This window comes from Akebia trifoliata, chromosome 14 (genome assembly GCF_017979445.1).
Source record: "Akebia trifoliata isolate Shusen 1 chromosome 14, ASM1797944v1, whole genome shotgun sequence".
Classification (NCBI taxonomy): domain Eukaryota; kingdom Viridiplantae; phylum Streptophyta; class Magnoliopsida; order Ranunculales; family Lardizabalaceae; genus Akebia; species Akebia trifoliata.
In genome coordinates this window covers 3,606,918-3,679,006 of record NC_141388.1, presented here as the reverse complement: position 1 = coordinate 3,679,006, position 72,089 = coordinate 3,606,918, and the positions used below count along the sequence as shown (strand labels likewise).

The 72,089-nt window shown below is 34.0% G+C and overlaps 5 protein-coding genes, 1 long non-coding RNA gene and 1 pseudogene across 11 annotated transcripts in view; 2 read left to right on the top strand and 5 right to left on the bottom strand.

The window, feature by feature from the left end:
* The window catches only part of LOC147385580 (trihelix transcription factor PTL-like), a 4,208-nt gene extending 2,861 nt beyond the window's left edge, over positions 1–1,347 (bottom strand). Inside the window, exons 1-2 of one of the 2 annotated variants that reach the window (XM_086423407.1) lie at positions 1,193–1,347; positions 1–13 (exon numbers count right to left, since the gene is read on the bottom strand). The exon at positions 1–13 is cut by the window's left edge and continues 576 nt beyond it. The gene's annotated coding sequence lies outside the window, so the exon portion shown is untranslated. Of the gene's footprint in view, positions 313–1,192 lie in introns of those variants that run through there. The other variant, XM_086423406.1, reaches the window with a different exon arrangement.
* Positions 1,348–16,913: 15,566 nt separating this feature from the next.
* Positions 16,914–18,689, top strand: LOC147385579 (cytochrome P450 77A1-like). Its single transcript, XM_086424336.1, has one exon. The coding sequence runs from the start codon at positions 16,956–16,958 to the stop codon at positions 18,471–18,473; it is 1,518 nt and encodes a 505-aa protein (XP_086280462.1). The 5' UTR covers positions 16,914–16,955; the 3' UTR covers positions 18,474–18,689.
* A 4,542-nt stretch (positions 18,690–23,231) lies between these two features.
* Positions 23,232–28,595, bottom strand: LOC147385578 (RING-H2 finger protein ATL66-like). 3 transcript variants are annotated; one of them, XR_015171938.1, is made up of 3 exons: positions 28,450–28,595; positions 27,193–27,290; positions 23,232–23,950 (listed from the first exon to the last, which is right to left on the bottom strand). XR_015171938.1 is itself a non-coding variant. In XM_086423350.1 (3 exons), the coding sequence occupies exons 1-3, from the start codon at positions 28,022–28,024 to the stop codon at positions 23,563–23,565; spliced, it is 645 nt and encodes a 214-aa protein (XP_086279476.1). In that variant the 5' UTR covers positions 28,025–28,441; the 3' UTR covers positions 23,232–23,562. The 3 variants fall into 3 exon arrangements, 2 of the variants coding, with proteins under 2 accessions (XP_086279476.1, XP_086279477.1); XM_086423350.1 differs by lacking the exon at positions 28,450–28,595 and adding an exon at positions 27,866–28,441; XM_086423351.1 differs by lacking the exon at positions 28,450–28,595 and adding an exon at positions 27,871–28,441.
* Positions 28,596–34,066: 5,471 nt separating this feature from the next.
* LOC147385577 (UPF0481 protein At3g47200-like) lies at positions 34,067–36,049 on the bottom strand. Of its 2 annotated transcripts, none has more exons than XM_086424447.1 (2): positions 35,697–36,049; positions 34,067–35,576 (listed from the first exon to the last, which is right to left on the bottom strand). In XM_086424447.1, the coding sequence occupies exon 2, from the start codon at positions 35,563–35,565 to the stop codon at positions 34,219–34,221; it is 1,347 nt and encodes a 448-aa protein (XP_086280573.1). In that variant the 5' UTR covers positions 35,566–35,576; positions 35,697–36,049; the 3' UTR covers positions 34,067–34,218. The 2 variants fall into 2 exon arrangements, with proteins under 2 accessions (XP_086280573.1, XP_086280574.1); XM_086424448.1 differs by having other exon boundaries at positions 34,067–35,565.
* A 5,964-nt stretch (positions 36,050–42,013) lies between these two features.
* On the bottom strand, positions 42,014–45,741 carry LOC147385576 (uncharacterized). The gene is made up of 3 exons (XM_086423816.1): positions 44,677–45,741; positions 43,879–44,065; positions 42,014–42,599 (listed from the first exon to the last, which is right to left on the bottom strand). The coding sequence occupies exons 1-3, from the start codon at positions 45,559–45,561 to the stop codon at positions 42,160–42,162; spliced, it is 1,512 nt and encodes a 503-aa protein (XP_086279942.1). The 5' UTR covers positions 45,562–45,741; the 3' UTR covers positions 42,014–42,159.
* A 5,682-nt stretch (positions 45,742–51,423) lies between these two features.
* LOC147385575 (uncharacterized) lies at positions 51,424–53,583 on the bottom strand. 2 transcript variants are annotated; one of them, XR_015172358.1, is made up of 3 exons: positions 53,042–53,583; positions 52,190–52,348; positions 51,424–52,041 (listed from the first exon to the last, which is right to left on the bottom strand). It is a non-coding gene; the product is annotated as an uncharacterized LOC147385575 (long non-coding RNA). The 2 variants fall into 2 exon arrangements; XR_015172357.1 differs by having other exon boundaries at positions 51,424–52,348.
* A 12,353-nt stretch (positions 53,584–65,936) lies between these two features.
* On the top strand, positions 65,937–67,627 carry LOC147385574 (beta-D-glucosyl crocetin beta-1,6-glucosyltransferase pseudogene; annotated as a pseudogene).
* Positions 67,628–72,089: the final 4,462 nt, after the last annotated feature.

The window sequence follows — 72,089 nt, the reverse complement described above, 5'->3', positions numbered from 1 at the left end:
TCTCGTCACTGCTCTGGAACAAGAAACACGAACATACGTAATGTATGGTCCAATGAAAGTTTGACACATGTTGATATATTAGACGGTGGAAGGAAATCCAAAAGACAGAACTGACAGGATGACGCGTGTACAGTGCCTAGTATCAGGCCTTTTTGACCGATCAACCCTACGTCCTTATGGCTCAGCGCACCCTCTCAAACGAGCCGAACTCTCTCGAGTCTCTCACTCTCACTCTCACCTCACTGTATCAAATCAAATTATTTACACTAATGCTGGGGTGACATTGGAATTACTGCGATTCTCTTATTTCTGACGTGGAGGTGCACACATAACCGTAGATGCTTTCGACCCGTATCTAGAGGAAACAAAACGACGGTTATGCTCCCCCATATCAGTAATGTGAGAATAGCAGTAAATCCCAATGTCAGCCCAGCATGACTCAATTGTTTATTGGGGTTTTTAAGGTTTACCTCCTTGAACTAAATTCAATATTAGGTCTACGTTCTTGACTTTTATACCAACATAAAGTTTCTTTGTTCCTCTCTCTCTTATCTATTTCTCACGTCTCCTTCTACGCCTCTCCTTCACACTCTTCCACATCTCTGGTGTGTTCACTTTCTTCTTTACAATGCATCTATTATACATGTCCAAAATTTCAAAATCTGAGCTTAATTTCAATTGGGTGATGTTAAAGGCACCTCACATATTAATAAGGGCAATCTGAACAATTGAAAACTTATCATTTTTATTTTTATTTTTGTTAACCTTATTAGAGCTCTCGACGATTTTTATACTTGATTCCACCTCTTTTTCATTTCTTCCTCCATCAGATTTGAACTAAGGTGGTGGAGGCCTCATGTACATATCAAAACATGAGCTTTTGATGATGTATTTTATAAACCACTTGATGTATATAATACCAATCATCTATCAAAAATATACTACAACATAAATGTTTGATGATGCATTTCATTGAACACTTGATCTACATAATACAAAACATTGAACTTAAGGTAGAACTTCAAACAAAGCATCGAACACTTGGTAGGCTTTATAATAAAAATTCTATCTTAATTTACACCTTAAAAAATGAAAAAATTGTGATTATAATGGTATTCGGTGTTTCTCAACGTGGTGGTGGTACTACTCATAGGAAAGAAAACGAAAAAAATAAAAATAAAATAAAACTTACTCAATAGGTTGTTCCACTAGTATTGATATGTAGTGGGTAAAAAATACGGAAGAACGTCGCGGTAGTGATTGTTTTGATAACTATGATGGAGGAGAGGAGTCAATCTATTCAAATCGAAGAAGAAGATTGAGAGCTTTCATATACTGGGGTGCCTTATTCGTGAAAAAAAAAAGATTTGTTGGGGTGCCTTTTATGCACGGATTTCCCTAATGAATAATTTGGGTGCCTTTAACATTATCCATTTCAATTATATAAAGATGTTCAGTTAGATATTCACTTGTAATATAACAATGGGGGGGGGGGGGGGGGATGATAAGGAATTTCTAAATGTAATAAATCAAATATCAATAAGTGATCCCCTGAAAAACTAGAGCCATAAGAATGAGAGATTAGGAGAAGAGAAGAAAGTAAGGGAAGGAGAGAAGAGAGCCATTGAGTGGGTGAGGGATTTGATGCAATAGAGAGAAGGGGAGACACAAGAAAATAGGGATAGAGGGAACATAGAGGGGAGAGGAAAGAAACGAAAATTGAAGAGAAATTAGTAAGTACAATTATGGCTTATGGGGGTTTTTTTTTTCCACGAAAATTTATACTTCAAAAAATACTAATGTTTTTAAAATTATTAAAAAAGATTTAACTCACCAAATTGTCCAATGTTTTAAAACCATTTATAGGTTAAAATGTTGGACTGCCTAACGAGTTACTAGAACAATGGTTAGTCCAACGAGTTGAATTGCCTATTACCTTATCGGAACTTTTTTGATATGTCCAACATGTTATTCAAATGTTTTTATTAATTTTGGGGTAAAAATAATTTTTTTTGATAATTAATTAAAAAGTTAACCATTTTTTAGTAATTTTCTGTTTAACTTGAGTATGCAAATTTTACTAAAAGTCAAGGATATATCTAACATTGTATTGGGGTGCAAATCTAGTTTTTCAAGAATTTTATAATGTAGATAAACACTAATAAAACCATTATTTCTTAAGGAGACTTCTAAACCCACTTCCTTGGACACTACCTTCAACACTTCACTGATGTGGCAATGTGTAGAGAATTATAGAGTATTTTCCTCGAGATGCAAAAAAAAAATAATATTTGGTTCTCTACACACTATCACGTTAGTGTAGTGTCCGAGAAATTCAGTTCAACATTTTCCTTTTCTAAGTAAGTTAAGTGATAGGGTGAATTTTTAAAAGAGCCTTGGTACATTACCTTCAACACTATCTTTACATAGAACCATCAATTTTCATGAAAAAGAACACTCATTTCTTAGGAAAAGCATCAAAGACATAACCCAAATCTTCATTTTGAAGTCTAGTTAAAATCTCGTTCCGAGGACTCCATCTCTAAATAGAGAGATTTGAAATCTGATTGGAGTTGCTTTGAGTACTCTTTATTAGATTATTCAATGATAATGTATGCAACTTTTTCCTCTTTAAATATAATTCTTGTAAAAATTCTCACTAATTTCATAAAACATGTCGACTAGGGTGTAGGGTCTAGTTTAGAGGGGAAGAATTAAAGAGATTAAATATATGATTCCATTAATGTTGCGTACAATAATCATTTAAAAATTCACTCATGCTGGGGTGACATTGGATTTATTGCGATTCTCATATCTCTAACGTGGAGGTGCACACATAACTACAGATTTTTTTTACTCATATATCGAGGAAATACATTTATGGTTATGTACGCACTTCAAATAAAAAATTTGAGAATCACAATAAATCCCAATGTCACCAGAGCTCGACTCTTAAAAATTTAGACTAATATTGACAAAAGTCAAACACTTAAGTGTAAGGAACGTGACCATCAACTTTTCCACGATCTGTCCAGCTAATTCATCGTATCAATCAAGGAGAGTGGTTCATTATACTAACTTCTCAAGTTTCGAGTTGAAGTTCAATGCACAGTTGAAGGATTGGATGGTCTCTTAATTAAAAAACTATAAATATATTTGATTAATGCAGAATTTTATAGTCAAATCTCAACCGTCCATCACCCACGTATTTCAAACGAATCTATCAATTTGTGTTCTGAGACTGGTCAGATCTGATTGCTTGCATTTGTAGGTTAGAAGGTCACATCAAGTGCACGAGGGAGGGAGCCGTATTCATATATATATATAAGGTGCACTGCAGCCAAGCCGTGACTCCTGAGTCCTGACAGTGTCAGACGAGGCCAAGATGGATGACATGGACTTCGAGTAGACGTGGCAGCATTATGGAGTGAATGATTAGTGGGGGGAGGTCTTGATTTGTCTTACCTGAAAGGGAAGCTGGGACCCACACATATCTAGCTGGCCACCATGTCCGTGATGATGGATGACTCCTTAGAAAGAGAGAGAGAGAGAGAGATATCTATCAATCTATGCTATTTGAAAAGATATAAGCGATAAAAAAGGGAAAGTTTTTTGTCTCCCCTCTTCATCGATTCGATGGTTTCTTTGATACTACACTGCTCCCCTTGATGTCATCGAACGGTTCATATCAATCCATGCAGGTCTCAAGCTGTCCCCATAAGCTTTGCCGACACTGACAGGAACTGCAGATGGAGGGGGGGCATGCATGGTTGGAGTCGAAGCTCCACTTGTGATGACTTTCTTTATCTTCCTTACAAAACGTAACACAAGGGTCTCCTGCTCAGAAAAGTCATTGTACTATTATATGGACTTTCAAACCTTCAAGGTGTTTGATGCAAAGCATCCTGAATGGGTATAGCTTATCTACTGCAGAGAGAGTTTTGAGCCCTTATCCTCTCAGTGGATGTTGAATCTTCTCCTGCAGTATCATATTTCTGGTCCTATTCAATCTCTTGTTATTCATCATGTAAACCTTGTGATCATAGTCAAACAATTTAATTTAATTTAATTTGTAAACATTTTAACAAATTAATTAGGTTTAGGATCAAAGATTGTGTATCTTTGCTTTTGAAATCTTCACTTTAATGTTGAAAACTTGAAATTGATTCTGCTCGTCTCATTTCCATCATCACACATCAATCTCATAACATTTGACATGTTAAGATTATTCTCCACATTAGATTTCTTAAAAAGGCATATCTTTCCTGCAATGTATAAGGCACTTGGGTTGCGCATAAATGTCTCTTGGCTCCTTAATTAGACAGTAGACTACTCCATTCATCAGATGTTCCCGTGACCTAGGCCATCAGATGGGAATCCTTGAAAATGAAATATGTCAAGATATTTCTTGCCATTAGACGCCAAAGGGATTGGAATCAATCGGGGATATATATTACAATAGAATTATATATAAATTTGGAATTCATCCATAACAAACGCAAAGGTCGCTGAATTTTCTTCTGATAATCGATGGTCTTTATAGGAACTCCATAATGATAGAATGAGGGAATTGTCCATGCTCTTATGGTTCAACCCTTGCCAATTATGGATGTTGACGATAAACTGATTTGGATATCATGCACCAAAGGGAGATATTTCTTTCAAGAGATTGTATCATCCGAGAGAACGAGTGTTCATGAGGAAGATTATATAGAATACAAATTAAGTGGTTGCCCAGGTATTAATTTATTGCTTGAATTTCCATGAATAAAAAGCTTCTGACTGTAGAGAATCTGAAAAAAAAAAAAAAAAAAAAGAGGCTTCATCAATATTAGGATAATGATCATCTTACTAGCAAATTGGTTTTCCAAATGATTTGTGTGACATTTTAGGCTTCAATGTTCCACATTTTGAAGCAGTGAAATAGGCGATTGTTTTAATAAAGATGCTTGCCCAAGGAAGAAATACTTGGAAAATTGTTTTGAAGACTTCGGGTGTTTGTTTAAAGGATCACTTATTGATGACAACTTTACAGGGAGGGATCATATGCAACTGTAGTAAATCATACCTGCATCGAGATTTGCACTCTTGGATCCATATGACCCGGTTCATATGAGAGTGATTCTTTATTTGTTTATTGATTATAAACTTAAGTAGATATAATGGGAAATTTTGCATGTATATTCATGAAGGAAATCAGGTTGTGGATGAGTTAGCTGTAAAATTTATTCAAAATCAACATGATCCCCCCACTCAATGAGTTTAATTACATACGAGTCATCCTGGAGTGACATTGGAAATAACATCGATTCACACTACATTGCTGATGTAGAGGTGCGCACATAACCACAGATGCTTTTCACTCATGGATGAAAAGCATCTATGGCTTCATACACACATCCACATCAGCATTGCGTGAATCGATATCAATTTCAATGTTACTTCAGCATTTTCCATAACATATATAGCACACTATATGAGAAGAATATTTTGTGGAGACTATGTGGGAATACCTTCTTTTAGATTTCCATAAATTATAATTGTAGGAAATATGCCCTTGAAGTACTGTTGTAAACCATTCATTCTTGTCTAATTTATCTTCATTACCTGCTTTGCAATCTTGGGGCTCAATCATACTTCTTGGGCCGGGACCTACCATAAGAGGGTCCACCTAAATAATTGAATGATCAAAACAATCCTATTTATTATTGTCTTCTTCTTCTTTTTTCCTTGGATTGATGGGCGGATTTTCTTGACTTCCCTTGAAGAATATTGTTGCAGAGGAGTGGTAGTCATCATTGGAAAACAATCATATTTGACCTGGAAGATTCTAAATTGGACCCTTGACATAATGGCCCTAGCTGATGGAGGCTTTCCAGAAAGGCAGAAAACTTTCATCAGGACAAGTTCAAAACGATTGTTAGTGTATAAGTTATAGGGGTTGAATGCGTTAAGCTATGCTTTTAAATTCATCTGAGATGCCTTGAAATGCAACGGAATTAACTTGAGATATTGTAATTGAATCGTGCTGGAGTGACATTAAAATTGACATCGTTTCGCACATTGCTGATGATTGAGGAGGTGCTTGCATACAACCATAGATGCTATTCACTTGTGTCTCAATGAGAAGTATTTATTCACACATCAACAATGTGTGAAACGATGTCAATTTTAATGTCACGTCAGTATTTTCCATTGTATTTGAGTACTATAGAAACTAAGTTTCAATAAACTTGTCCGGTTTGATATGAAAATTCATTGGAGTTGGAAGAAAAATATAAAATTAGGAAAATGCTGATACTGCGTTTCTCACAAGTTTGACGTGGGATGTGCACATAACCATAGATGTGTTTCCTCGTGATACGAGTAAACACTATCTACAGTTATGTATGTATGTACACATTAGAATTGTAAGAATCACAGTAAATCATGTGTCACCCCAGCACGACTCATAAAATTATTATGATATTTTATCACATTTAATAAATTGAACATATTTTATTTGACTTGCTTGGTCTGAGTCATGAGTCATTGCATTGACTTGACCATTTTGCTCTCCAATTCAAGTTGAAATTTCCAAATTTTGAAACTTAGATTCTAAGGTCGACATTAATGGACAATGCAAGTGGGAGGTGTCAAGTACTGACCAAAAAACAGGCGTTGATTGCATATTAAAGTTGTTACATTTTTAACTGGTAGTGAGTTGGCATGCCATAAAGTAACAAGTTTTCACTCTGTTGCTAATGAAGCACCTCTACTTTGAAGGGCTAATCAATCTAATAAATATTTACTGACTTTTTTGGTCTCCTATGATCCTCTTTTTTTTTTTTTTTTTGAAGATGTTTAGAATCACTTTTGTTTGATCATGGTGTTATTGTGTTGGATTTATTGTTATGTTTTTTTAATCCCTCTAATTGAGAATGGAAATGAATCTTAAAGGAATTTTGAAAATAAAGTGACGCGCTTGATATGTTTTGAATATGTTTTTTATATTTTAACGTAAATCTAAAAGATTGCTCATGCATAGATGTAGGAAAATACCTCTGAAAAATGTCTTACAATAGGCAAGCTCGGTACTGAGCGAGATCAACATAATTCTTGGAAAATAGAAGTTCGACAAATCATTTTATAAATAATCTGACATGGGACGGCATTGTCCTAAGAAGTCTGGAATCTAACCAAAAAATTAGGATGACATCTCATTTGCTGGGAAGGATGGATAATAGATAATATAGGGAAGCAGATCCTCCGTAGCAACCATGTAGCACACTTTAAATGGTTGGAAGAGAGGTATTTAAAAAAAAAAAAACATCTCAGCCTCTTGTGATTATGACTTAGATTTAATCCAAAAAAAAAAAGAAAAAAAGCAAGAAACAAAAGACTAATGATTTTTGAACTCAACCTACAACCGAACTCAAAACCCACTGACGCGCCATGCGCAAAGAACCGTAGATTCTTTCGCTCAGGATACACAACTGCAGATGACAGGTCCGTTGTGTATCCCGAGAGACAGAATCTTTGGTTCTTTGCCCATGCCACGTCAGTGAGTTTTTGGGTTTCCTTGTCAGGTTGAATTCAAAAATCAGCACTCAAAACAAAAACAAGTTTTTTTTATGCAAATCCATGTCTTTAAAAGTAATCGGCTACTGAACTCCCCAGATTTTAAGTTGTGAGATCCTATTTTATTGCTGATGCAGCACACTTTCAACCGTTTAAAGTGTGCTACAGGAACCATGTGTTGCAGAGGATCCGCTTCCATAATATAGATGGATAGGGCATCCAACTAACCCTTTTCCATTAGGCAATAAAATGGGCAAACATTTAAGGCCAAGACAGGGAACATTTTTTTTCCTAATTCTTTCTAAAATTATTGATTAACTTGATTGTCAGAGAAAATCCGTAGATATTCTATCAGAGTTATAAATAAATAAAAAAGGATGATCTTATTGTTCAATATTACATAATACACATCCTTGGAAGTGTGGCAAAGAAATCTACCCAAAAGCTATTGAGTGGCCTACATACATCATTTGATTGAGTCTTGTAAACTTTCTAATGAAAGATATAAGAAAGCCCATGCACAGAGCCACAAACATTTGATACATTGGATCCACAATAGGGTTATTAGATTGGGTATGGGTTGTGAGCACTCTCTACAATCAAACACCACATGCACCCCAATAATCAATCTTGGCTCTTCTTTTTCACTTTCCTTCCTGTAGCAAAGCTTCATCCTTCTGTTACATGTTGTAGTATGGTCACCTACGCTTGGAACCCAAAGTTAATGATTTTTCTTTGAAGAGTATAACAATGACAAATGGAATATTTCTGAATTCAAGTATTTCTTAACAAAATGAAAACAGCCCAGTTAAAGCTTTTGAAAACACAATAACAAAAATGTGAAAGAAAAGAACATCTAAAGCTTTTAAAATGGCTTGATGTCTCTGTGCTGGATGGTTATGTGTGTGTTTTCTGATTTTTCGCCATTTTACATCATTAAAGTTTAAGCCGAAAGACTACTGTTAATCACCGTAAAGTCGGACATATTTGGGTTAAATAATTGATCTATATATAAAGACCTTATGGTCACATTAATCTCGATATGGACAGGGTACATATCTTTTGATCTCCCACACTCAAGTCAAAATTTGTATGAAAATGGATCAATTATAACAAGTTCAATTGCTTCTCTATTGTGTGCCCTCTGAAAGAATCTTGCTCTCTATTTATAAATTCCGCATAGTTGGCCTTCTTGGAATACCAAGTAAGTTCTATTTTTTGACATTTGATATTTGACATTAAATCTCACATTAGAATTGACACAGCTTGAAACACTAAAAAGATAAATAAATCTGGAATCCACCAGTAAAGAACTCTCGAAGAGAAAATTTATTAAATTGAAGATGATCTCTACATTGCAATTACAGTCATTTTTATTGAAAAATAAAACTCTTAATCCTCATAAAACTTGAAATTTGTTCAAAATAACAAAAATTACTAAAATAAAAACGACCTAAGCATGGAAATGAACACTACTTAACCCTAAAAGTAAGGGAGAATTGAAGGTTCGTGATTCTGACTTCTATAACAAAAGTTATTAACAAAACAAAAATTACCAAAAATAGCAAAATTGCATAAAAAAAACCAGTGTAAACGAATGAATTAGGCATAAACACGAAAACTCAATTGTAAAGCAATTGATCTTGATGAATCAAGAATGGGTCTCCTCGGATGATTCTGAATTCGTTGCCCCTTCAAGTCTTTTTGACATCTTTTCATAAAGATATAATTGATATCTTTTCAATCAAATTCGTTGAGCCCTAACTGTTAGGGAACCTTTGGGCTTGGACTAATAGCTCCCTCGAAACGGGCCATCAAAATTAGGGCTGTCAACTGAGCCCACTGGCCTGCTTACTTGGACAGCATTCCCCAATAACAAGGGCCTTTGGGCTTGGACTAATAGCTCCCTCGAAATGGGCCATCAAAATTAGGGCTATCAACTGAGCCCACTGGCCTGCTTAGTTGGACTAGCATTCCCCAATAACAAGGGTTAGGGCATTGATCTTAAGCCTGCAAAGGTAGGGTTGGACTCAGAAAAAAAATTAACCCATTAAATCCGGACAAGGTTAGGGCCTAACAATGTCCATCCCGACCCAACCAGCATATATTGCTTACACATATATTATATACAATTAGGTATATGAGTTTATAATGACAAATAATTTGAACATATTATAAAATTATAATTTTACACTGATCCCTGTGAGCAACAATATAATATATTTTTTATAATACATTCCCAATGACACTAGGTCTTACACGGTAGGATTTTGGTTGCAACTTGAAACCTTACTGTTAGAGCTCTAACATGGGCGGGCGGCCCAACCTGAGCTTCAATGGTTCAATGCAATCTTGGGACAGAGATTGAGCAACTTTTATAGCTCAAGGTGGGCTCAACAATAAAAGTGTAAACTCAATTTTAATTTGTCTTGGGCACACACTTGATCTTTTTATGAACAATCTAGCATAGTCTTTTAAGCACACTGTTCTTGAAATAAAGCCCATGGTTAGCTTGCAAAGCCCACGATTAAAAGTTTAAAAAAATGCCTAAACTTAAGAGCTAGAAATCACCAATTAGATTACTTTTTAGGGAATTCTAATAATATCTACCCACCTGAAAAATGAGTTTACCTCATCAAAGCCTCCAGCCTTTTTTGTTGATGAATTAAGAGTGGAATTTTAATTTTGTTGAAAATAATTTTTTAAAAACTTATATTACTAAATTTTTTTTTTTTATTAAAATCAAAATTTCACCATTAATTCATCAGCAAAGGGGGATATTGACTTCTATAGAGGGAGTAATGTTTTTGCGCATAAAAAAATTAATTTGGGATTTCATAGAATTTAAGATTGATCAATCACAAGAAGCTAGGTGTATGCTTCCCCAATGTAAATATTTTTGTAAATTGGGAATGCTTTCAATACATTTGGTATCTTACAATTGATCAATCCAGATTTTGTGAAATCCGTAATCAACTTTTATTTGCATACAAAAAAAATTCAATCAGGGGGTAAATCTTATATTTTATTTTACAGGAGGGTAAACCTAACATTACCAATTATAAGGGGGTATATTACAATAACTCCTTTTTAATAATAATAATCTTAGTTTGAAGGTGGGGTCAAACATTCATCGAGAGCCACATTTTAAAAGGAATGATTGTTTGCTCACAAACAAACACTGTTTTGGCAAGTGGCGCTGATGACGTAAGTAATAAGAAAGAAATTTCTCTCTCCTGCCCACACATCCACTACCCAGAAATCTTTATTTTTAGATTTCAAATCTTAAAAAGTATTGTGAGATCCATATAGATTATCATATTAGCAATCGAACATCACAACCTTCTAGATTTCAGGAAAAATTTCATAGTAAAAAAAAAGAAATTTTTTTCAAACTTAATCAATGGTATTGAAAATGAATATCTACCAAGCACCCAAATTTAAAATTAAAATACAATAGTGAAAAATAAAATTTTTTAAGTTTTAAAATATTTTTAAAATTCATAGCTTGTACAATTCTTTTGTATTGGATCATATTTTTGAATGTGATAAGATGAGCTTATTAGGAAATTTCGGTACCATGGGAGGAGAGAAAAAATCTTTTATCATTGCTGATGTCATCAGCATCACATGTCAAAACGGTTATGGACTCTCGACACACCATAGAAGCAGCAAAATTCTCATGAAGTTGGTATTATTATTACTATTGCCGCACTTTTTGTTCTTTTATTAATGGCGTGTACTAAATCGTTCAACTAAATTTATTTGATAAATGTTGCTGAAGTGACCTCAATATTGTACCTCATATCTCACTTTCCTAATGTAAAAGTATTCAAGAATTATAGATTTTTTTTAGCGAGATACGAGTGAAAAACATCTATGGTTCCTACACACTTTCACGTCTCGAAAGTGAAATGTGAGGTATGAATCACGACTCTTATATTGATTCATGTAAGAGTAGGGATCCAATTAGATGTGTCATTTCTAACCAAGGTCAGGTGGCACCTCATTTTATGTTATGTGGCATTTTTTGTGACTAGGATATTTGGTCCATCCCTTCGTGAATCTACACGCAAATGATCAATTTGATTGGTGAAGTGCATCTATAGATAATAGCATTGTCTTAAGAATGATTTTTAATCAATAGATTCAAATTATTTTTCAAGAGATTAGATTTAGTGGATACAAGTTATTAAACACTATGATTTTCAATACATAGGTTCACCAAGGATGGACCACATATCCATACGATCAGTAAGTCTCCAAAAAAATGCTATGTGGCATAAAATGGGGTGCCACTTGACCTTGGTTAGGAACGGGACACCATAGACTATATCTTTACTCTTTATTTAAAGCATGGATCCCACATGATTCCCTCTTCATAGGGCTAGCAATGGATCAGTTCAATATTGGACTAGTGCCACTCCAATATTGATCCATAATTTTTTTTTAAAGATGTATCCGATCCGAACGAATTAACGAATATGTGAATCGAATCCAATCTATTTCATTTCATCCTTAATCCAAAATTGATCCGGTCATATCCAAAGATATATCTTATTTTCAAATTATCAATGTTCAAAAAAAATTTAAAATATAAAATTTTAAAAAATCTACTTTCCAATTACAAATATAAAGGGAAATAAAAAAGACAAACGTTTTATCTATATGTATTTATATGAAATTAAGAATAATAATAAAAATTATTGAAAATTTGGATTAGATTTTTTTCGGATCAAATTGGGGAACATCCGAATCAGATCCAAAAATACAAATTTTCATGTTTTTTTTTTTTTATCGATTCCGACATAGGGTAAATTTCTGATCATTACCAGCCCTGCCTCTTCCCACCTCAGTAGATGAGATGGTTTGGCTTAGATTAGTTTGGGATCCACGTTACCAACCCCCAATCAACCTCATTAAATGCTCACCAGCTTCCATACCTACAGAGGCTACTCCACCCTCTTCTCCAGCTTATGATTTAAGATGATCCAAATCACTAATTACTATATGCACTAGGGGTGCAACTTTATCCGGTTCAAACTAAGAATCAAATCAAATCGTGAATTTTTGGACTGGGTTGGTTTGGTTTAAACTAAGTAACGGTTCGGTTTTGGGTTTAAAAAAAATAAAAAACCAATGGATTCGATTCGATTTTCGATTCAGATTTTGTAAATAACTGAACCAAACTGAGAATCGAACCAAATCGAGAACCAAACCAAGATGTTATTTAAAAATAAAATGTAAATTTTTTCATAATCCTAAGACGTCTCTTGCAACTTTCCCTCTTTTACTCTCTCTCTCTCTCTCTTGCAACTTGCAAGGTTGAGGTGTGGCTGCGAGTTGCCTCTCAACTCCGACGGTCGACGGGTCATCTCTCTCTCTTTAAAGCTGCAAAACAAACTAACGATGGGACAAATGAGGGAATTTCTACTCTTCGATCAGAAATTAAGGTGAAATATGCAAATAAATAGGCACTTTGGTTCCCTATTTTTATTTCTTATACCATTATATGTTGCTAAAACTTAAGAAAATACTACTATTTATATTGTAGTTTAATTGTTTTATTTTTCTTACTTGAATCAGAGTGCAAAAGAAGATGCTACAACAGCTGTAGAACAACTCCAAGAAGCAGAATCTGAAACAAAAGCTCTTCTCTCAGTGACACGGAGAATGATCTTGACTCAAGAAGATATGGTTTGTAAAATGCATTAAGAAATACTTTTTTTTTCCCTTAATTAATTGATGAAGTTTTTGGCAACTCATGGAATCGAACCGAAGCAAACCGAATTAAGGTCAGTTTGGATTGGTTTGATTCTAGACCAATTCGATTCGACTTTGATTACCATATAATCGAATCAACCTTGGTTGATTCAATTCTGATTTTGCTCTAAATCGAATCAATCCAAACCAAATTGCACCCAGACTATGCACTCACCACCAAAAAAGTACCATGTATGTGTCACATAAATTTGGGCTCACTGACTCCATGAACTTTGAATCCAACCCTTATTGGACCAACATATTATTTGGTTGTTCAAATAGTCGAATTTCCACGAAGCCCCCACTTTTTTTTTTTCCTAATCTGTGTTTGTTTGATTGACTTGATTCTCACGTTCAATTTCAACCCAACCCCGGTGGTCTAAATATCAAATTTTGTTTGATTAAAAATTGGTCAAAATTTAAGATCACAAGTGGATAATGAGAGCATAGATCAACGAATTATCCATGTCTTAATGTGGCAAAAGGGGAACATGTCACGTGGCATGTTTTTGGTGAATAATTATAATTATCATATAAGTCATTGTTTGCATTAAAGGTAAAATCTTTACTCTTTTTTTATTTTATTTTATTTTTTATTAAAAGATTAGGATCCGTGCAAGGGCGGATTTACATTGGGGGCAGTGGGGGCAATATGTCCCACAAGAAGTCTCAAAGTTTATGAGCACACATGCATTATTCATTATTGTGATAGATGATGGTGGTGAGTAAGAAAATACGCCGTTATTACCTTCACTAAGAAAAAATTGCTCTTAATTACCCTCAAGAGAGTAAGATCCTGGCTTCACCCCTGGATCTGTGGACTTATGAAGGTGAACTCTTGTGCTCTCATACAATCTTGATCGTATATATATGAGATTTAATGATTGAGAATTATCTTAGAGATCTATGATATATTCTTAATATACACGGTTGGGATTTTGTGTCAACATATGACTTCACTTTTCATGAGTCTACTCCGCTAAACATTTATTAAATTAGTCCAAACAAATTATTCCACTTTTCAATTTTCAAAAGTGAAAAAATCATTTTTTTTTTTTAAACTGTCATTAGAATCTGGTACGCCAAATTAAAACTAGACTAACGTGTGCCTCAGACCATGTCTGTCAATAGTCAAAACAAAATGCATTATAAGAAGGATCTTAGCCATGCAATTTAATGCTTTATTCACTGATCCAATTGTTGAGAATGTGAAAAATCAGACATTCTTCTGTGGTTAACAAATCTCTGGGCCCACATTAAATTTAGATAGTTACTATTGCCACACCAACTTTTACTAACGACACACCAACTAAATGTGTAATGTGATTCATATAAGAATTGATGTGCCATTAGTAACAGTTGGTGTGGCGATAGCAGCTCTCCAAATTTTTTATTAAAGTACACCAACTTCAAAGAAGACTAATGATTTTTGAACTCAACCTGACTAGACTCACAAACTCACTGACATGTCATGCACAAAGAATCGTAGATTCTTTTGTCCAAGATACACAATTGTTGATGGCAAGTCGGTCAGGTCTGTTGTGTATCTCGAGAGACAGAATCTAAGATTCTTTGCCCATGCCACGTTAGTAAGTTTTGAGTCTCCTATGAGGTTGAGTTAAAAAATCAGCACTCTTCAAAGATAAGTACCAGATCACTGTATCAATGACAAAAAAAAATCACTTTTCCTAATGTAAAGTATATAAAACATTAGTACGGATGGGGACCTTTTGAATGAGATCCTGCGGTCTTAAGGTTTCTCCCCAGCCACATCATATTTTAGGCCGGCCAGTTGGTTTTAAATTATAATATTTTCATGATCATTCTGGTTTAAGGATGTTCCAAGTGTCCTTAATGGTAGAGATAGGAAGAGTAATGAAGGTTTTGCATAAATTATCATGTGAAGTTATCTTCTTATCTCAACCGTTGTTAATTAGAAATGAGAATTTTCCCTCGTTAATTTATTGAATAATGATGAATGCAAACAATCTTGGTATGCGTCTGACATGACAAAGGCACAAAATCACACATCTTTTTCCTAACTATCATGATTACAATGATCTATGATTACGTGTCCTTACCACGTTAGCCACGTACCAAGACTGACTCTAATTTATTAGTTAGTCTAAATCTTATACACCCAAGATGGAGGATTGAAACCCTCCTCTCACACCTCAATACATGCAACGAAAACAACAATTATAGGAATTAATGTCTAAAATATCTTACATGGCATGTATTGAGGAGTGAGAGGAGGATGGTGCATACAATTTGGACTCTTATTGGATTTAATGGCTGAATATTTCAATTTTATGGATCAACTAGATAGAGATAATTTGAGATAACAATCCATACTTTAATAGATGAACGAAGAGGACCTACATCCTATTCAATTAGTAAGTTTTTTAATATATTGCTTTTGATACTCCAAATAGAAATTAAAGAAGAGTGATACAGTTCGGGATCCCCAAAAGTCTATAAATAATATGTGATCGATATTTAAGAATGCATCAGAGACATCTAATTGAATGCATAGGGATTCAAATTGACCATCTTGACATCTAGATTGGGATGAGACCACGTCTCTACAAACTTGGAAAAGGAAAACCAAGTACGTCAATGGAGAGAATAAATCCTAAATCTAGAGGGAGTTAAAATATCCCATGTGGGAAGAAGGGAAGTATAGTCACATATTTATGGAAGATTGAGAATATTGTCAAGACAGAGATTGTGAATAGAATCAAAATTTATTATCATAAATTTTCTAAGAACAATAAAATATTTGATATCATTATATAAAAAAAATCAGGGGGCAAATCAATGACATAGCCCACATGTCAGCCTACCAAAAAAGGAAAGAGATAAATCTATAAATACTACGCATTCATTTACTTTGATTATTTTTTGTTGAAATCTTGTGATCACAGTTGCACAATACATTAACTTTAGAGTCTGTGATAATCGGACTCCCTTTTAGGTAAGGTCACTTCACAGAACTGTACACCCTTTGCATCAGGATACACAACGACATACATATCTTTATGGTTTTGTATGGTTTTATGAAGAGAGTGTACAGAAAAAGAGAGTCAGGTTAGATTATCTAGACTCTTACCTCTAACATCGTTGGTCGCTCTGACATGTATTACACCGGTTCATAGAAGGGATCTAATAAAATCTTAAGAATTGGTGATTAGATTGAACCACTTATAAATAATATATATCCCTAATTCTTTAAGCAAATCTCCTTTCAAATTATAATTGACTTGGTTATTAAAATATCTTTAATGGGTACAACTAAAAATCTCTAAAAGGAGTTTGCAACTTAAAAGCATCCTAACTTAATCCTAAGTTGCTAACACACGAATATAGATGGCTAAGTAGGTCGAATTCTAGTGGCCAAGAGCCATTAATGAGTGGACCAATAACAAAGACTCATCACATCCATAAGATTAGTGTTCACCGTGGTGCATAAGCAAACTATAGTTCAGCTAAATACGAGATGTCAATTCCAATTCAATGCCCACCTGCATTTTTCTGCCCTAATGATGCTTATATCTCTCAGCTCAGCCACTACTCTTCCTAACTTCATCTCTCTCTCACACACACACACACACACACACACACACACAAACATGGCTTCTTTCTTTTTCTCCTCTCTATCCTTCATAGGTTTAGCCTTCATTATATCAACTTTGTTACTCTTGTCATCACGACAAAGTAAATCAAAGCGTCTCAATCTTCCTCCAGGGCCACCTGGATGGCCGGTAGTCGGTAACCTCTTCCAAGTGGCTTTTTCAGGTAAAGAGTACATCCACTTTGTTCGAGACATCCTTCCAAAATACGGACCTATCTTCACCTTAAAGATGGGTACCCGAACCTTGATCATCATCACTAGTCCAGAACTAGCCCATGAAGCACTTATCGAAAAGGGTCAAATCTTCGCGACCCGACCCGCTGAACATCCGACTCGAGCCATCTTCAGTTGCGGCAAATTCACTGTGAACTCCGCTGTGTACGGCCCTGCCTGGCGATCTCTACGCCGTAACATGGTCCAAGGGATGCTTAGTACCACACGTGTGAAGGGTTTCCGTGATGTGAGATGCTCCGCCATGGATCGCCTCATAGATAGGATTCGAACAGAGGCCGAATCGACTAAGGGTGTCGTCACCGTTTTGAAGAATGTTCGTTTCCCTGTGTTTTGTATCCTCTTGTCGATGTGTTTTGGTGTGGAGATGGACGAAGATGCAATCAAAGAGATTGATCAAATTATGAAGACGGTCTTGATCACCCTGCTTCCGCGGCTGGACGATTTCTTGCCCATATTAGGTTTGCTCTTCTCAAAGCAACGTAAACGGACCATGGAGGTCCGAAAAACACAGATCCAAACACTACTTCCATTGATCGAGAAGCGAAGATCCGCCCTACAAAACCCGGGATCCGATAAAACTGCTGCACCATTTGCGTATCTCGACACTCTCTTTAATCTCAAAGTCGAAGGACGTAAATCATCACCGACAGATGCAGAACTCGTCTCACTTTGCTCCGAATTTATCAATGGTGGGACCGACACTACTGCTACCGTAATCGAATGGGCCATAGCCCGTTTGATCCAAAAACCTGAACTCCAAACCAAACTCTACGAAGAGATTAAAACATTGGGTGATCGAAAAGTTGATGAAAACGACATCGAGAAGATGGAGTATCTGAACGCGTTTACAAAGGAATTATTACGAAAACACCCTCCAACATCCTTCGCTTTAACACATGCAGTGACACAGCCCACAAAGTTGGCGGGTTACGATATACCCACAGATGCAAACGTTGATTTTTACCTTCCATCAATGGCGGATGATCCGAAACACTGGTCCGACCCAAACGAGTTCAATCCAGACCGGTTTATATCGGGTAACGAAGATGCGGATATAACGGGTGTTAGAGGAGTGAAGATGATGCCGTTTGGGGTTGGGAGGCGAATCTGTCCAGGTTTGGGTTTGGGCATGATCCATATCAACTTGATGTTAGCGAGAATGGTTCAGGAGTTCGAATGGAGTGCATCACCATCTCAGCCAACAATAGATTTTACTGACACGTTTGAATTTACTGTGGTGATGAAAAACCCTCTTCAAGCTAAGATCAAGGCGAGGATATAAGTGGCATTAATGAAGTTTTTTGGGGATATAAAATATATATGTTGTACTTTTATACTTGAGGAACTCTGCTTCGTATATTTTATAGTTGGGTTCATTTAAGTGCATTTATTTTCTTAAGGGCATGATACCTATTACCAAGTGTATTGTAACAGTACTGATTCTCATTGTATTTGGTTTTACTATTTATTATATAAGTTTTTCTTTTCTTTTAAGAAATGTAGTGTCACACATATGGACACGAGAGTTAAAAATATGGCTGATATGAGAAGATAATCCTAAGATTTCAAAGAGGACGATAAACACCTAGACATTGTACTTCAACTTTACCTCTCAACTCAAAGTTTCAAGCCATATTCTTAATAATAACGCTGCAGTGACCTCAAGATTGTACCTCATTTTTGGTGAATATGACACCTAACTGGATTTTGGTGGTGGAAGTTAAAGGCACCTTTCTATACTTTCTATTAGGAGTACTTCATTTAATTTTCTCTGCAGTATTGGACTTTGATGGTATTTATCATTAGATTTTCAGGTCTGAAATTCTTAAAGAATCTTACATGTCTTGACATGAGGTGTAGAAAGCATAAATGATTTTCATCGAGATACAAGTCAAAAACATCTATGCTTCTTACACATTTTCGCATTAGATGTGTGATATGAGGTCCTCAAGTCTATTCTTAACTCGTGTTTGGAAATATTGTTTGTAAATTTCCCTTGTTGAAGTAATTTGTTATTGGTCGAGTAATTCAATCAAGATCTTAAACGATAATTTTGTTAAACGTTATCAATAATCAACATCAAGCGTGATTGTTATGTTGACAATATTTGCGATTTAGAATTTGGACAGTTTACTACGATGTGTATTTGGGAGGATGGTATAAAACCGTTAAGACTTGAGACAACAACCACTCCTACCTCCGACAATCATTTATTTAGGAGAGGGAGTACTCATATGTAACAATTCCTATACTATTTGAAAACTAAAAAATTCGACAAGAAAATTCGATAGGCCAAAGCCTACAAAGTTTAGAAATCGAATTTTGACGACCTATGATTGTTGAAATTTTTTATGTTTCCCAATTTGATAACATAGAGCTATCAAATTTCTCCCATATTCCATTAATTTGACGTACAATGAAAAATTCAACGTCTTGATTTGTCGAATTTTATTGGGCCGTCAAATATAAGTGTTTTCTTGTTGTGCTAGTTTGAGGTTTTCTTTTCTTTCAGAAATACTGCACTGACTTCCTACAATACTGCATTGATGTTGTGGTGTGCACAGAACTATAGACACTTTTCCTTGCAATATGAGTGTTGTGTTGTACACTCAAGGAAAATCAATGATTCTCTCCCCAAATAGTGTAATAGAAAGTGTTGTGTAAATTATTTTTTCTATTTTTGGGGAGATAAATGTGTTTTAGCAACTCTTGATTTTATAAAAAGAGATTTCCAGGGTTGTAAAACCAAGAATAAAAAAAATAGTAATTGTTCCTGATTCAATTTGTGGACGTAGGCACACTAACGAATCATGGAGATTCTTTTGTTGTTTGTGATTTCTATTCTCTTTGTTACTTCTTTTATTTTCACGATAAGATGTTAGTATAGCACGACTCTTAATTTAAATTAGGTCTGATGGTGTTTCAGTCATAATTTCAAACCTACCATCTTTTAGAGATTAATAAATATTTATTAGAGTACACATTTTTAGAAAAAGCTAAGTCCATGATACTCCTTATTTTTCACATGGAAACTATTTAGAGCTTTTATGCTTTTAGAAATTCAAACTTCCACAAAAGAAAAATATAGAAGTCTTCTCTCTCTCTCTCTCTCTCTCTCTCTCTCTCTTTCCACCATATTGGGACTTCTACCTATGGGGGTGTCAATGGCTCAGGTTTGACTCGGGTAAGTCGGGCCAACTCATAATAGCATCAATGTAAGATATTGTCTGTTAAACTGAAAAAAATAAATACTGAATGATTTTAAATGCTGAAACTTATAAACGTTAAATTTAAGTGTTAAATTTTTTTTTTTTTTTATGCAGAATCATGTTTGTTATACATTGCTGAAATTGATAAATTATCTTTTTTACCCTTACAAACATATTATACATTGTTTGCATGTTTCAAATGTCTATTTCTTACCAAACACAATAAAATATTATTTCTTATAAAATTAAAATACAATTCATTTTTAAATAATAAGTAACTCAAATTTTCAATTTTAAAATAATAATTTTTATTTCTAAAATCCCACAAATTTCAAATTAAAAACAATAATGTCATACAAGTCATTAAAATTTGAAATCAACATTGAAAGAATTTAATTTTGGATGAATATTTTTTTATGAAAATAAAGGATGTGTAATTATAAAAGTACCCCACGAATTAATAAGGGCAACCCGCACCATAGCCTATTTTTTTTTGTCTTATATGGGTTAAAGTTTTTGGAATTAGCCAATTTTTGGTGATAATGATCTGTATGGTCTGGAGATCATTATCACCAAAAAACAATCATCCTCATTAAAAATCAGCCCATTATGAAATTTCTAACCATGTCAAAACTAGTTTAAAAAAAAAATGAACGATTTACAATTCTTGAACTTATTTTGATGGGGTTAGAAGTTTCGTGATGGGCTGATTTTTGATGATGATGATCTCCTCATTGTAGAGACCATCCTCACCAAAAATCAACTAATTCTGAAACTTTTAACCTATATAAGACAAAACAATTCAGTTATAGTGTGGGTTTATTAATTTGTGTGGTACTTATATAATTATCCATGAGATATAAGAGGTAATATCCTTTTAAGTATAAAGGCATACTTGTCCGTTTCAAAAAGAGAAGTGTTTATTGTTTCAATGTAAAAAATTAAGCATCAAAATAGTGTTAGAATTTTTTTTCACTTATTTTCAACTATAAGCATTGAAAATATGAAGTAAATAAACGCACTAATTTGAAGAAAAAAAATGCTGAATTTTTTTTCAGCGTTAAAAAATAACTCAAACAAACAATCTCTAAGTCTAATTGGGTCCTGGACTGGTCAGAATGATTCAGACCTATATGCAGACTGATCTGTATATTTTACTGTCCGCATATTTTACAATTTATTTATTTTTTTATGTTATAAAATTATAAATAACCAACAACTTTTTTACTAAAGTTCTTGTATACGCCTATATGAAAATATTGCATTTATAAGTAATCCCATTGACAGCCCTACTTCTTTCTACCACCATCGATCTCTCTTTCTTTGATATTTGAGCATCCAAGTGTTGTAATAAAGTTCTCAAATAAGTGTTAGGCTTCCGAACTTGAAATATTACTGTTGAGTCTCTATCATGAACCCAAAGGAAACCAGCAAATGTGATGGGCTCATTGTGAGAAAATGATCAATCAAACAGAGCTGCCAAAGTGCCAATAAATTATGTCATGTCAACGTCACCTTGTTATCAGTATAGGGTGGTTGAGTTAAAAAAACACTTTCACCTGACAGTGGTTTGTTAGACTCGGTACAGTCCCATCAAGTGTCAGATCGGACACGTGTCGAATCTCTTGAATATGATATCTACTCAATATATTGTAACATTTCAGACTCTGTAAATGAGCATTTATTGAAGGGAAAGATTGTAATTTTTTTTTTTTTTCTTACTTGATTAACAGGCTGCAAGCACAAGGCAACAAAATCAGATATCTGAATTTGAGATTGAATGTGGGAGAAAAATGTTCACCTACGATGCCGATAGTACATGAATCATTTAGGATGAAGTAGGTTGAAAGAGATTACAAAAACTCTTTGCAAGAGGTATGGAAATTATATATATATTCTATTAAGGTGCAACATGCAACTTGTGAATTGCAAGTGGTTGGTTCTTGAAAAATAATGAATTAGTATCAACTCGTGCACTTGGGTTAAAAGAGACTTACATTTGTATTTTCACAGTTCAATAAGGTTTCTCAAACCAATCTCTGCAAATAGATCGTGAATATTAAATTACTCACTTCTTCAAAGAGTAATTGATACGTAGATTAATTTGTATATCTAATAATTAAGTTTGATAAGAAAATTAGATCTTTAGTTTGTCAAACAGGACCCTTCTTCAGAGTGAAAGAGTTTCAATCTTACTTTACATCTTAAGAACGACTTATTAATCTTTTTCTTTTTTTTTTACTTGTTATATTTCACCACCTAGAGGCCTGGTCGCTTGTGTAATTATTAAGCCATTTTCATTAAACTTAACAGCTTTGCTGCCAAACATAAATCTCATTTTTCTTTTTGATAATGCACCTTTTCTTAAAAACAAAATATTTTAACTTTCCACGCTCAAGAATTCCCTTGAGTGAGGTCCAAAAAGATCAACTCCACCATAAGTTACAATGGGTTTGTTTAATTCCCTTTCTTTTCAGAATAATCCAAGTTCTCACTTTCATTTGCTGTAGAAAACCGAGAATGCCTCTTTATCTTTTCATCTCAGCAATGAATCTGCCAACAAAATGGGTGACCTCCTCACTGCATGTTGGACAACATCAACCCCGACGTAGTGGAAGAACTGCAAGGCCATGACCAACAATGATAGGCAGTTCATTCATCCCACCATTCCAGCATAGATTGGTATAATATTCACTGTTCGACATGAGATCAATGGTATTTTAGTAAGGAAAAACAAAGGCAACAGGGCATTTGTGCACCCCACCATGAAAAATATTCACTTTTTTAGGATAATTCGAAAGTTTGGTTGCTCAAAAGACAAGACAATACACTTGTGAAACTTCATATAAAGAGCAATCACCTCCTGCAATCATGAATTAATTTTAAACCTGATTTTTACAGCTTATAAAACAGCTTAAAACCAACTACCTAAGAAAAACCATTGAAATTTTCATATGTACACCATGCCATGAAGGAGAAGAAAAAAATCAATTCCTGTGAGATATTTGTGGTGAGTCTCTGTGCCAAGTTCCAGGATATACTCATCTTCAATCTCAAGTAATCGAAGTTTAAAAGAAGGCAGCTCGGATGCCTGCATTGGGATTGCTATGGTTGGATGGATTCTCAACTTGATTGTTTTCAGATTTGTGGAGACCATTGTCTTTAAGGGACCTGATTACCCTCTGTCGTGGAGGAGATGCTATGACCAGCTTCTACTACATCAAGCTCGGATGCAATGTGATCGTCCTGAATGGGTTCCATCCTTTGGTTGTCGAAGGATCTCGAAAAGTAACCTTGGCTAGTATAGAAACAGTGATTCAAATGTGAGTCACGGAAATCAATGCTGTGAGGAGATTGCACAGCTGAACTGAACATGGGTTGCATAACCCGTTTTCTCACAGGGGAACCACGCAGAGAAATACGGCAAACGGGACATGTGGAATGCTGCTGCAGCCATATATCTATGCAGGTGACATGGAAGGAGTGCCCACAGTAGGGCATAACACGCAGTATGTCCTTCTCTTGGTATTCAGATAGGCATACTGTGCACCTGCCAAGCCAGCATGCCACAATTTAATTAACAACAGTATCAAGCAAGACTATCATGGTCGTGATCAGGAAATAATATAAGACTTGATTTTCTAAATCCATATCCAATGGATTCTGAGTAAATTGTGAGCATTCAAAATACAAAGAGACAATAGAGGGGGGAGTTTCAACGATATGGATCAAAATAAGTTATCCAGTAGTGATCACTGACCGGTAAAACAGAGAGAATGAAGAATGGCTGAACTTGCTATTGGTTTGTTGGGATTAATTAGGTGTTTTGTTTTAGAATAAGGTACGTAGAGGATGGGGTCCATAATACAAAAGTTTTACTCGAGATGTGTGATGCAAGACATCATGGTCTATCAGAAGAATAAAAGAAACAGTATCAAACTGACTAAAAGATGCAAGGCCGATATTAAATATTTGCGAAAACATTTGTAACCCATATCACTATGTGAGCTTTTCCAAAAACTTAAATGTTTTTTCCACGAAGGTTTCTTATTTGTAGAAAGTTCTTATTCCAGAAAGAAAATTTTCCGCAAAATACCTAAGCCATACACGCTTAGGGGAATCATCATCATCATCAACAGCAGCATCAAAGCCTTGTCCAAAAATTTGGGGTCACCTGAACAATTCTGGTTCTCAATTCAATTCTGTCCAAAGAAGGATCTCTTTGCTTTCAACCCATTCTGTGGTTACCATTAGAGTTTGTGAAGCTCAAAGTGAGGATATCTAGTATTGTTTGAACCAAATAAAATAGGGATTCTAAGTGTAAACGCATCAGTTTGAGACAATGAACAGAATTGAATTAAAGACTAACTGCTTGGTTCTTGCTAGTTCCTTCTGGAGGTGAGACATCTCACTATTGTGCAACTCCATACAAGTTGAGAATAAGTGGTGAACTCCATTTAAAACTATACTCCCAACCCCCTTTATTCTCTCTCCAAAATTTTAGCCATAAAGCTTAAATTCATTCAACATCTTTCATCCCACAGAAACTACCCATCGTTCTTTTGTGTAGATTACCAAAGCTACCCCAATTGAACTAGAAAGAAAAACAAAAAAATGGACATGCTCAGAATGGAGCATATGAAAATAAAGAGGCAGGCATGGCGAGAAAAAGAAGTGTTGATCCCATGCACCATGCCTGCTGCCCCCATACTATCAGTCCTAAACTCCTTACCTAGCTACAGACCATCTCACCCTAAACTCTAATCTAAACCATGTTTTCCAGGCCTATTACCCATAAATACGGTAACATAGAACCCTTTATTAATCCATTAAAACTCCAAATCCTTGTTTCTTCATTTTCTAGTAACACCCTATTGTCCTGCATCGCTAATATTCATAACTTGCTCAACACTGATCCTGCTCAATTTTACACTAGTCCAAAACAACCTACAATACATAAACCAAAATAGAAAAAAATCCAAAATGGTAATTCAGCCATGGACCTATCCTTGTCCTTAAGTTGGGCATAAGTGTAATCCTAGTCTCATGGCAAGCTAAATGCATAAACTCTCCTTTAGTACCCAAGTTAAACTGTTTGGACAGTTTTTGACATATAAAGATACTGCTGCGAATTATGAGATGAGTTTGGACTGCATCATTTTTCCTGTTGAGTTTAACTTCTCACATTGCTGAAGTTCTTGTAGGATGGTTCTTTAAGAACAGTGTTTCTAGGATGCTAATCAACGTATTCCCTTCAACATGACTTCTTGTTCACCTTCATTGATGGATCAGCAATAATGAGCTAGCATTTCAGTAGCTGAAAGTCGTACTTGTCTTGATCTTTTTCTATTTGTTCTCTCATTAGCATAAATCCCACTTTCAATCTTTATCTTTATCTTTCCATCAGCCAGGTCAGGGAAACATAGGAGTACTCTTGGGATCGAGATCTCTTTGTCGGCAAATCCACGGGTGGAAGCCGGCGGAATCCACCACATAAAGAAAGCACCTCCCTTTTTAGTTTTCTCAGTGGGATTGGCCAAAACAAGTTAATTTGAAGATTTGAATTATTTGATTTATTAGATCTTGAATTTTGATGAACTTCGTTTCCGGTTCACAAAACACTGGAATAATGAATCGGGGAAAAAACATATGACTGTACCAGCTACAAGAAAAGACCTCATGATAGTCAATATGGGTCCTCACCACCCATCAATGCATGGTGTTCTTCGACTCATCGTTACTCTCGATGGTGAAGATGTTATTGACTGTGAACCCATATTGGGTTATTTACACAGAGGAATGGAAAAAATTGCAGAAAATCGAACAATTATACAATATCTGCCTTATGTAACCCGTTGGGATTATTTAGCGACCATGTTTACAGAGGCAATAACGGTAAATGCACCAGAGCAGCTGGGAAATATTCAAGTACCTAAAAGAGCCAGCTACAATGTAAACAATGAGTGTTTTGACACTCTTCTATTTCCTTCCCCTCCCACTCCAGTCAGTGGTTATCAATTATAAGAGTAACTTGCTCTTGATTAAAAATCAGATCCAACCACTGATCATGATCTTGATCCACAAATTAACATTAATATTAGATCTAGATTCATCAACCCCTCCTTAGTTTCACTCAAATTTTGTCACCATCCAAAATTTCCAAATGTATCTTTTTTGCCTTCATCAACTATCTTTGATGGCAGAGTAGACATGATCATATTTGATGTATGCCACAAAACACCTGGGAGGTCACATCATTAGCAGTAAGTGAATAATGTGAATTTATTCTTTACTAAACTATTTACAAATACCAAATTAAACATATACTACCCAATTTGCAATGTATAGAGATTCTCGGCAGAATTTCAAGAAACTGTTTTTTCAACAACATTTTTCCTTGACCATTTAGATTGTAGGATGACAAACATGTTTCAATTTGTAGACATCAGTTACTAAACTTAGTATACTGTAACAAAACTGAAACAGAAAATAATAAATAACACAAATCGCAAAGTTCAATCAAACACCATATTCCTAAAGCCTTGTTACCTAGTAGATTTGGCATTCAAAAATATAACTCCCACCTAATGCTTGAAATTCATTCAGTAATCACTAGCAATTTGAACAACTATGGGAACACTTCCAAATTTTCGTAATGCCTCCTCCAAGTAAAGAAGTGGTAACGGGCATGTCCATGGGGTTAGTCGGACTAAGTCTGGATACCCATTTATCAAATAAATAAATAAATATAAAGAGAAAATACAGTAAGACATATAAAAGAATAACACATACTGAGGATCTTCACCAGACGAGAAAATCTCCTTGCTAAACTTCTTTGTAGGAAAGTTGGCAATAATGACAGGCTCCAAGCCATGAAGCCCTCGCTCTAGCTGTTTCATAATAAATAAATAAATAAAAGATACACGACATTAAGCATTTAGTGAAATGTAAAAACCCCCATGTGAAGGAAAAACTGAGCAATGTAAACGGTTCAAGTTTAGGCTGAAAAATGAAATTATCACATATAAATGGCAAAGAATCCTATTCTTCGGATGTGAAAATAACTACAATAATATAGTTAGCAATTCGGAATTAACAGTTAGGAAAATATGTATGAGACAGACACTGTCATGGAAAAATAAAATACTCAATTTCTTACATTAAAAATTTCTATTTCTACCTATTACATGAAAAAGAAAACCAGTTCTACAACTATGAAACCGTAATAAACCTCAGAACCCAATTGAGAACCTTCAGAAATTTGACAAACTAGGTGAACAAGATACTTGTAGTAGACAATAAAAAGTGATTCTACAATATCTATTAAACTAACCATAATCGCAAATCCAACAAAATTCCAAAGTCAACACAGAGATCCAACTTCCATAACTCAAAAAATATTTATATTAATGAAACAGGAATCATCAGTCATAAAAGAGAGAGAAAATTGGGAAGAAAAGATTACAAAACCAAGATCAGATCTATAAGCTGTTGGAAAGGAACGCCCAGAAGCATTCAATTGGATCCTGGCGCATATGAGCCTCGTGCAGACGAATACGATGAACATCGTACTCACTGCAAATCCAATTACTGTCATCACCAAATTAATTACTGAACCATTCATCTTTTCTATCTTTCTTTCTTCTAGGAAAAAAAAAAACAATAATCCTCAAATCCCTCTCTAGTTCTTCATGATCTTATTTCCTCTCCTTAAAACCCTAGAACTACAACGAACAAACAAACGAACTCCTGTTCGATAAACTCAATCACAACTACAGTAGTAGTAGTAAGTAGTATCGAACCCTAATAAAGCTTGTTACTGAGAAATTACTCATGATCTTTATCTTAGTTTTCTCTGTTTCACTCAAATTTGCATAAACCCTAGATTTTTAAATCATCTCCACAACTTCGACTTCTCAATCTCTGGATATATGTTGTTGGAGGTAATCTAGTAAGATCCCAGCCATGGCGGAATCAAGATTTTGACTTAATTAATGGTTTGATTATCAAAATTAAAATACAGAGAGAAAGAGCGAGCGAGAGCAGCACCTTAACTGTCTCCCGCTTGATTACCACGCTAATGACGTCCTCATTGTCGTCATTGTCACCATATCCATTGGAAGATCAAAATCAGTTTAGGGCACTGGCTGAGCGTATATGTACACGTGGCATTGAGTGGTGGACCCACATTTATTGTTCCAAGAAAACGTATTGATGATCATAATCTTTCAGAACCAACGGCTAGGATGTTCACTCCATTTACTCGTGTTTTTATTTATTTTTATTTAATATTGATGGGTGAGCAACAAAATTATGTTGCCCAACTACCCATTTTGACGTTGCTCAACTACCCATTGTGACGAGGTTGGTCAACTGCCCTTAATACAGATAAGAGATCAGTACCAATTTTCTAACAAAATGAACTATTAAGGTAAGAATTAGAACACATGTACACAAATAATACTGGTAGATACACAACAAGAATAAGTTACATTTGGAAATTAAACTATACAAAATAAAATCATTAAATCACTATTTTTGTTACATATGGAAACTATATAAAATTAAGTCATTGCGCCACTATTTATTTTTCTTTTTTTTTTTTTTTTTTAGTTGGTGCTATAGCACCTTTGTATCACTTTGGTCATCTTGTTGAACTCCTCCTAAATTAATAGTCCGAACCTTGAAGCGCTCGAGTCTCAATGGGGTGCAGGGTGAGCCCAGACTTAAAAGTCATCTACATTGTCAAACTTTCATGTGATTCGAATTTAGTTAATATAAGATAGTAGGGAGTTTCGTAAAGAAATCTGTGAAAGCTTTCAATCTCAAATCCTCTTGTCCTGTTGTAGTAAATTTCTTCATTGAAATCATGTCTTCAAGTATAAAAAAGAATTTCTTGAACAAATCTTGGCTTTCAATATGAAGGTCCTTGGAAAACTCTAACACAATTTGCAATTGGGGATCTTCTGTTGGTGGTGGCAGCGACGACTCATGATCAATGCTGTTAAAAATGACATTCCAACAGTAGAGATCTCACTGATGTGATAGATATTGCAGGGAAAATTTGCTCTAGCTTCGTTCATGGTCTCCATCGTTGTTCTTGGATAACTCACATGCCCATATTCAAGAAATTGGCACGATTCATCGGGTGCATGGGACAGTGATCTCACATCATGCCCGTGCTCATACTCGTATTTTGAGAGATGATAAGATTCCTTGTGTCCCTATTCACCTTCAGTACTATAAGTCATCTTGTTTAGTTTTTACAAGCTTGGAATCTTAAAAAGAGGAGATTGAAATGTGATGTATTAATGTGTGTATATTGAAGTTGAATGCTCAGGCATGTATATATAATATGAGGAATTTTCATGGGTGACTCCATCAAAATTATCAAAAGTAACGCATCAATCATCTTTCCTAGAAAGGTCCTAGCTGGAATATTTCCATGGACCAACGACGAGATTGGAATATGGGTGTATTCTAGATGGAATAAGTCTGACCAGGAGAATTTCCAAATTTTCTTCATAATCGGATTTTTTGGATCCACAAAAATCAAGAGTTGGGCCACGGATTGAAACGGTCAAAATCTGTGGGCTCACATTCTATAATTTATTTAAGAAAAATTACTTAAAGAACCCTATCGAAGGGATTTCTTTCTAATAAATCCCTAAGTTTTGAGCGGTTGCTTGATAGTCCATTTAGTAAAACTTTCTTTTCTTAATGGTCCCTCAACCTCGTCTCAAGTTATAATATTTTTGAAATACCTAAACTACCATTTTTTGCATCTTCTTCACATACTTAGGTTTTCCATCCAAGATTCCAATCATTTCTGACCATTTTTTTTTTTTTATCATGAATGATGAATGAAAATGATATACTTCTAATTTTAAATATTCAAATGCATTTTTTAATCTATTTCTACAATTTAAAACAAAAAATGAATAATGAAAATGAGATTCAAAAATTTTTTTACAGTGTCGAGTTCACCACTTTTTATTTATTATTGAGTTCAACATTTTTATTTTCAAGCTAACTAATATTTATTTATTGTCGAACTCACTAGTTTTATTTATTGTTGAACTCATCAATTTTATTTATTGTCGAGCTCACCAATTTTTATTGTTGAGTTCGACAAATTTAAAAAAAATGATGAACTCAACAATAAAAATGTTGACTCAAAAATAAAAGTGGTGAGCTCGATGTTGATAAATTGGATTTTCATTTTTCAAGTTTTTCTTACTAAAATACATGGAAAGATCGACTAAAACCTTGACATAATGACTTGTGTACATGATTTCAAACCAAAAGAATCATTCTTGATTGATTTTCATAAAAACACAAAGTAAAAAAAAAAAAAATTTGAAGAGAAAAAATTCTTAACCCTAACTCTTTATATAAATTTACAAAATCCTTGAAAATAGCTTCTTCCTTCTCAAATTCTTTCCATTGGAATGGAGTCTTTGAAATTCGACTAGGATGTCATAAATCTAATTTTTTAAAATGAAAATGATGAATTTGATGGGTAAAGACAGTTTTGATATTTCAATCTTAATAGATGCATGGAGTGGGGTTCATGGGCTGATTAGAAATCAAAATTTTACTAAAAAAAACTATCAAGAGTAGCCCTAAAATTTAGGAACTAATTACAAAAAAATCCCTCCATCAGGATTCCTTTAGTAATTTTCTTATTTATTTAACTCGATTCCATCTCAAATGGATTCTCCAATCAATAAACTTGGTTCGGTTGGCCTTGATGTTACTCCACTTGACTTTTGATCTTGTCTTGTGCTCTAGTGGTGTGTTCTGATTGGTTCCTGAATTGGACATATTATTTCGAGAATAAGGGTGAAGCTTCACAAGACAGAGTGGACCCCATGTGATTGACAGGAGAACCCTCTGTCGTATGCAAACAAATTGAAGGGCATACATCTCCATCGTTTCGGTGAATATTTGCGATACATCTCGGTCGTCTCCTTATAAATAATAATATAAATATCAATCGCTCGATTTTGTCAAACTTCAAACTCTTCAACCTCTATATTTAAGCTAAGAGTTGTGATAATATGACTCACCAGGTGACATACTCAATTGACTCCATGACGTGGACAAGTTCGAAAACTGTAGATTTGTACACCTTGGGATACATTGTTCCCTTGAGAAACACTTTTATGAGAAAGTATAATCTTGTATCCCGAGGTATATAGATTTATAATTCCTCAACTTGTCACATCAAGGAGTCCATTGAATATGTTACCTGATGATGCATATTATCATGACTCTTAATCTAATTATCTTCATCTTCAATATCACATTAATCTCTGTAAAATACTCTTGATTTTTCAATCTAAAATTTCATTGCCTTCAATTTCTCCAAAAATCATATGTATCTAGTTCTTAAGGTATGAAGGTTGAAATAAATAAATTAAGATTGAAGATAAATTAAAATAATGACAAAAAAATTTAATCAAGAAGTTAAAGATGACTGGTTTTGAAAAGAAAATTTAGAGAAATGGTTGAAGATTTAAGATGAAGGCATTTAGATCATTTTTCAATAATTTATTAGAGAAGGCCGGGGTTAAAGAGGCATGTCATTTGTTTGTGGGGCTGGGGAGGGGGGCATCTTGAACTAATAACAAATCCCCTTGATTATGGTCTTCTTGAGAGACTAATAATAAATAAAAAAATGTATGAAACATCTCCATTTTCATTCCCTTGCCAAAAATCCTCCATCTTCATCTTTAGGTTTTGATGACAATGTTGGTACTTGTTCACCATATTATTTGATTAATTACTTTAATTTCTATTTCATATATTAATCAATGATAAAAAAGAAATAATTTTTTAATTCTAAATAACTTTGACAAATAAATCAAGGGATTGAATATAATGGAGAGGGTTTGGATCCACCCCATGTTCTTTTGTGATGGATTATAATTTGAGATCATATTACTTGATCAGTAAAAGAATTTATTTTATTTAAAGGGAAATTTATCAAAACATGACTAACTTTTGACGAAATTTTGATTTCGGCTCACTATTCAATTTAATTACCAGAACGTGAACAGTGACGATCTCAGAGGTTTTAAAGTGATAATTTTGCAGGTTTTTATTTTATTTTTTATAAATACAATTTTGCAAGTTCAAAGTGACTATCTTGTAGGTTCGCATTTTCTTTTAGAAAAAATTGTAAATCCCTTATGGAAATCCAAACAATATGTTTACAACAAAATTATGAAAGAAAAAAAATTATTAATCTAATATAATATAAAAGTAACAGAATTACCCCAATCTACCCCTGCAGCAAAAGTTACAAACTGAACGATAAAAAGAATGGTTCAAAATAAGTCTTCGCTTTAAAAGTCTTCCCTTTAAAAGCTCCAAGAACGTGGAGTGGTCAATTTTTATCTATCTATTTATTTATTTTTAAATTTCAATAAGAGGTGGCCCAGTGACATAAATGTTCAAACTTAATAATTGGGGAGGTTACGTGTACATTGGTGAACCTTTAAATTGACTGGAAAAATTCTGAACCGAATCAAAGAGCAGTCCAGGACTGGTGGACATCATTTTTTAAAAAAAATAGAATATGAATCATACTCTCTTTCTCTCTCTCAACTCTCAGGCCAATCTCTTCTTTTTCTTCTGTTTTTTTTTTATATTCTGAAAATGATTGTTTTTTAGGATTGATCGGGCTCGTGCCTTTCCCCACTTTCATGAACTTCTTGATTTTCAAGAAGTCTAAGATTGAAGATAAAGGTTATCACATACCCTCCTTGGGATGGGACTAGTTCGCATATCCCAATCCCACCAAGATAAGATTAAAAATCTTGGGTCTTGTTAACATGTGCCCTTGGACACACGTTAACAGTCCAATAAATATACATTGAAATTTGAAATTTAAGATTATTTTGGAAAAAAATAATTTTTTAAAGGCATTTTCATTACAAAATTCAATTTTCATGATGTAATATTGCACTATAACATGGCCCCTTAGGGCACATGTTAACAAGGCTGAAAAATCTTTATTGCCTGACTACGACCCAATATTTTGGAGATTGGAAGTTTGATCGAACCTTCAAAGTATTGAAAGTTCCATTCCTTCATCAAGTTGATCACAAATATAAATTTGAACTTTGACATTATATCAAAATGCGGCTGAATTATTTTCATCCATATCTCATTGGTAGCAGGGGCAGAGCTAGGATTTTTTTGTAGAGGGGCAAATTATGAAAAAGGTGTGTAGGTTATTTCTCTTAGTTTACCAGAAAAGACCTAAGTCAAGGGGCAATGTCATAAGTGGTAGTGGAGGCAATTATCAAATAGTAACAAAATAGAGTGATTCTAATAAACCCACAAACCTGAGAGGGGTGAGGTTTTGAGGGTGTTGAACTTGGAATTACAAATCCTATTATCTCTTTTAGAAGTGAAAGTGGATTCAACAAGATTTGAACTTAAGTCCTAGGATCAACTCTCTCCTCGAATCTTTACCAACTTTTCTAAGTGTCACCTTCTTCGTGAGAACTTATTATGTTATTGTATTTCTTTTACATTATTTAATCCCTTACGCGGTGCTTTCAGAAATCCTGTGTGAGGATTGTAAGGTGCAAAAATTGCACCTTACAAAATTGAACAGAGGAATAGCATTAATTCAATTAACCCTAAAAAATTTAGATAAAACTTCGAAAATGTAGATTATTACAAAACTCACATGTTAGAAATTCAGTCAATTACACGATATAACTTATATCAAAACCCTTAACCTCTACGGAGATATACAATACAGGGTGTGACCTCAATAGACTATAATCACATCTATGCCTAAGGAGGTTGTATGTAAGCATAAATGGTGAAATAGGTCTGAGCCATGGTGAGGAGGAGGAGGATAACGGCAGCCAAGGCTGACATGAACGACCATGGAGTGTTGAAATAAGTGTATTTGAAGCTTGCCCATTGCAAATGCCGCTTGCTTCGAGAAAATTCATTCACGTCGTTGAATAATTTGGAGAGATAACATAGATCGATATCGAAGGTAACGTCTTTTCCTAAGTCGTTTAGGAATCGAGCCACCTCTCCATCGGTTCCAAAATAATTCTCGATTATGTTAGCGTCACAAAGAAACCAGACATCTCTGTGGGTGTTGATGAGGCAATCCAAAAATGTTGCATAAGTCGTGATATGCGTGGAGCAGTGTTTGTGGCATTGTTCGAAGGCGATACAATTAAGTAAAAATGAGCTAGTGAAGTCATCAATGGTTATAGTCGGCATTTCGAGCACCCCATGTCGAAATTTTATGTCCAAGAAGCTATCAGCCTTCCTCGACTTGAATCTGACTCCTGCACAACGGAGCATTGTCACGGATTGAATCATTTGGGTTGACGAATTAACCTTCACGGGATATTCTTGTGTCGGTGGAATGAAGCTTGCACGAAGTAGGTCAAGTAAATGCTTGCCATTAAGATTGTGATACTTCCCTATTACTTCATCAGGCCTTTGCAATGTGTTATTGAAGAATTCCAAGGCAAGAGTGGTTAGGGAGGGGGTGGTTTGCTCTTCTGGCCTTTTTGATAGATCGAACAGAGTTTGAAGAACAAAGAAAGGAATCTGATTCTCTACCCTAATTAGGTCCCTTAAGAGGAACATAAACACCCATGACATGGAGAAAATGGGATCGTCGGGATCTGTTGGCACTAACCTCCCAAGTTTGCGGAACAGCTCAATTATAAAACAACCATCAAGTACCATCATTTCAACGAATTCATCCGTATTGAGATTAATAATTTCCGAGTAACACCCTCTTATATCATCCTCCAATAACTTTATAGCCTTCATATAGTCTTCTAAGCCCAAACCATTAATTTGTGTTCGAGAGATTAAAGAGTGTAGAAATCGCCATTTGTGCTCTTCGATCATCTTGAGTTGGTGTTTTCCATGGTGATAAGGGCCGATCGAGACGATGTGCGGATGGTAGGCCTTTCTGTTGAACTTGATGAGGCTTTGTGGGACTCGAAAGATGGTACATGAGCTTCGACCGGCCCAATTACTCAATAGCTGTGGCATAGCTAACATCTTCTGTTCCATGGAATCTAACTGAACCTTGTTGACCTCCCAAATCTTTATCTCATGGTGCTCGTTTTCTTGCATTTGATTTCCCAAATTTTGTTCCATCTGAAATGATCCTGGTGAGCTTCAAAACTCAATCAATCAAGAAGAAGACTCCACTTTTATTTGTTAATAGATCTTATATTTTTTGAAAAAATATATATATATATATTCTTCTAGCAATTAACCAGACTTACCTGTTTCTCCCCAACCTCTCACTCACCTATGGAGTTTCCGTACAAGTCTTCTTGAAGTTTGATTTGGAAAAATAAACCACAACAATACAGCCTTGCAAAGATTGGGCCTCAGACTTTACCTCCCCTACCTCTACCTTTCACTCACCTATGGAGTTTCCTGCCATCCATAAGTCAACTTGAACTTTCACATGGAAAAGTAATTAACAGCCTTGCATGAATTGCACTTTGTCGATGTTTCTCAAGTTTGACTTGATGTTTCTTTTCTTTTATAATCCTTGGATTGATTATATACTGATCAAGTTGGAGAAACGATGTCCTCAATTAATAATAAGTGAATTGATCACTCTATTCAAGGGGCAGAGCCCGGATTTTATTGTAGTGGTGGCAAACTAAAATTAATGGTACAGTTGAAAAGATTGAGTATGATTAGTTTTTGAGAGAAATTAAAGATTTTTTATTAAAAGTTGAAGAAAAGGTTATTTAGGTCTTTTAAAATTAGTCTATGAGATAAGGCCCAATCAGGGTATAATGTTAGCTTCAAAAACTGTAAGGGGATGGGGGAAAAATTGGAGTGAGGTGATGGGGGTGGAGATGAGGGAGTGGGGGCCAAATTTAGTTGAAAATATAGGACTGTCTCAAAGTTTTATGGGGGCAATTGCCCCCCACAAGCTCCTTAATAGTTCCGCCCCTGCTCTATTCTATATATTATTATCATATCAATCTCCAATAAATTTTTTTTTTTTTTTTTTTTCATTTTGAGATCAACTTAAAATTGGTTGGCAAACACATGTACATTTTGAAGGTACATCCTAAGAGAATCCAATGTAAAGATGTGGAGGAGAGGCATAACATTTGTATTTTCTGCCTTGATGTCTCTCTTTTTTGAGAGATAACTAAGTAGTTCCCAGGTCCACACGAATCCTACTCATTGAACAATCAAGAAATTGCATTTTTTTCCCCCTCAAGATTGTACCTCATATCTCACTTTCCCAACTTGGAAGTGTGTAGTAATCATATATGCTTTTTCACTTGCATCTCCATGAAAAGCATTTATGGTTACTACACACTTCCACGTCATCAAGAAAGTGAGATATGAGGTACAATCTTGAGGTCACTCTAGCACAATTCTATTTATACACTTAACCCCATCTTAAAAAAAAGGGTTAAGGATCCAGTCAAGTGTGGATATGGCTTCTTTTTTAATAAAACTAATGCTTGTTTCCCCTACCCTTTGAAATTATGTTTTTTGATGTTTTACACTTCTATCTCCTCAATTTCATGAATTCATTGTCGGGGATTGATAGTTGTATTATGTGTTCTTTTTATTTATTTAGGTTTCTATGAGTATCAAGATCTTGATTCAATCCCACCATTCGACCCCATTTTTCTGACAATGGTGATGCTACACAGTTCTAAGGACTTAATTTGAATTTTGATTATAAAGGGCTGAAAAACATATAAAGCTTTAAACTGCTTATTTAAATATAGAAATGCAACCCATCATGTCATCTCGAAACTTCATTTGCTTTTTTTAGTTATAAATATCTTAAATGTCTTTTTCAGCTACTCTTCTGTTTGGTTGTCTGTTTACACTATGTCAAGCATGAGATCGAGGGGACGGGGACTTTCTTCTATGAAGTACGAAAAGTAAGGTCATGTAGTTTTTTCCTCTTTTTTTTTTTTTTTTCCTTCTTCTGTGAAGTACCACGTTTGGGTTTTCTTGGGTTTATGTTCAGGTGCATTGATCAATTTTCAAGATCCGCCCCCAAGGCAATTTTCGAAAGGGTTCAAAAGCCCAACTTTCAAGCATCCACAAGGCTTGAAGGCCATTTTTTAGATTTTAGATTAAACCTGGTCGTACCGAACCCTTAGTCAAGTTTAATTTTAAGCTTAACCGTACCTCAACCTTGGTCAAATATATTTTTTTGCCTGGCCAAGGGTAATTTATGGTCAAAAGTATTTTTGCCTAGTTTAAGGATGACCCACGGCTAGGCATAATTTTTTTTCAAGTCTTGATTCACCCAAAGCCAATTCTATTACAAGTCCATGTGAGTTCGAATTTTGTTAGGGATAATTACCCTTTAACCTATTCCTTAATGACTTTTCCCCTAAAAAATTCATTCATTTTACTGTTTTAACCTTCCTTAAATTCTTTAATAATCTCACCACTTTGGGTTTTTTGTAAATTTTATTTTTCTTCCAACAACGACCCTTGATCAAATTGATTCCCACATGAGTGTAATTACTACCCAAACCCCATCTTATTAGAATCAAAATTAATATAGATTACCCTTATGCCCCCTAAGTCTATCATTAATTTTAAAAGGGTCAATGTAATTAGACTAAGTTCTATTGTTTGTGACAACTTTGCCCAACCCATAAAATTCTCTTGAACTCGTGAGTAAAAAGATTTTAACTCTAAATTATTAGAGAATTAATTAGACTAAATGACCTTAATATCTAAAATCTCAATCCATATTTACATGCCATCTAACCTAGTTCTCTAAGATTTGACCCGAAACTAATGACTTAGGACCTTCCCACCCTCTTCAAAGAATTCTCTAGAAATTATGGCATTTTACTATCCTATCCTCTTGATCATCATGATTGGTGAGATCTATAGGTAAGTAACAGATCATCATGTCCAAGAAGAGGAGATGTAATTTGATTTTTATATAGTGATTTTGTTAAAAATATTAGAAACCCTAGGATTTAGGACAAGTTTATCTCTAAGAGTCTCCCAAAATCTTATAAATATGACCTTCATCCAAAATAAGAGAAAGGAGTTCAAGTTATCCAAAATTCTTTCAAAATCTTCTCTCAAAGCCCTCTAACGTACTCAAACTCTGTTCAAATCCATTCCCAAACACCCAAAAAGCTTTAACCAAGAAGAAGAAAAAGAAGATACCAAAGTGAAGCTTAGTTATGATTTTTCCTATGTAATCCCCTTTTAACCCTCCTTCATCTATCTATTCCCCTTCTTTACACTTAAATAACTTTATTTTTTTGATTTATTTACTTATAGCAATGTAGATCTTAGTTTGTTTTAATGATGCTTGGAGGTAGAAAGTAAAACCTCATAGAAGTAATCTTCTCTTATAAGTTCTCAAGAGCATTAGAATATTTGCTCTTTATTTTTCTTATAAGTTTTAAATTCTTAGATTAGTTACTTTTTATTTTCCTTACAAACTTTAAATTCTTAGATTAGTTGTTCTTTATTTTCCTTACAAGTTTAAATTCATAGAATAAAAAATTTCTTAGTTTCTTTTCTAATGGCTTAATTACTAGAGAGAAATTTTTCCTTGAAGGTAATCTTCTCTTTCTAAGTTCATTACATACATACACTATGTGCACACACATTACCATATTTGCTCTAAAATAACTAAAGGGCAAAGGTGGGGATTTACTTAGATTTATACCTAACTCTCTAAGCTCTCAAAAAATAATCTCAAAAATGACACATCTCATATATAAGGTTCATAGTCTTTCCATGATAATGTCCAACTTATAGACACTTCCTAAAGACTAAACCAACAAAAATATGCTATCAAGTAAGCATATAACCTCTACAAAGAGCCTTGGGATCCAAGAAGGTGAAATCCATGTAGATTCCTAACAAAATCTTGAATTCATAAAAAATTCCAGTAAGATTCTCAAAAAGAACACATCTCATACATAAGGTTCATAATCTTTACATGGTAGTGTCCAACTTATAGACACTTCCTAAAGACTAAATCTACAAAAATATGCTATCAAGTGAGCACATAACCTCTACAAAGAACCTTGGAGTTCAAGAAGGTGAAATCCATGTGGATTCCTAACCAAATCTTAAGCTCATAAAAAATTTCATTAAGCACCTTCTTTTATGTTTTTTAACTTGCTCATTGTCGTAATTTGTTTATTTTCTAAAGCTAAACTATAGTTAATTTTTCTTTAACTTCTCTCTATTATTTCTTTTATTTGCAAAACCCAAAAAAAGTATTTTAATCTTCATCTATGGTCATCTATTGGCAATAATCTTATGATGGGAGGGGTAAGATATCTAACACCTTCCTTGTCCCTCAACTGAACCTCCTTACCTTAAATTTCTAGATAGACCATGTCCCCTTATCTTTGAATATGTTAGTCACTACAAATCAAAAAAACTGATTTTAAAAAATCTTTCAGTGTCCATTGAACTCAAACCTCCCCAAAGATTTCGAAACCCACGTATCTACACCAGCATTTCAGGATTAAAAAAGCATCAATGAAGGAGAGCTACTATGCTAGTATGCTTTGTTCTTAAATGGCTATTTTTGAATCTGCACAGTTGTGTTTTGATCTTGAATGGGCTTTAATTTGATGGCTATGCTTTATAATTTCCCCTTTTTGTTAGTTTGGTTTCGTGTAATGAAGGTCAACTTTCAAGGCTATTTTCTTTTTTGATCAGTACAAGGTCATCTTCTTACTTAAACATACTTGGAGAAGTTTCAAGACACAGAATCTACACATGATTTGCTTGCCTAGCAAAAGAAAAATAAAAATAAAAATATTACACTTGTATTTGGACCAACTAGAAATACTGGTAGTTTATAAATTTGTTTGATCACTTCCAAACCTTTATTTTTTCTCTCATAACTTGTGATTGTTAAGATAATAATATCAAATAAATATTTTTTTTTTCCTTCTTGGCCTCAAGCTTCATTTGTGCTATGGAAAAGAATTTCTTATAATTCTAGAACCTAATTACTTCCATGCGACACATATCGCTCTCTTATATTTATTTAAGGAATAAGTACATGAATGAAAAAGAAGGGAAGGGATTCTCTCCAAAATACCTTGACCTCTACCTCATTGCAGAAAGATGTTATTTCTTAGAATGGGATAAAAAATGACATATGGGGCCCTTTGCAACACTCAGCTCGTGTGCTGAGTAATAAGGCCTGACCTTGGAAAATTCTCTTATCTTTTGTGGAGAACTTTTGATCAAAGTGGTTTCGTGGAGAGTAACAAAGATAAAAAAAAAGGCTATGTGTTGTAATGTTGCCATGGTTGGCTCATGGTCACTTATCTCCTTTCTTTGAGCTAGCAAAGAAGCTCACACCAAGAAACTTCAATGTACATCTGTGTTCAACAGCCATTAATTTATCTTCAATCAAACAACAACTAATTGGTGACGACGACACCACCACCTTATTCCCTTGTATAGAATTGGTTGAGTACAATCTTCCTTCAACACCAGACTTCCCACCTCACTACCACAGTACCAAATGAACCCCACTCCATCTCTTGCCAGTCCTCCATAAAGCCTTTTTCGACTCACAACCTTACTTCTCCAATCTCTTAAAGCTCCTAAACCCTGATTTGTTAATCTATGATATAATGCAAAGTTGGCCTCCTGCTGCTGCTTGTTCCCATAATCTTCCAGCCGTGTTTTTTAAATTTTTGGTGCAACCACTGGTTCCTTCTTTAATCACGCGCTTAAAAACCATCCATCTTACTCAACAATAATCTAAGATCATGCAGTCGATTAGAAGGGAAGGTAGGAACACTGATCATTCTTCGAGAATTTTCTTGATTAAGTCCATCAGAGAAATCGAAGACAAGTATTTAGATCTCTTATCTTCTCTACTGGGGACAGAGGGTTTACCTACTGGGCCTCTTGTTCAAGAGCGAGCAATAGTTGATGATGACAACCCATCAAAGTTCATTGAGTGGCTTAACAACAAGGATAGATCTTCAGCTGTTTTTGTTTCATTTGATAGTGAGTATAACTTGTCAAAGGAGGAGATTCAAGAGATAGCTTATGAGTTAGCGCTTAGCAAAGTGAGCTTCATATGGTTATTGGATTTCCTGCTAGAGGAGAGAAAACTAGTGTTGATGAAAGAAGGGTTCTTGAACAGGGTTCTTGAACAGGGTTCGAGAGAGGGTAATGGTTGTTGATAACTGGGCACCACAAGTAGAAATACTAAAGCATTGTAGCATTGGTGGATTTGTTAGTCACTAAGGATGGAGTCCTTTTATAGCTATGCCCAGAATTCTCGATCAGCCTCTAAATGCAAGGTAGTTGGTGGAACTCGGTGCAGCCATGGAGGTAAAATGAGGTGGTGATAGAGAAGGAAGGAGAGAGTGAGAAATAGGGTAAGGGAGTCAAGTGAGATCATGATGAGTAAGAAAAATGGAGAGGAAGAGATGGATGTGGTGGTGGAAAAGCTGCTGCAACTTTGCCCCAGGAGTTCCAAAAAGGAGCAGTAATTGTTACAACTGAACTTGGAAGAATTAAGTCTCTTTTTGTTGTTTAGTTTGGATTTTGGATTCTGGCTTTTCTCAATGTAATATTGAATCTGAATTAACATCAATCTATATAAGATATTACATTCTATTGTTATTAGCTTTTGCTATAAGTTCGACTGATAGATATAATCGAACTTTATGGATCATTTGTTCATCTTCTGGTTTGTAACCGTTAAGCTCTTAGTCCACGTCAACTATATGGTACACTTGTATCGTGAACAGAACTCCTAAATATCATACATATGCCACTAGTATAGGCAAGCTCGGTTGAGAGTTCCTCCAGCAAGAAATTGAAGATAGATAGCTCAATCTCAATGGCTTCCTCTTCTGCACATGCGGGATTTTTCCACCACACATCTCCTTCCCTTAAAAAGTCCAACTCAACCATCATGGCAATGGTGTTCAATTCTACATCCATCCATGACTCCAAGTTCGAACTACCGATAACTTCTCCAATAAATGGATCAATTTGCTCATTATCTGATAAATCTCCATCATCATCATCATATTCTTCTTCCACGAGGAGGTCATCTTCTTCTTGTTCATCAATTCTCTTTTCGAGATCAATGGGATCTAACTCGGCTAGTCGATCAAATCTGCGAAGCTTGTGTAATAACTGTTGTTTTGCTTCTGTGAAACCAAAGAGGAAAATTAAGCAAAGAGTCATTCACTAAAAAAGATCCCAAAAAAGAAAACTGAAGGATGATCTCTTGAATCATTTGCATTTGCTCTGTAAAACATTATTTTTCATGTTAAAGGTCTAAAGGTTAAATGTTATAAAGAAATGAAATTTATTCCATAACATAATGTGTTTGGCTAGTAAATTTCATGCCATTGATCTGGTCCAATGACCAAAACCATCAGATTCAGATCTATAAGCTGGCACTACAGATATATAATATATATATAGGTAAATCATCCATTGAATGGACTAAAGATTGGACCGACTTGGAAGTATCAATGATTAAAAATACAAGCCTCGATGCACGTGAGATTAGGGCTTTCAATGGGCTGCCTGGCCCATCGTGGATCGGATTTGGCCAAGATAATGAGCTAGCCCCATTTTTACAAAGGCCTACTTAATTATTGAGACCGGGTGGGCCCAATTCAGTGTAGGCCCATCAACAGCCGTACATGAGACGTATACCTCAACACAAAGTGCATCCTCATAGCCTCATTCTTACAATCAATGATTGAATTTGTATTAAACTGAACAATCAAGAGACTTGTAACATCACAAGAGATTACATTCAATAAAGAAATAACAGATAGTTGTATAACCATCTTAATCGATTGATCTAATCTAAGATAATAATTTAATATATGGCAATGCACCTTATTATTATACACTGCATCTAATACTCTCGTATCAATACGGGTATTGGCTCAAAACCAAGGAAAATCATAAGAAAATAAGTGTGGTAATGCTTTTTCTATTTTTATAGTCATTTTATTTTATTTTTTTAAGAGTACCGATTTGGGGAGGGGGACAAGGCTTTTAGAGGCAAATCGTCAAAATGGGCCTCAAAAGTTTCTAAAACCAGGATAAATAATTCCCCGCATTCCACATGTTTGGTCATGTGCCTTGTCTCTCTCCTAATAAGCTCCTGGGCCTCTCCACTCATTGCCAATTGGTTTTGAGTCGATCCCTCAAATTTATCATGGTAGTAGATCGGGCCTTTCTCTCTCTCTCTCTCCCCACATCACTCAGTTCATATCTCCACATGCTTCGGCCCACACGTGCGGGGTGTGTTGAGTTTAGTCCCACCTCAGACACTCATTGTCTTGGACATGCAAGACATAGGAGATACTTGTAGCCCAAAATATTAACATAATCAAATTGCAAAATAAACAAGTAGTAAACAAATTTAAATGGTACAAGTATTATTATGTATCTATTTGGACTTACTCTGTACAATGGTGAAGCTGCAATCGTCGTCATTGTTCTCCTCCTCCATGTCATCTTCTTGTGCTACTTCTTCGTTGTCTTTGAACTGAGGGTCCAAAATAGAGATAGGACTGCATTGCTCTTCATTTTCTTCCTCTTTGTATTCTTCTGCCACACAATTTAGGCATCCTTCCTCTTTGTTAAATTCCTGATAAAAGTCGAGTCAATCTTAGGTAGCGCTTTTTTGGCACTACATTTGGTGAGCTGGGCTAAATTATAGCTTCAGAACCCACAAAAAGCAATTCTCAATAGCAAATTTTCATGTGCCATGCACTCAGCTTCCAAATTCCTGCAGAAACCAGAATCCAAAAGCAAGATATATACAAGGCAGAGCTGCTCCAGAGCCGTAATTGGATTCGGGTTTCTATGAGAATCTGGAAAAAAAAAAATGTAATAAAAATCCGAAAATGACCCCAATTTTGCCTTTTAAAAAATGATTCTTATTCCATGTCTCTGGCATGAATTCGAAAGGTATTCATGGTCAATTTATGTTGTAGTGGAATCAACATATTTGGGCTCTTTTTTTTTTTTTTTTCCCTATGTTTTTCAAAACTCGTGAAGGCATTTAGGTCATCTTTTATTAGTCCATAAGAGAATACCAAGGTCAAGGGGCATGTCATCAGCTTTAAAATATAAGTGTATCTCAAATATTCACCAAAACATGGAGGGGTGACGGGTGAGGGGTGAGGGGTGTGTATAAATCACCCAAAAGAAAATATAAAGTTAAAAAGAAGGGAAAAAAAAAAAAAAAAAACTAACCTGTATTTTGTGGCTACTCGGAGACGTAACCGGAGATTGAAATCCCGGTGGCTGGCGACAAGGAGATGAATTATTCTGCAGAAGAAGTCGAAAAGGACTCGATTTCGAGCAAAAGTTCTTTTCGTGCAAATTAAAATCTCTATTTTTTCTCTCTTCGACTACAAACTCGATTTCTTCAGAACCTTCAGACCTGCAAGTCGAAGTCTCTGAATCCAAAGATTTCTCTTCATGGCTCTCTGACCAATAGCTACTAAGTCTGCTATTACAAGAACAAGAGAAACCCACATCAGAAATCTTCTTCTCCTCGAAATCCATCCTCATTTCTATGTCCTCTGTTCTTTCCTCTGCTAACATATTATGCCCATCAGAAGAATCCCACCTCAAAATATCCTTCACATAGACCTTAATCTCATCACGTTTGATTTCTCGTTTTCGATTCCATTTGCGATGGGTTATTGTCTTCAAGAATGATCCCAAGAACCCAAAACCGAAATTTTTAGGGATTTTAGGTTTTTTCTGCGAAGGCGACTGGTGCTTAATCCGCAAAGCAGCTTCAAGGAGTAGAGTTGCTGTCCTTGAAGGGATGTGAAAGAAAAGGGTATTCGAGTTTCTAATTCTATATGGGCTTTTCGACGGAGAAGAGAAATCGAAAAGAGGAGATTTTTTAAAATTGGGGGAGTCGTGGTGGAAGGAGAAAAAGCAAACATTTTTACAGAAGTTTGGGAGAAAGATAGGATTTTCTGAGATGGGTTTTCTTCTTTTAACTTGTATGTGGGTTTCGGGTGCTGGTATTTTAAGCTGGCAACGTCTCTCGTAAATGTAATTTTTCAAAACGAACGGCTCTTGATCTTCGCTCAATAGCTGTCCGAGATGCTTTGTAGCCATTGTTAAGCTCCCTTGAAAATAAAAGCAAACCCCAAATTGCAAATCCTTAAGTAGCGTTATGTTTGTGCTTCATGAAATACTATTGAAGGAGAAGTTGCCAAGTTGGACGATAGAAATAGAAGACCAAGAACAGAGCTACAGATGAGGGGTTCGTTTTTAAAGCCTGGATTTTAATGATATCGAGATGACGATAACAAACAAAAAGGGTAGAGAACCGAAAAAGACTGTTTGGACTCTCCTTCGGCAATGCACATTGCACAGTGCACACCACTGCATCACAAAAAAAGAAACCTTGCAGACTCAGTAATACTCGGTTGACGTGGCACGGACATGGAATCATTGATCTGTTTCCTCGGGATACACAACTACACATCTTTTATGGTAATTTGCTTATGTGTATCCCAATTCTATATTTACATATATAGTCCCAGTTCTTAAAATGGAATGATGACAAAACTATATTGTTAAAAAATGGTCATACGCTCAAAAATGGATGCACTTAATATATTAGAGGGTGTAGGATACAATTCGGTCAGTATGGATAAATTCTAGAAAATTTTGTAAAAAATTCGAAGATTATGCAAAATGTTTTATTTGATTTTTTATCAAATTCCATCATCTTCGACATCTCTTTAAATCCAATCTTCTTCTTGACGTTTGAACGTTGACAAGACAAAAACCCTAATTCGGATAATTTTTTGACTATAGGAGTATAAATAATTCACACCCAAGTACAAGTAAAATAGCAAATATGATTACGAGATATTTCAAGGGGTCCCAACGTCATAGTTAAAATAAACAAAGGCAAAAATTCGATTTATGCAATAGCAAAATCCAATTTTGTCGTCACATTAAGAAATCAAACCAATCCAATAAGGGTACATCTGAGAAATTTGGGTAGACTATTGTAAAGTCCTAGATTTTTAAACACGTATCTTAAGAAAATCGTAGGTCAATAAATAAATGTATATATATATATATATATTTAGGTTGAAAATTTTCAAAATCCATTACACTATTAGATCTGCTTCGAAAAATTAATTGAAATAGACTGTAAGATTGTGAAAATTGGGGTTTGAACATAGACTTTTTAATAAATATGAAACAATTTAAATAATGACCTTTATATCCTTTTAACACTATAAATATTAAAAATCACGAAAATTTCCGAATTAATCTTTTATTTCTCACGTTCTATTCTTCTAAAACTAAACCCTAAAGAAACTCCCAACCTCTCTGTTTCTTCAACCTAGATTTTCTTCTATTTTGAACTTCCGTTGGACGACAGTGTAGAAGAGAAAAACGATTGGATCATCGCAACCTTTGAGGAGAAATTAAAAGCTAGGATTTTCGACAAAATCCAATTCGAAATCTTTGACCCAACTCAATTTCCTACGTTCTTCAAATATTTCTCAGTATAAATTTAAGGTAGGAAATTTCTAGATCTTCCTATTAGTCGTAGATTTGTATACATTATAGTTTTAAATAATAAAATCTAGGGGAAATTATCAAAAAAATACAAAAAAAAAAAAACTATTTACCAAAACAAATCCAATTTTTCAAATTTTTGAAAAAAGATACAAAACCGGTCTTTGAAAGATCGATTTTTCTCTCTCCTCAATTTTTTCTCAACACTTTCTCTCTCCTCTAATATTTAAAAAAAAAAGAATTTTTTTTAAAAACCAGTCTTTGAAAGACCGATTTTTCTCTCTCCTCAATTTTTCTCACCCCTTTCTCTCTCCTTTATTATTAAAAAAAAAAATGAATTTTTTTAAATACCGTCTCTTAAATTTTTTTAAATTTCACGGACACGTCTCTTAAAAATCTAGAAATTAACAACTCTATTTTTTATTTCACGGACATGTCTCTTAAAAATCTAAAAATTAACAAATCTCTTTTTTATTTAGCGGATACGTCTCTTAAAAATCTTGAAATTGATTTTTATCAAATATATATATATATATATATATATATAGATATATATATATATATATATATATATATATATATATATATATATATTTGATAATAAAAATTCTAGAAATAATTCTTATCAAATATATATATAGAAATAGAAATATACTAAAATTAAAACTCTAAAAATCAAATAAATCTTTAAAAAATTTAGAAATTAAAATTTTTTTTTGTATTGATTTTTTCTATTTTAAAATAAATTAATCTTCAAGTAAATATTTAAAAACTAAAAATGTCATTACTTAACTACCGGTTTTAATAAATAAATTCTATTAAAAATTAATAATTAAAAAATCCAACGAGAATCTATATAGAAATATACTAAAATTAAAACTCTAGATATCGAATAAATATTTAAAAAATCTAGAAATTAATTTTTTTATATTTGTATTGATTTTTTCTATTTTAAGTAAATATTTAAAAACTAAAAACGTCATTACTTAACTACTGATTTTAATAAATAAATTCTATTAAAAATTAATAATTAAAAAATCCAACGAGAATCTATATAGAAATATACTAAAATTAAAACTCTAGATATCGAATAAATCTTTAAAAAATCTAGAAATTAATTTTTTTTATATTTGTATTGATTTTTTCTATTTTAAAATAAATTAATTTTCAAATAAATATTTAAAAACTAAAAGTACCATTATTTCTATTTTAAAATAAATTAATTTTCAAATAAATATTTAAATATTTAAAAACTAAAAGCGGTATTTAAAAAAATTCTTTTTTTTTAAAATAATAAAGGAGAGAGAAAGGGGTGAGAAAAATTGAGGAGAGAGAAAAATCGGTCTTTCAAAGATCGGTTTTTAAAAAAAATTCATTTTTTTTAATATTAGAGGAGAGAGAAAAATCGGTCTTTCAAAAATCGATTTTTAAAAAAATTTCATTTTTTTAAAAATATTAGAGGAGAGAGAAAGTGTTGAGAAAAAATTGAGGAGAGAGAAAAATCGGTTTTTCAAAGACCGGTTTTGTATTTTTTTTCAAAAATTTGAAAATTTGGATTTGTTTTGGTAAATAGTTTTTTTTTTGATAATTTCCCCTAAAATCTATTATTTCATAGTAAAAAAAAATACATCGTTTTAAATAATCTATGATTTTCGAGATAAATTTTTTAGGTTAACTTGTAAAATCTACCGAGGACCCGTTACTTATCCATTTTTCATGATCTATATATTGTTGGAAAGGTCTGGAAGTCCCCTTTCCAAAAAAAAATATCAAAAAAAATTGTGTACTTAGAGAAGTCAACTTGCAATGAAAGGCTATCATTTTAGTTTTTTTTTTTTCTTTCTTTTTTTTTTTTTTTTTTTTTTTTGTTCTTGAACGTTGCATTATTATTATTATTTTTAAATAAAATAAGATCCTTGGGATGAAAAAAATGCTAAAAATTCTATTAGGATATTTTGGACACCATTAGTAGTCATGTAATTTTTATCTATATAATTATTTGGTATAAAAAATCAAGAAAGCGTAAAACGGAGAAAATGAATTGGATTTCATTAGCAGATTCCAACATTGATTAAGGCGAGTTTTCACGACACATCTATATATATATTTATATATATATAGTTAATAAAAATTAAATATATAGCATGGTTATGTGTTTATCGATAAATAATGTGATATATGAATGTTTGGTAGATTTTTGTGATAAATCTTTATTTGTCGTGATATTGTTTGTGTTAAAATTGTATGAAATGTTATTTTAGAAAATAAATGTAAAATTATATAATCATGGACACGTTTTGGAATGATGAGTTGAGCAAGTAGGATTTAAGTCCTTAGGTGAAAGATCCTAAAAACCCTCGAGGAAGGTTTCAAATTTTAGAACAGAAAGTTTAACTGAACTGTTAGAAAAATTGGTGATGATGGTAATGGTTAAGTCGGTGAAAAATTGGTAATCGTTGCATGTATTGATTGTTTTGAAACATAGAGTTTGACTGAACTGTTAAAAAGACTGGTGATGATGGTAATGACTAAGCTGGTGGAAAAATTAGACATCATTGCATATATTGATGATTATTTTTTGAATGACTTAATTACTGGATAATAACATGATCATATATTTCTTTTTATTTGTATGTATGTATGCATAGACGTTAATGTAACGTGAACTTTTTTACAAGCTTTAGCTTATCGACTTTGTCAAAAAAAAAATTTCAGATAATGAGCATTAAAATTGGAGTTGGCGATGCATAATCAACATCGAAAATAGTTTAAATTTCTTTTAGTTAGTTGTTTAATCTCTTTAGGAATCAAATTTATAACATTTTTATTTTATTTTATTATATTTGGATTGATTATAATTAGTACCCAACAAGTATTATTACATTTGACATTTTGATTGGGTTCTAGGACGATGTTCTCAATTTTGATAAGCATTATTTTCGATTTATTTTAATTTTTGTTATATTTAATTGATATAATTCAATAATTCTTATTTCTTCTCATACCTTTAAATTATGATCTTGAACTGAGTTAAGATTCAAAATTAGGGGGTGACAACTACCAATCCAAATTGAATGGATCCTCTATAACTCATTTTTCTTGTAATTCTCTGTAGTTTTTCTTCTGTGGTCCACAAAAATATCACATTTAATAATATATAAAAATAACTCAATCTTCATGTACTCATGATATAGATTGGATTTGAAAAAAAAAATCAATTTTTTTTTGTGTCAAATCAAGTGTTTAAAAATAGAAAGTCACTAAACTCCTAAATTTAAATGCTTGGATGTAATTGTCTTAATGATATGACACACTCAACCATTTATAATAACTATAGAGAACTACAAAGGGCGGGGACAAAGGATCAACTCCCAACATAGATGGACTATTAACTAATATTAATCCGCTCACTCATGCATTATAACGTATTGAAAGACAAGACAATGAAGAAATATTGATACGAAGTGGCTAACCTTCTTACTAAGTAAACCAATTCAAAGCATGTGTGCTTACACATTGATGTTTGTTCCCATGTCCCAAGCATCAGGACATTGACGGGCAAATCAAATACGTGTAAGCATCCCAAATGTAATATTCACCAAATGATTTGTGATACAATCACTGATTTAAGTTTTTAAGGTAAATTCGAAAACAAAAGTACACAACTCCTTTAATTTTCGATCTTTATTGTACCCAGTCATGGACTCACTCAATTGTCTAATTGTGCAAGAAAGATAACATTGGGAGAAAACCAACCCTAGGTTATATCAAGAGACTAGATAGAACTACTCATAGCTTGTATTCACACAATGAATTTTTCACTTGATCAACTTAAAGTACATCATGAATGATAAATATTTTCCTTACTAACTTAAGAAGATTTTTAGTCTCACTAAGTGTCATTTTGCTCAAATGGATTATCACATTAGCAATCCAACACCACAACCCTCTGCATTTCGTCGAAAAATTCAAATCCAAAAAAATAAGTTCAAGAATAATTATTGTTGGGCTCGAGCCAATATTTTTCAAATGGATTACCACTTTATCGAAAAAAATTTTCAAAATTCACAGAATTTGGTCCTCTACAACCCTGAAGAGCGGGATCATGTTTTATGATGTCGCAAGATGAGCTCAAGGACCCTTACAAAAACACGATCCAATGCTTCGGGATTGTAAAGAACAAGATTTTATGAATTTTGAAGGAAACAATTTATTTTTCAACAATGGATTTTAAGTTTAGAAGTTAGGTAGTCATTCATTTTCAAAATCTATGATCAAGTTTAAAAGAATTTTATTTTATTTTATTTTTTTGTGCAATATGAGTTTTTGGATTATTAATGTAGTAATCTATTTGGGCAAAACGACCCTCTGTAAGGTTTAATATATTACTAAGCTAGTAAGGAAAATGTTCTGACTCATCTAATAACAGTACGATTGTAACATATTAATGGTTCCATCAATATTACATTTTTTTTTTTGTCGATTAATGGGGGGTTAGGCAGACCCCCAACCAGAAAAAACAAGATTACAACCTTTCATAGGCATGCCCAGAAGCATCCTTACATATAATCTCTATCAACCTCTGAGGGAGGTCCCTATGCTCAAGAATAACGCTACCTGAAGAATGAAGGAGTGAAGCAAGAAAGTCGGCAGCTTTGTTGCATTCTCTGTAGCAGAAGGTGAATCCAATTTTTTGGAAGTGGTTCCCTTTCGTCTTAATGACTTTAACTAGCCTTTCTTCTTTCCAAAGGATTGTTCTCTCCCCCTTAATGCATTCGATAGCCTCTTTAGAGTCGGTTCTGATCTCTAGCACTTTGATGTTTTCCTTTTCCGCCATTGTCATCCCCTTTAGGATTGCTTGAAGCTCATGGTGTAAGACTGTCTCTCCTCAATTTTGCTCCGCTAAAGCTAACACCATCTTGCCATCGTTGTCTCTAATAATAGCCCCTTCTCCTCCCCTGTCACCTTTTCCATCAATATTACATTCCCCGTACATTTTTGAGCTCATTTATTTTACCACACTATTGGCGTTGCCCACTTTAATTTGCACAACTGATATATGGCCATATTTCACGAATATTAATGAGTGTTCAATTTATCGCGATAAATTATCAAACTGGAAAATCGTGTTGTGGCCGTCTCGACGGCACCATTGTTAAAACTTGAAACAGTTGGAAAAGAAGACAAGTGTGAGGCTCACCCGTGCCAACGATTACGACAGGCGAAGTACTGGATCTTGATTATTCTCAGCCGTTGATCTTAATTACCACCTTATTACTCTATAAATCATGGGCCCACCGCTTGACCTTTTAGCTTTCACCTCATTCGTCATGTTGTGTACCTCTTGTACTTTATTCACCTGTTCAATGCTTTACCTTTAATTCTAAAAAAACCATGAAACAGAGCTGCCACTTGTACAATGGAGGTGGTAATTGTGGGCATGGGTAAATAAGGAAAGGGTAATTACACTTTGACCCTCTGTAGTTTTGCGTAATTCCATGTTAACCCCTAGCATTTTGATAATTACACTCACTCGCCTTTCATCGATGGTGTTGAAATTCAGATATCAATTTACTATTTTACTCTCTCATTTTTATTTTATTATTATTTTTTTAAAACAAACTTTAACTTCCAATAGATAGAAGTAGGGCTGTCAACGGATAGCTATCCGATCGGATAGTGCTATATCCGAATTCGAATTCGAAAAAAAATATTGATATCCGAATTCGAATTCGAATCCGATCGGATATCATTAACCAAGATTCGAATTCGAATTCGAAAAACTTATCGGATATCCGATAATATCCGATTCGATAAAACCCTAACAAAATTTGATTCAATCGGCAAAAATCAAATCGATTTTCCTAATTTCTTCAGAAATTATAATCTTCAATGTATTTCAGTCTACAAAATCAAATAAGCTTTGATTTTTGCAAAAAAAAAAAAATGATTTTAAAATCAAATAAACTTTGATTTTTGAAAAAAAATTATGAAAAATTCGAATAAAATATACGGTTTTACACAGAGAGAGAGAGAGAGATGAAGTATCTACCTGATGATCGCCGACCGGAGAATATGTGGATATGGAGCTCGCACAATCGACAAAAAGAGGGTTTTAGTTTTACTGTGTGTGTGTGTGTGAGAGAGAGAGAGAGAGACAGAGAGAGAAAGAGAAAGAGAGAGAGGAGGAAATACCAACCTTCATGTTCGCCGGCCGGAGAAGAAGGTGGCTATGGGGAGCTGCATAGTCGAAATCCATGGTCAAAACCCACGGTCGAAACCCACGCTGGTTTGCGTTTTGGTTGAGAAGATAACATTCAAGTTAAGTTTCGTTGTAAAACTTGAATACACGAGGATATATATATATATAAATAAGTTTTGTTATATGACATGAATACGTAATACATGTATTTATAATCGGAGCGGATATTATCGAATTCGATTTCGTAATATCCGAATTCGTATCCGAAACTCATTCGAATGTTAAAATAACATCCGAATCCGAATCCGATATCCGAAAATTTCGAATAATATCCGATTTTTCGAATTCGAATTCGAATTCGAATTCGGATTTCGGCTATCCATTGACACCCCTAGATAGAAGGGGGTAAGTGTACCCCTAAGATAATTATTAGGGAGGTATATATAATTATCAAAATATTAAGGAGTCAACATAAAATTATATTAAACAACGGTGGTGAAAGTGTAATTTACCCAATAAAGAAATTCCGAGGTGGTAGTTAGAGAGATTCTATTGTCAATTAGAACATGAGGAGAGAAAACAAAGCTACACGAAGATGAATAAATTTTAAATCACAAAGATTAGTTATTGAAGTGTAATTAATAAGTTAAAAAAGTGATTATAAGAAAAAGTAAAATAAATAAATTAAGATTGATTGTGTGCAACTAGCAAGTTGATCCCTTTTATGTAATAGTCATCATGATTTTTAATCTTTCGATGTTTTTTTGTTCACAAATGATATCAAGATGATTCATCAAGTCATCTTGAACCAGATGCAAGACTTCTTCTCGGTCTTTGAATAAAAAATAAAAATAAAAAGATGAACAAGAAACGTGAAAATCTCGATATTGATTTCTCATCTCATTCACAAACAATATCAAAATGACTTGGACAAAACAATAAAATTTGAAACCATGATAGTAAAGATTTATGTATAGGTCATGAATTTTAAAACCTGATATCTCATCTTATCTGATGAGATACAAACCATCAAAATTATTTATTAATCTATATTTATACTTAAACAATTATTACTTTTCAACTAGAATATGTTTATTCATGAGAATACATTTTGTCTAGCTCCTAATCCTCAATCTTCAACAAATTTTCGCTTATAGGTTTTCGGACCTTATATTCATACAGTTTAATCACTATAACAATGACAAATCTTATTAAGAGGATTTGGGGAGATTAAATGAATCTTATTTCATCAATTGTTCCTAAACAAGTTGGCATCAAGAATGGAGAAGTAGTATAGTCTGAAGTTGTGTCCTCGTATTATTTTCTAATAGATCGGACCATGAAATTGAAGCAAATTAGTTTATTGTACGATTTCTATGGACTCCATGAAATACAAAAATCATGTATTAATCAATTGAAATTGGGTTATTCTGGTCCGTTTAAATTTCATTACCTCCAATAAACCGAATATTTCAGATTCTATGCTTTTGCTTTGTAAATTAGTATCATTATTACAAGCGAGCTCACATGCTTGTTGGATCCGGATCCTATGAGTACTTGTGGCTAAAAAAAATATTTGTGAGCAATGTTTTTTTTCCAACCTTGTTCTTTCGGGTGGGCTTCCTATTTACCCCATATGTTTGTTGTCTCGAAAACTACGTATTGTCAGACGTTACTCCATCATCTGTCACCACGTGTCCTATGACCCAATAATTTACCAGTAGAAAAAGGCCAATATCATCGACGTGGTAGTCAACAAAATTCTAAAATATCTCCAACCTTTTCCGGAGTATAGATCATGTACTCCACAGTTGTATATAGCTACTTTCCTCTCCCTTTTCTGAGTGTCTACGTGGTGATTTATAACCACTAGATTAGAGAATTTTCACACGGCCTTTTGATCTGACACATGGTGATGAAAATGAGTGATAGAGTGCTTTTGGTCAACCAAGTCGGTAAATCGTCGATGCTTAGGGTTACAGGGGAAAAAAGAATACACCACGTGGCACATAATATATGGAGAGTTTTACAACTCAATCATCTTCTTCAAGTACATGATCTACACATTTGCCTATGTTGGTATCCTCTGAAATTATGCCAGAAGAGTCATCCGAGGAGCCAGAGCCCAGATAACACCAATCATATCTCAGGAGGATCATCTAACGGTCACAATCTACGGAGGACGATCCCATCCTAAGCTTTTTTTGTTCTACGCAATCCAAACAAAAAAAAAAAACACGTGCACAGAGTCGAATAATGGGCTTATTATGCAAAATTTAATAGGTGGGCAGCCCATGCGACATGTAATCCAATTAAAAATAAATAGACCTCAAACTTTAACTCCACCACATCTCCATTGACACATTTCCATGTATTTTGATAAAATACAAAAAAATGGACCACTCAGAATTCTTCAACCTATAAACATGGAGTTAAATTTTTTAAAATAGACTGAGGATGATTTCCTCACCTCACAAATAATCAGTTCATTCCGAACTTTTTGCCTATATAAGACAATTGTAACTTTACAAGTAATTTTATGTATGTACGAATCTTGATCATATATATATATAGATATATATATATATATGGGTCGGGTTCCTGCAACACACATTGCGACACACATATAGACAACGTGTTTGTCTTATATGGGCAAAAATGTTTGGAATGGGCTGATTTTTTGTGAGGATGATCTCTGTGATGAGAGAATCATCCTGGCAAAAAATCATCAAATTCCAAAACTTCTAACCCCATCAAAATTGATTTACAAAAATTGGACGGTCTATAATTTTTCAACAAAAATTGGATGGTCTAGAAGTTTCATAATGAGCTGATTTTTGGCAATGATGATCTCCTCACCACAGAGATCATCCTCACAAAAAATCAGCCCATTCCAAACATTTTTGCCCATATAAGACAAAACGCGTTGTCTATATGTGTGTTGAAATGGTTGTCGTTTGAACCTGATCCTATATATATATGGGCAAAAATGTTTGGAATTGACTGATTTTTTGTGAGGATGATCTCTGTGACGAGGGGATCATCCTGGCAAAAAATCATCCCATTCCAAAACTTGTAACCCCATCAAAATTGATTTACAAAAATTGGACGGTCTATAATTTTTCAACAAAAATTGGACGGTCTAGAAGTTTCATAATGAGTTGATTTTTGACAAGGATGATCTCCTCATCACAGAGATCATCCTCACAAAAAATCAGTCCATTCCAAACATTTTTGCCCATATAAGACAAAACACGTTGTCTATATGTGTGTTGAAATGGTTGTCCTTTGAACCTGACCCATATATATATATATATAGGGTCCCGTTCAGCACCCTAAGTTTTACCACACACTTTAATAAACGTGTTTTGTCTTATATGGGTTAGAAGTTTTGGAATGGGCTGATTTTTGGTGAGGATGATCTCTATGGTGAGGAGATCATCCTCACCAAAAATCAGCTTATTCCAAAACTTCTAACCCCATCAAAAATGATTTACAAAAAATGGACGGTCCACGATTTTTCAACGTGTAAACATGGGGCTAAACATTTCGGAATGGGCTGATTTTTGGGGAGGATGATCTTCTAATCATAGAGATCATCCTCACCAAAAATCAGCCCATTCCAAAACTTCTAACCCATGTAAGACAAAAAACATTTGTTAAAATGTGTGGTAAAACTTAGGGTGCTGAACATTTCCCATATATATATATATATATATATATATATATATGGGAAATGTTCAGCAACAAACATTTTAGCAAAACATTTTTCAAAACATGGGTTAGAGGTTTTGGAATGGGCTGATTTTTGGTGAGGATGATCTCTACGGTGAGGAGATCATTATCAACAAAAATCAGTCCATTCCAAAACTTCTAACCCCATCAAAAATGATTTACAAAAAATGGACGGTCCACAATTTTTCAACTTGTAAACTGGGGCTAGAAATTTTGGAATGGGCTGATTTTTGGCGAGGATGATCTCCTCACCGTGGAGATCATCCTCACCAAAAATCAGCCCATTCCAAAACCTCTAACCCATGTTTTGAAAAATGTTTTGCCAAAATGTTTGTCAAAATGTTTGTTGCTGAACGGGACCCTATATATATATATTAATAAAATAATGATTTTCTGACACCCTCTCTAATGTACGCCTCCATCACACAATCATAGATTATTTACCTTGGGATTTGAAGAATCACAAATATTTTTCTTGTGTATCCCAAGGCAAGTTATGTGATGAGAGCATAGAGGGGCATCAGATTATCACGGCTCATTGTGATAATCTATTCTTCAAATTATTGTTCACCTTATTTGAATACGTCGCTTCATGTGACAATGATTTAAAAAAATAAATATTAATTCATTCTCAAATATCATTGGATAAGAGAGAATAAATCGTAATCAAAGTCTTATCTTAAAAATTTAGAATCAATTGAGTGAACGTCTTTCTTCTATTTATCTTGTCTAAATCCATCTTTTATGTCGATTGAAAGTAATGGATTCTAATTGGTCCCGGGGTCCCCAAATGAGGTAGAATTGATTAATCATTTATTTTTCTAAACATTGTCAAATGAATGGTGTTCGATAAAACATGGTAGTCAAGATGTTATCTTATGCAAATTCATTCTAAGAGATAAGAGATATTTGTTGTTCTCATTGTCAAATTCTGGAAAATCCCTAAATTAATTTGAGTAAGACCCATGCAAAGAATGGTTAATTCACCAAATTGGGCTTTAAAAAAAAATCCAAGGCAATGGAGGGGAGAACGTACCTCACGTGATGCTATAGGAAGACTAGTTGTAGGGTCTGTTCCTCTTTCGAAAGATCAACTAACACATTGTCTTAATTTTATGTAACTCAAGATAGAATCAAATTGATCTTGAGTCACTATATAATCATAGAAATATATTTCTCAATGGTATATTACATGCTTGTAAAGGGAGAGTTATTGTTTTGTTTTTTGTGTTTATTGTGTGTGGTTTGGCCTTTTAAAGGGAAAAGTTGGTCTTGGAATATTTATCATTGGGTGATGAATCACGTTTGTGTTGGGTACGTGGCTGACATGGTATGAACACAATACCATAGATCTTTTTCATCGGGATACACAAGAAAAAGATATGTGGTTTTGTGCCTTTGCACGTCAATATAGATGGTTCCCTAAGAGGTGATGTTGGAGGAGAAGGAACCATTATCAGAGATAGTAATGGTATTACAGTGAACCCTATCTGAACATATGCAAGGAAAGTCCGTCATTTTTCATGAGCTTCAAACAATTCTGAAGGATTTGAATATGATGGTAGAATAGAATATCCAGCACTTGCAGGTTAGAGTAGATTCTAAGGTAGCTATTGAGTGCATCAAGGGGTAGAGCACCATCCCCCATGGAGGGAAGAGAGGTTGGTCAAAGTCATAAGAGCTAGAGCTTCGTTTTTCCAAATAATTAATTTTATTTTCTACTTTAGAAAATGCAACCAAGCAATGGATTTTTTAGCATCTTTCCTTCTCACTACGAGCAGAATTCTTTTTGAGTATATGGATCTCCCAAGTCGTCTTAGAAACATTGTTTGTAAGGACGCTTCTGGACATTGATATGACAGATTGTAATTCTTCTTTTTTTTATTGGACTTTAATCTTCAAAAATATTATAAAAAATAATAATAATAATAATAATAATAAAGTGTAATAAATATAATTTGAAAATTAGATTTTGTACAGAAAATACCCTTACAAATATTATTTTTTTATATCAAAATACTCTCAAATTCCAATTTCCAAAGTGTATTTATTGCACTTTATCGCATGCCCTTAGGGCACACTTTAACAAAACCCCATGAAAATTTTATCCATTTTCACTTTCTTTTCCATGCCAACATCAACGAATCTATATCTAAATTTAGGGTAGTGCAATAAATACACTTTAAAAATTGGATTTTGTATCAAAAATGCCCTTTCAAAAATTATTTGTTTACCAAAATACCCTCAGATACCAATTTTCAAAGTGTATTTATCGCACTTCAAACTGTGCCCTTAGGGCACACATTAACAAGACCCCTGAAGTTATTACACATTATTTACGTGGCATAAACCCACTAAGCAGAAACAAAGATGTGATCAAGGTCTTGTTTTTCTTAAAAGCCAGAAGAATTGCATGGAAAGCCAGTCTTTCATTATTTAGAATTGGGATCTGACTTGGCATGCAATCAATATCAGTTATTGGAGCAGAGTATCTAGAACAGTCGATGGGCCGGGCTATAAAATGGTCTTGTGCTTATCTGTCCACCAAATCTTTGTTCGAGCCCGGTCAGTCTAGTATGGACCATCCAAATAACAATACCTATAACTAGGAATGGCCTGCAAGTGCCTATTAATGGGCCAGTCCAACAAAACATTATTGGTATTTTGAAGCCAACGGAGGGAAACCAATCACCTATAAAAATTTGTGACAATTTATGGAAGGACAACCAAATACCAGACCAATAATTTTATTTAATTTTTCGGTCAGTTTACTACTTTTTTACAAGTGCAACAAACAGGGCCTTAATACTGGACTTTCTCACCAATTATCGAAATCCCGTCACATTTTAGTAGGCCACTCTAAAATAATACAAAAAAGATTAAAAATTGTACCACAATTAATGGGGACATCCTCAATATGATGCTCATTTCCAAATTCCAGATAGATTATTAATGCACTTAGAACTCATCTTTCACTCTATTTTTATTAATTATTTCCCATCTTGTTCTTTTTTGAATTTGAGTATCAGACCTTTTAGCAGTGATTCGAAAAATGCATAATTGTTATCGTTTTTTGATACATACTTGGATGCAAAATAGAAGATTTTGCATCATTTCTTATCCTATCCTCGACTAGAATTGTGTATCTATGCAATTAAGGATTTTGATCCCATCCCCTTTAAATGAAGTTGAATTATTGTTTTTGCTCATAGAGCCCATAGGATCCAAGACCGACCGATCACATTAGCCAGCGTGTATTGAGGGCATTCGCAAATTTACAAAACTACCCTCGTTAGGCTGCACATGCCACGTAGTAGAGAGCTCGTGAGCCATGCGAGGAAAAAGTCTTCTCAGTGAATTTTATAGTCTTCTATATTACACTATACTTAAGAAAGTCAATTTCAATTTTTAGTAAATTTCTCTTTTATTATTTCCTTGAATTTTAATTATATATAAATTCATGTAAGTTTAAATTTGTAATTGGGGTGACCTCGATACTGATTAAAACTTAGACCTTTTATCAGAAGAAAAGATCGAGAGTTGAGTTTTCTTCCTAATCATTCAATTTGTTGGAATAGTTGGAGTTGTTTAAATCAAGTACTTGAAAATTTTAATCAACCCTAGAAAAAACCAATCAAGTTTCAAGAAATACCTCTCAAATCTCAATCAATCGTACAAATTATTTTCAAGTCCAACACGTCACAAATCCTTCGTTTTGCAAATTTATTTTGTTTCTTAGAGTAAATGATGACAAAAAAAACTTATAGAAAAATCAAGAATTTCTACCAAGGATTGAAGCAAGGTTGAAAATGATTGATTGAAGTTTAAGTTCAATAGATTAAAAGACATGTGCCGTAGAAATTGAAGTGCTTGAAGATAGATTGGCTCTGAAAAAATGAATCAAGGTTTTCGATTATAGGTTCAAGGAGAATATGCTGAAATCATTTTTTTTATTGATCCGAAAGAGAAGACCAAGGTCAAGAGGGCATGCCATCAGTTTGAAAACAGGGGTATTTTAAATTTTCACTAAAACATGGTGGGGGCAATCTATATGGGTGTCAATTGAGCCCATTGGCCTACGAAAAGAAGGGTCCTTGACCTTGAGTCCTCAAGGGTAAGGATTGTCCAAAAAAAATTCAACTTGTTAAATCCGGGCTACACTAGGGCCCAATAATGCTCTAGCTTGCCCACTCAATTGTATAATTTAGATGTACTTATTTTTGGAACCAAAGTATTCGGGTCTTTTAGATGTATTTATTATGTATAGATAGATAGCACAACAAAAATGATTGTTTCTAACGACACATTTTTAACGGCAGCCAAAATAGGTGCCACTATAGAATACGGCCTGCGCGCGAAAACTACAAATTTTTTCCTCCCTGTGTCATCAGATTTTGTGAAAAACACACACACACACACACACACACACACACTCTCTCTCTCTATGTATAGATCAAGCTAAGATTTTATAGAAAAGATGATTAAATTTCTCCTTAAAAGATTAATGAACTTATATGGTGAATGTTAACATCCAAGACTTCATGGGGGCATTAGCATTATCTAACACTTTATTTTTCTAATAATATTCCTGTTTATTTTGTCTTTTAATAAAAAAAGATAGATATGTTAATTTTTTTCATAATAAATATATTTATTATACCTTTAATAAATGCATTTATTATATTGTCATTGATTGCAAAAGTATTTATTATAAAAATACATTTAAATCAAAAAACTAAAATGTACGTAACATTATTATGTAAACAAGCATTTATTATATGAAAGACTAATATCTTTATTTTTAGAGTCATGCTGGGGTGACACAGGATTTACTATAATTTTCACAATTTTGATGTGGAGATGCAAACATAACTGTAGATGGTTTTTACTCGTATCGCGAGAAAACACATCTATGGTTATGTACACATCCCACGTCAGACTTGTGAGAATCGCAATAAATACCCTGTGTCATTCTAGTATTTTTCTTATTTTTATACTAAAAGACAAAATGAAGAGAGACATATTTGAAAAGTGAATTTGATGGACAATGCTAACATTTAAGCTCGTGAGGTCTCAGACGTAAATCAATTTTGATGGGGTTAGAAAATTCATATTGGGTTGATTTTTTGTGAGGATGATCTTCTCATCATAGAGATCATTTTCCCATGAATAGCCTTAAGCATGTATCATTGAAAAACATAGGTGCACCAGAGAAGAGACTAGACAATTATACCTTAACAATTTTAGAGAATAATGTGGCAATTATTATTTTATATTAACAATTTTTCTTTCAATCACGATTGACTGATGAGAAAAATAGGTTCCATTTACTTTTAAGATGGTAGAAGGATTATTCACTAATGCCTATCACACAAATAATTCCTTGTTTGTGTAAATTTTTTCAATGCTTCGCAACTCATTCTAAATCTTTGAAAATTATGATCGGATCATTTTCTTTATTTATTTGATTAAGTCACATAATAGTTGGTCATTTACTAATTATATTCCAAAGGGTCTTTCTACTTGCACCCATTGTTTTATTTTTTAAGCTCCCATTTGCTCTTCACACTTTCATAAAATCCCTCCAGTCTCAACACACTCATCACCCAAACCAAACCTTTTTTTTTTTTTTGTGTACTCTTTGCACCCACCGTCTCTATTGAACCTCATTCATTTCTTCCTCTTCTTCTCTCTCTCTCTCTCTCATTTATACAAGGTTTCTATAAGGGTTTTAATGAGGATTTCATGATATAATAAGTAATACCCTTATATCATACAAAGTAGACCATAAATGATCATGGAAAACCCAATTCCTGATCTAGAGATTTTTTGAAAATCCTGACAACCCAATAAAAAAAAATAATCAAATGAAATTTCATTTGGTAGGTTAGTACTAAATATTGTAATAAAGATTCTTAGTGAATTAGTTCAAAAGATTCATTGTCCTACCTACAACGTTATATTTGATGAGATCCTATGGTGTCCTTTCAAATATATTTGATAGGAATCTACTAAGTAACAATAGAAAATTTTGGTAGTCTCATATAAAATAAAAGAACCATGATAAAATGACTCCCCCATGTGGCACTCATTCGACTCTTCTATCGTGACATGTGTTATAATAGTAGATCTTTACTCATCGGAATACACTTATGTGCGGTTGTATATCCCAAGGAATAAAGATCTATGGTTCTAGCACATGTCACATTAGAAAAGTCAATTGAGTATGCCAACGTTGGGGAGTCATTTGATCATGACTAAAAATAAAAAGTTGGGTGCGAAGAGATTTACATTAGGGTTAGTTTAGTCATTTCACTATTTTTCACTTATATCTTTTGAGTGAGTGCATATTGCCTGCACGATGGGTGGCGTAAACTTAAGGATGTCCCACCATGGATTGATCACCACCAAATCAATTGAAAATTCAAAAGGTGAAATATACAGGCGTGAAATAAGGGTATGTTTGATTGCATGGAAAGTCACTTTCCATGGAATTTGAAATCCATGGAAAATTAGTTGTGGAAAATAGGTAGGGTTGGAAAATCAAATTCCATTGTTTGATTTCACATGGATAAAATCATGAAAAAATATGAGAAAAAAGAAGAAGAGGAGAAGGAGGAAGAAGATGATAGGAGGGGGAGAGGAAGAAGAAGATGACGAGGAAGAGGAAAGGGGGAGGATGTGGCAACAACAGTGGGGGCCACAACGGCGGCGACGGTGGTGGTCACGACGGCGACGACGACGGTGACAGTGGCGACGAAGGTAAATGAGGAAGATGGGGGGAGAACGTGGTGGTAGTGGTGGCGGATGAGGTGAAGGATGGAGAAGAAGGAGAAGAAGAAAAAGAAGAAAAGAGATAAAAGGTGGTCGGAGACAGAGCTGATGGTGACGGCGATGGTGACGATGACGACGAGGAGGTTAGTGTAATGGTGATGGTGGTGGTGATAGTGGTGGTGGTGGTAGTGGTGGTGGTGGTGAAGAATTAATGATAGAAAATATGGGTGGATTTCATTTTCCCACCCATATGGGTGGGAAAGTGAAATCCATGATTTAGTGGACTTTTTGAATGGGGTGGAAAATGAATTTCATTTCCATGTGCAATCAAACACTTGAAAAATGCCATTTTCCATATAAATTGATTTTCCACCCTATTTTCCATGTGCAATCAAACATACCCTAAATTTAAAATGTCACGTGTATTGTAAATAGGAGGGTTTCTTCAAAATTTTGAAATGCCCTATCCACTTCAAAGTAGGACTCATCGAAATTATGATTAATTTAACTAAGGCTGTCAACGAATATGAATCGAATTAAATTTGCGTATATCCGAATTCAAATCCGAAAAAAAAAAAAAAATTCAACATCTAAATTCAAATTCGAAATCTGACGGATATTAAAAATTAAACTCCGAATTTGAATCCGATTAACAAATCGAATATCCTATATTATTCGATTCGAATTAGGATAACAAAAATATCTTTGATTTTTTTTTGTTTTTTAAACCCAGTAAACCATGAAAATTAATAAATTAATTTTTTTTTATTAAGAAAAAAAGAGGTTTTAACTTACATAAGAGAAGAGATGATTGCAAAACCCTTGATTTTTAATCAAACATAAGCACATTCGTCTTCAACCCTAGATTTTTATCTTCGAATAGTACAAAAAATCTCTTATCTTCAACCTTAGTCAATAACCCTTATTTTTTCTCAAACTAATTAATCTTCAACATGTCAAAAGATATCCATAATTTTTTATCATTCTCTTTTAAATTCTATCTATTTCAATGATGAAGGAACAAATCGAAGGCGAAAGTGATAACATCTTAACATCTCTAAGCACAGTTCTACCACTATATCTACATAGAAAACACAATCTCGATGACAATCAAATCCCTAAAATCTCTCTTTTTTTACACCTCCTCATCTTTCTCATCCAACATTATTTCTAAGGGAAGATGAAGAAGAAATGGAAAGATGAGGTGAAGGGGTTGAACATGAAAACATTTTGAAGTGGACATCCCCTTCAAAATTTTGAAGCAACCATCTCCATTAGATTACACATGATATTTTTAAGATGTATTTCAAATTTTCGTGGAAATATTGATTGTAAAATAAATGTAAAACACCACGTGTTTGATAACGAGAAGGGTTTCTTCAAAATTGGAAGGGATTCGTTGAATAACGTAAAAGATTGAAAGGGTGTATAATGACGAACAAGAAAACAATTATCTTACTATCAGACTTTATTTATATAAAATATATAATGTGAAAAGTTGGCTTACACCTTTTCTTTATATATATAATATAAAAAAGCTGTCTTCCACTTTTATTTATATATGATATAAATTAAAAGTAAAATATAATTATTTTACATTATAAGTATTTTGCATTGGTGTCAACATCTGAATTTAATATCCAAAATTTTGAATACAAATTTGAATTTTCGACATTGACACATGCCTAGCTTTATCCATGATTTGATTAGCATAGTTAAGTCATTTTGTCGGTGCACAGTGTACAGTGGTACTGTAGTATAATTTTTTTTTTTTATAGCCACTTCATTTTTCTCTCCGTATATAGAGGCACATGTGCTTTAGAATTGTGAACGTCGGTTATGTAAGTAATGCATGACATTTAAATAATCGCAATATTACCGCACTAATTTTTTCTAACACCTCACCAACGATGCAATTTTGTGATGATTTATATAAGAATTGTTGTAATATTAGTAAAAGTTAGTGTGATAATATTAATTCTCTTAAAAATATCTCGATTTGATTTCTTTAAGATATATTCGACTTAAAAAATATAAATTGATATCTCTTGACCCAAGTTAGACCTAAGTTGGATAGGGTCCATCCCTATATCATTCAAATGTTATATTGCTTAATATATTATATTTTTTAAATTATCTTTCTTCAATCAGTATGTACGCGTTGCAGTAGTCACGTTCTCCCCTGAAAAAAAAAATATTAGTTTTGTAAATTAAGATGCCATTCTATGCACATGGGTGTGTGTGACGATTGGATTTGTTTTCTATGTACTTTTTTGAAAAATGCTGAAATGATGTAACTCCTTGAAAACCTCCTTTACCACTTTCCTCTGTTTATATCTATCCCCCTCACCACCACAACGAAATCGAATAACCTAAGATAGAGAAACAGAGAGGGGTTGGTTTCATGGAGAACAAAGAGCAAAGGCTTCGTGTTGTGATGCTTCCATGGTTGGCTCATGGTCACATATCTCCTTTCTTAGAGCTAGCCAAGAAGCTCACACAAAGAAACTTCCACATATATCTCTGTTCAACACCCATTAATTTGTCTCCCATCAGACAAAAACATGGTGACAACCCCTTCCCTTTCATAGAATTTGTTGATTACAATCTTCCTTCAACCCCAGATCTCCCACCTCACTATCACACCACCAAATCACTCCCACCCCATCTCATGTCAGCCCTCAGGAGAGCCTTTGATGACTCAAAACCTACCTTATCAAATCTCTTAAAGCTCCTAAACCCAGATTTGTTAATCTATGATTTGATGCAAACTTGGGGTCATACTATCGCTTCTACCCATAACATTCCAGCTGTTGGTTTTTTAACTTCTGGTGCGACCCCCTTTTCCTTCTTCATGCACATGGCTATAAAGCAAGGTGTCGAATTCCCATATCCAGCCATTTATCTCTCTCAACAAGAATTTTTTAAGATCATTAAGTCGATTGGAACCGAAGATAGGAGCGTTGGAGGCGTGGATTCTTCTTTTAAGATGATCTTGATCAAGTCCTTCCCAGAAATCGAAGCCAAGTACATGGGTTACGTTTCTTCCCTACTTGGAACAGAGATGTTACCTATAGGGTCTCTTATTCAAGAGCCAGTAACAGTTGATGATGATGCTGATGGCAAGCCATCAAAGTTCATTGAGTGGCTTAACAACAAGGATAGATCTTCAGCTGTTTTTGTTTCATTTGGTAGTGAATATTACTTGTCAAGGGAGGAGATTCAAGAGATAGCTTATGGGTTAGAGCTTAGCAAAGTGAGCTTCATATGGGTTATTAGGTTCCCTACAGGAGAGAAAACTAGTGTTGATGAAGTACTACCAGAAGGGTTCTTGAACAGAGTTGGAGATAGGGGAATGGTGGTTGAAGGATGGGCACCACAAGAAGAAATACTAAAGCATTGTAGTATTGGTGGGTTTGTTAGTCATTGTGGATGGAGTTCTGTGATGGAGGGAATGAATTATGGAGTCCCTTTTATAGCTATACCCATGCAAATCGATCAGCCTCTAATTGCAAGGTTGTTGGTAGAGGTTGGTATAGCTATGGAGGTAAAGAGAGAGAATATTGGTGGAGAAGAGAAGATTGTGAGAGGAGAGGTGGCAAAGGTGCTTAATGAGGTGGTGATAGAGAAGGAAGGAGAGAAAGTGAGAAACAGGGCAAAGGAGTTAAGTGAGACTATGAGTAAGAAAGGAGATGCAGAGATTGATGTGGCGGTGGAAAAGTTGCTTCACCTTTGCGGGAAGAGTGAGAAAAAGGAAAAATAATTGTGTCTGACAACTTGGAAGAATAAGTAAGTTTCTGTTTTTTCCTCTTTATTTTTATTTTTTATTTTCTATTGGATTTTGGATTTTCTCGATGTAATGTGAACATCTATCTAAAGATTTTACATTGTATGCTAATTAGCCTAGTGAGTTAGGCCTGTTTGATACATTGTATGTTAATTAGCATAGTGAGTTAGGCCCCGTTTGATTCATCTGCTTGAATTTACTATCAGTTTCTGCTGTCAAAATCTGTTGTGAGAAGCTGAAAGACTGAAAAACTTGTTTGATAGAGCTTTGTAAAAGTGCTGTGTTATTGATCAAAATCTGGTAATTATTATTTGATACTACTTCTAGAATCTACTATATTAGGGTAAAATGACCAGAATACCCTTAAAGTTGATAAAACACCTAAAATGCATAAAAAATTATCAGAATACCCCTATAAATATATAATTACACTAAATATATATAAATATGATAAAATTATATAAAAAATTAAAAAAATAATTATATTAATTTTAAAATATTTATAATTCTAAAAAAATTATAAAAAATTTATAATTCTATATAAATTTTGATAGCGTCTCTTCTTAAAAATAGACATATGAAATTTTCCTGATAAACAAAATATATGCATAGTACGCAATCCAACATTCACATTACATCGTATATACATAACACATCCACATCACATTGTATATACATAACACACCCATATAACATCTAATTTCCATTCTGACATCACTTAAACATAATAATCATACTTAATATAATAAGTAAAATTGAAATAAATAAAAACATAAAAAATACACATCCAACAAACGACTCTTTTGCTCAAAGTTGAAATTCAGTTCTTACTTGAGCAAACCTTACATTATGAATCATGCTACCATGACTAATTTAGTAAGATTGTAAATCTTACTAAGGAAAATGATGAATTGAAGAGAAATTTGAGTAGATTATAAAAAATAAAAATATCTTCGAGATTTAAGAATTATTAGCTAGAAGATGACTTGTTTTAGGAAATTATGCTACCATGACTAAGAAAATGTTTTAGAGCCATGGACAAAATTTTCTAGGGGGTAATGATGGGGAGATGACCACGTGACATGACAAACAAATAAGGTTGGGAGGTGTATTGCAACACTACTCCCTGCAGTACAGTAACGGTCCCTTAATATACTAACTTAGATGAGCCCACCCTACTTTACTTTCAAGTCTGAAATGTGAAGCAGATTTGGTAATCAAAACATGAGGTGGAGCAACAACTTTAACTAATTTTCTTTATATATATATGTTATTTGGAGCACTTCTTGCTTTCAAGTGAGATGCTTCAATTGACTCACTTCACTTTCATAAGATTTGGGATTAGAACGTTAATTGTTTGGTGAAAGTGTTTACGAAGTACTTTTTGATGTTCGAGTTTGCCAAGAAATGCTCGAACATCCCATTGACCACCTACCCAATCTACTAAATTATGAATGATTTGCTATTCAATTCACTAGGATTCTACTTTGAAACGGCTAGTCTGCTTCAAAATTGTGAGCAGAACAAGCTAGTATTCACCAATGGCAGCAAACAAATTAAAGATTTTAGTCTCCTCCTACGTCCTGCCTAATCCATTTCTCAATTCAGGAAAAAAAAAAAACCAATAAAATGAGGGTGGATTGTTTGAGAGGGATACATTTTATTTAAATCATGTTTCTCTATATAAATAGAGGAAGAACTTCAAGAGTGGTCTCAAAAATCTTGAAGAACAGAAACAAAATAAAAATATCCAAGACAGAATTCAATAATTTATTCTTCTAAATAATAGAGTAAAACTGCTAAAGAAAATGGGTTTCCCAAAAATCTAATTTCCATTACGAAACTCAAACCCTAAAAAAAATTAAATAAAAAAAACTCACAGGTTGTTCTCCTCATTACTTAAATAACAAAACTATAATCAAGTAGACACTAAAGTTGAGGAAAAAAAATATGAAATTTGCATTTTTATAGGGTTAGAAAAATCGAACCAAAAATCCAGATGTTTGTCGAGAGAGAAGAGACGAAGTTGAACTCCTGCTACACGTAGATCTATGCGAGGCTTTGTCGAGAAAGTGTGCGAGAGAGAGAGAGTGAGAGTGAGAGTGAGAGCTTTGCGAGAGAGGGATCTGTAAATATAGATCTGTGCGAGATCGAGATCGAACAGTTGTGTGCAACTGTGTGTGATGTTTGTCGACCGAGAATAGAAGAAAAGAAGTAGACAGAGGTGTGCGACAGAGAGAGGTGTGCGACAGTGCTTCTGTGAGATGAGGTGTGAGAGTTTCTGTCGAACGAGTGTGAGAGATAGTTTATGTCGAACGAGAGAATAGAGATGAGGGACGGGCATAACCGTCAATTCACATGAACCATTTATTCGGTGATAAATTCCCCCGCAAATGCGATTGAAAAAGCGCCTAATATGCGCTTCTTAAATTTGCGTTTCCAAATGCAGGTTTTTACCAAAGGAGTATTTCTGACTGAAACACAGATTTTCAGTGCAAACGCACTAAAATCCGCGTTTTGAAGCGGAAAGAAACACCACTTTAGTAATTGATGTTGGATTTATCCATTAGATTGTTAGTTTATGGTCTTACTATATTGAGGTGCATGGAGATAATCTGTTTGATGAAATGCTCATAAGACAATTTAGAAAGAAAAATAATACGATTTTAATTGTATCAAAGTGTGGGAAGATGATCTGTTTGATGAGGTGCTTATAAGAGATTTTGAAAAGAAACAAAATGAATGAAATAATTGGTTTTGATCTGGGAAGCTTAGAGGTGTCATACCCCAAAACAAGATGTTCCAAAGAGACCAATGAACATCCCAATTATGATAACTTGTACCACACCCAACACAGATTTGGACCTACCTTCACTTCAAAATGGGTGGGTTTCACTCAGCCAGAAATTCTTCAAACTTTCCGCATGGTCCCAAAATTCTCAACAATCCTCGTATTTAACTTGAAACTGACCTATAATTGAATCCTTTGATCGACAATTGCTTTGATCAAACGTTTTAATTGTTGATATTTTTACCTTTGTTGTTACCCAATGCGCCACCTAGGTCAATCCTTTCGCCAATTTCCCATTTCTTAATTGTAAAGTTCTGTAATTATGTCCATAATCTTTCTATTCTTAATAGATATCAACATAACAAGGGTTACCCCCATCATGTCAATCTATTAGAATTGACATATAAGATTGCTCATGTGATCGGTGGATCCCAGATTTCTTTGAGCACTGCGAGCAAAAAAGAAAATGTTAAAAGAGTCTTTAGAGGGGATCTGTTGGGAATCATTCCTAACAAAGGGGATGTATTCTATTAGTAGATATTGTAAGAATTAAAAGTAGAAGGTAGTTCCAGTCAGGGAAGGAGTCTAGGGAGATGAGAGTGGGTCAATAATGATATTGTAGGAAACTTAAAAGATGTTAATGTTTAACACATAGTTCTTTTTTCTCTCTCCACCGTAACAAGTTATTTTTAATTTCAACTTTTTTCTTTATTTATCTCACTTCCTTTTCGTTGATGAGAGAGACCCTCCAAGGTGTATTATTATAAAGTCCTGATAAAATGACTCGCCAGGTGACATACTCAATCGACTCATTGATGAGGACAAGTTTGGAACCTGTAGATCTTTCCACCTTGGGATACACGGCTCCGCGGGATACACTTTTTTTATTATTTAAAAAAATTAGGTTAAAGGGGATAAAAAATGAGAACAATAAAATGACTTAAAAAGGAAATATAATAAAGTTAGAGGGATGGAGAGGAAAGACATTAAAGTGGACATCAAAAAAATTGTTGCTTGATGGGATGTTTTGTCCATCCACAAAACTGTAACAACTCAGTTGTGTTTTATTATATAGATCTTGCTAGGATTTTGTAATTATCAATTAAGAGAATTAGATTTAATCCTTAATAGAATCAATATCCTTATCTCTTGATCTTCTTGAGATTTGATTTGTAGATAAAAACTTAACGGGAGCACAAAAAGAGAGAGTTGTTTCAATTTTGAGAGAAAATGTTAAACAGTTCTTAAATAAATTTGATGTCATTAATGTTAAAGGGGCTATCATCTAATTTTGATGTTTGTGTTTAACATCCCAAATACTTTGTTTATGAGGCACCCTGTGAACTAATGGCGTCAACGAGTTAGTTCGAATATGGTTTCTAAGGTACTTAGAACCATAATCATTATATTTTTTAGGTTTTGATTTTTTATGGTTCCGATTCCAACTCTAAAATAAGTGGAGTTGAAAATGGAACCATCATGAAACAAGGGTACCAATCGGTTTCGATTCTCAAGAATCGAAGGATATTATGGGAATAGGATAGGAGCCCAAGAGTTTTGCAAAGTGATTGTATACATGGAGGTAAGGAGTGCCACCGTTAGACCTTGTTGACATGTCTGTTTCATTCAATAAACCTTCATGTTACTTAAGTTTTGGAGTCATCACCATTCATAGAATCAAAGTGTGAATGGTCACACCTAAAAATCAGTTTTTTTTTTTTTTTTTTAAATCACTTAAAAGTAACTCCTAACCTAGTCTTAGCCAAGAGATCGAGTAATGAGGTTCAGTCGAAGGATGGGGAAGGTCTTAG

Bases quoted from the DNA above. Each gene is read 5' to 3' on its own strand.
- LOC147385577 (XM_086424447.1), bottom strand. From the start codon at position 35,565: ATGGAACAAAATTTGGGAAATCAAATGCAAGAAAACGAGCACCATGAG.
- LOC147385579 (XM_086424336.1), top strand. From the start codon at position 16,956: ATGGCTTCTTTCTTTTTCTCCTCTCTATCCTTCATAGGTTTAGCCTTC.
- LOC147385578 (XM_086423350.1), bottom strand. From the start codon at position 28,024: ATGAATGGTTCAGTAATTAATTTGGTGATGACAGTAATTGGATTTGCA. The intron at 27,291-27,865 runs GTAATCTTTTCT...ATTATGAAACAG, and splicing joins ATAGATCTGATCTTGGTTTT to CTAGAGCGAGGGCTTCATGG. The intron at 23,951-27,192 runs GTATGTGTTATT...CTGGCTTGGCAG, and splicing joins TCGTCTGGTGAAGATCCTCA to GTGCACAGTATGCCTATCTG.
- LOC147385576 (XM_086423816.1), bottom strand. From the start codon at position 45,561: ATGGCTACAAAGCATCTCGGACAGCTATTGAGCGAAGATCAAGAGCCG. The intron at 44,066-44,676 runs GTTAGTTTTTTT...GACTTTTATCAG, and splicing joins CGAGTAGCCACAAAATACAG to GAATTTAACAAAGAGGAAGG. The intron at 42,600-43,878 runs GTAAGTCCAAAT...TTGGTTTCACAG, and splicing joins CAGCTTCACCATTGTACAGA to AAGCAAAACAACAGTTATTA.